Source organism: Muscardinus avellanarius (genome assembly GCF_963383645.1).
Source record: "Muscardinus avellanarius genome assembly, chromosome: 3".
In the NCBI taxonomy this organism is placed as follows: Eukaryota; Metazoa; Chordata; class Mammalia; order Rodentia; family Gliridae; genus Muscardinus; species Muscardinus avellanarius.
Genome location: NC_137788.1, coordinates 100292867 through 100363895, shown reverse-complemented (window position 1 = coordinate 100363895; position 71029 = coordinate 100292867). Strand labels below are relative to the sequence as shown.

The 71029-nt window shown below is 47.0% G+C and overlaps 3 protein-coding genes across 3 annotated transcripts in view; 2 read left to right on the top strand and 1 right to left on the bottom strand.

The window, feature by feature from the left end:
• Positions 1-39973: 39973 nt before the first annotated feature.
• Positions 39974-66438, top strand: LOC308260188 (transmembrane domain-containing protein TMIGD3-like; the record flags this gene model as incomplete). Its single annotated transcript, XM_080691501.1, has 8 exons — positions 39974-40323; positions 53185-53291; positions 56205-56552; positions 58068-58134; positions 60335-60435; positions 60828-60889; positions 64053-64133; positions 66322-66438. The coding sequence occupies 8 exons, from the start codon at positions 39974-39976 to the stop codon at positions 66436-66438; spliced, it is 1233 nt and encodes a 410-aa protein (XP_080547627.1).
• Positions 43521-44042, top strand: LOC308259688 (adenosine receptor A3-like; the record flags this gene model as incomplete). The annotated part of the gene is made up of 1 exon (XM_080690874.1): positions 43521-44042. The coding sequence occupies one exon, from the start codon at positions 43521-43523 to the stop codon at positions 44040-44042; it is 522 nt and encodes a 173-aa protein (XP_080547000.1).
• Positions 66439-70331: 3893 nt separating the features above from the next.
• LOC308260187 (transmembrane protein C1orf162 homolog) overlaps positions 70332-71029 on the bottom strand; it is a gene marked incomplete at both ends in the record, with an annotated part of 3568 nt that continues 2870 nt past the window's right edge. The window contains 2 exons of the mRNA XM_080691500.1: positions 70332-70487; positions 70716-70765. Coding sequence (XP_080547626.1) covers positions 70332-70487; positions 70716-70765 — 206 coding nt within the window. The remainder of the gene's footprint in view (positions 70488-70715; positions 70766-71029) is intronic.

The following is a 71029-nucleotide window of genomic DNA, read 5'->3' as shown; positions in this document are numbered from 1 at the left end:
ACTAATATTATCTCAATTTTATATAAAGAAATCAAAATGTGGCCCAGAATTGCAGTTTGTATACCTGTGGTCCTAGCTATTTGGGAGGCTGGAAGATTACTTGAGACCAGGAGTTTGAAGCCAGCCTGGGTAATAGAGACCCCCTCTAAAAAAAAAAAAAGTCAAAGTATAGAGTGGTTAAATTATTTGTTCAAAGGTCACCCAACTAGCATATAGCACTCAGAATTCCACCCTAGGTACCTCGACTCTTGAGGGTCTGCTATTAACAAATATGTCATATTTGTGTAAGCATAGAACAATTTTAAACAGATACACACTGAACTTTTAACAATGGTTAGCTAAGAGGTATGGGAATTGCAGGTAGGATAACGGAAGGGAGATTTTATTTTAATTTGTAGTACTGAGGATTGAACCCAGGGGTTCAGTCTACCTCTGATCTCTACCCCCAGACCTATTATATTTTTTATATTTTTTATTTGAAACAGGGTCTCACTAAATTGCTGAAGCTTGTCTCAAACTTGAAATTCTCTGTCTCAGCTTCTCAAGTACTAGAATTATAAGCATGTATCACCCATTAGGAAGCTTTTTAAAAAATATATATCCTTTTATACTTTTGGCACTCTGTGTGTGTGTGTGTGTGTGTGTGTGTTTTAGAATCCCCAGGGGCATTCTACCTCTGAGCTATACATACCTCTCTATTTTTTATTTTAAAACAGAGCCTTACAAAGTTGCTGAGGGTCTAAGTTGCTAAGGCTAGCCTTGAACCTGCCATGCTCCTGTCTCAGCCTCCCAAGTACTGAGATTAAAGGCATGTGCCATCACACCCAGCTGGCATTATTCTTAAACTATTTAATTGTTTACAATTTTAACAATCCATGAAGGCACACCAACAGCCTTGGATTCTGTGGCTACCTAGATCCAACAGATTTCTTCCCGGGAAGAGAGACTGAGATCTGGGCTGGGCTTATAATACATGGAAAGGAGAAAAGGAAAGGTAGAGAGGATATAGAGGAGAGGGAGGGAGGACTGAGGCAGAAGAGGCAGCAAAGAAGGGAGAAGAGCTGAAGCCCGGAGTGGAAAAGTTGAAGCACCCACCACCCCAGTACTTAAACAGTTAAGACAGGAGGAGCAAAGGTTAGTGGGCAGCCTTAGCAACAACAAGATCCTGTTTCAAAATATTAAAATTTAAAAATCATGCTTGGGGGTATACCTCAGGGTAGAATGCTCTTGGGTTCAATCCTCAGTCCCATTTAAAAAAAAAAAAAGATAAAGAAGAAGGGGAAAGAGTTGGGAAGACCTAAGCGCTATGTATAGAAAGGAAGTGTTTTGTGCATTTCAAAAGCAAACTGGAGCCAGGCGTGGTGGCGCACACTTGTAATGCCCCGCACTTGGGAGGCGGAGACAGGAGGATCGCGCAGGTTCGAAGCCAGCCTCACTGGCTTAAGAGACCCTGTTTCCAAATAAAAATATATTAAAAAAAATAGGTCTGGGAGTGTAGCCTGGAGGTAGAAGGGCTTCCAGGAACCCCAGTACCCTCCCCCCCCCAAAAAAAAGCAAACTGGAAGCCCGGCATGGTGGCACACACTTGTAATCCCAGCATTTGGGAGGCTGAGAGGAGGATCTGGGTTCACAGCCAGCCTCAGCTATTTAGTGAGGCCCTCCATACTTTAGTGAAACCCTGTTTCAAAATAAAGGATAAAAAATTGGGCTGGGGATATAGCTTGGAGGTAGAATGCCCCTGGGTTCCAACGGTCATTGTAAGCCATTTGGGAGATGGTCAGAGGGTCCTGGGCAGAAGTCCAATCACAACAGCATGGCCCCATCCTGAGACCACCTTGTGTTTTGGAGGGAAGGCTTCAGGGTTAAAGCAACGGCGGATGCTCTGTCTCTGAAAATGGCAAATGCAGATGGAGCCTCCCATCTGCTGGGCATTATGGGTAGACAGGGCTGCCCACACCATGCTGGCCAGGAGGCTGGACCCGCTTCAGCTGTTGGGACTCCTGGGTGGCCTGAGCCCATCAGCAGCTCCCAGCAGATCTTCCACCAGGTCAGCTGTCAGCTGGTCCCCCGACACACCTGTAGGATCCGCGGTCTCTGGAGGAAGGAGTGTGCTGCTGCTGTCCCTGTCAGGGCCTTCCCGGCACACTCGGCGGCCATGCTGCCATCTGCCTTAAATGGTGTGCCAGTGCGACCTCTGCCACTGCCAGGGCCGCTGGGTTGCACTGTCATAGGAGATGCCCACTCCCTGCAAGAGGTCCACTTGATAGGATAGTAGGTCCGAGAACCACCATCTTCCTAGACTTTTGACAATTTTGATTTTCTGGAGTACGAGCAAGACTTTCTTAGTTTTCCCTAGGCTTGGGCAGACTTCACTTTAGAGCCTTCTGTGTTTTCATTTTCACAAGTGAAAAGATGCCACCTTTGGAACTCCTCCCTGCGGTCACCGATTTTTCCCCACATAGGTACCATAATAGTGATGGTGTTTGCTGAGTGACTTTTTGTTGTTGTTCTGAAGGTTGAACCCAGAGGCATTCTACCTCTGAGCTACACTCCTAGCCCCATTTTATTTTATTTTTTTATACTGAAACAGGATCTCACTAAGTTTCAGAAGTTGGCCTTGAACCTGTGATCCTCCTGTCTGAGCCTCCCAAGTACTAGGATTATAGGCGTGTGGCACCCTGCCCAGTGCTGAGCGACTTTTATGGGCCTGAAATCATACTGAATGCTTCTTTACAACAAAATGCTACACTAAGAAAAATCACCCTCTTTTCCTAAATGGATGAAACCGAGAATCAGAGAAGTAAGTCTTCTCCAGGGCTCCTTGTTGGCGGTTGAGGTGGGATTTGAACTCAGATCTATTCAACTCCAAACCTGGTGAATGTACACATTATTCTAGACTACCCTTTCAAAGGCAAGTAGGTACTGTTTTCTAACCAAGTATTTCCCCAATAAATAGAACAGAGCTGCAACAAAAAGAATTATATCTCGTAGGACCCAGTGTCTCAGATTCTTCTCTACCTCATCAGGAATGAAAGGCACTTATAGGCACATCTTTAGAAACTATGTTTACTCAAGTGCTAAAAACCGTGAGGTCCTAATAGAGTGTTAATATATCCCAAAGTTCCTCATTTATGCCTAGGAGGAAGCTCTAGCACTCAGAAGGATGTGCTGTGATTGTGTGTGGAGGTCTGTAGAATAAGCCCAGCAGACCCAGGTCCCTGTCTCGCTGCCAGTACAATGGCAGGCTCCTGAGCTCCCTGCCCAAGAGGCCAGAGGACACTAGTGTTTCAAGGCTCCTGCATCAAGCCTCAGAGGAAGAATCATTGATTATCCATCAGGGATGACTGGCATCCGAGAATAGCTCCTTTGCCCAGGATATTCTCCTTGTAGCAAAGGTGGCCTGGGTCACCATAGCTTGTCAGGGCTGGGCTCCATTTCTCGTCATCTTTTGTATATGATCTTAATTATTTAAGCTACTAGAACTCAAGCCCAATCTTTGTATAATTTACTGAGTCCCCCCAAAAAGGACAAGTCAGGAGGGTTCTGTAAGAGAGAGGCAGGGAGAAGACGGAGAAGGGTGGGAGCTGGGAGAGCTCAACAAGTGTTGTGTGCAGACATGCTTCTGTTACCCTGAACTTTATCACGATGTATGATTACAATACACCGGTAAGAAAAAAGGTAAAAGAAAAAAAAAAGAAGAGAAGTGGTTTGCTAAAGTGGTTAAACCTTTGCATGGATAGACATTATATTACTAGTGGAAACGTGCTGCCAAAGACAGCAATGTTTGTACTTTCCTCTCGTATGACCCACATAAAAAGTATATTTTAGACTTTTACTTCTGACCAAGATGGAGTATGAGGGGCCAGGTTTACCTTCCTGGAGCCAGTTACAAACTGGACACAATAGATGAAATAATGATGTCCTGACACTAGTTTTAAAAGGTACTGCATGCAGTGGTCGTTGAGAGAGGAAAACCCAAGGAAGTGTGAGGCCTGCAGTCAGCCCAGCCTGCTCCTAGGAGATCCCTTGCAGCAGAGGGAGGAGAAAGCCAGGCTGAGCCTAGTGGTGGAACACATAGGCCAAGAGAGCAGAGCAGGGCCTGGGTGGAGCTGTGTGGAGGGAGAACATCCTGGGGCTATGAAGGGGGTCTCTCTGAAGTCTTTAGCCAAGTGTCAGTCAGCATATACATGTGAGAAAATGGCCTGAGGCTGGAGAAAGAAGCACCCCCACAGGGCTGCTTATTTGTGTTCCTCTCTCCAGGATGGAGAATTGCATAATTAATGAAGTTTTGGGTAGCGTGCTTAGAAAGATATTGCCTTACCCAGCTCGGTGGCATGTGCCAGTAATCCCAGTACTTGGGAGGCTGAGACAGGAGGATCACAGGTTTGAGGCCAGCTGTAGAAACTTAGTGAGACTCTTAGCAACCTAGTGAGACCCTATTTCAAAATAGAAAGGGTGAGGAATATAACTTAGAGGTAGAATGCCCTTGGGTTCAATACCCAGTACAAAAAAAAAAAAAAAAAAGAGTAAAAGCTAGTGAATCTCCATTGTTGGACAAAATGAGCCCTAGGCTAAAGTCGGCTCTGGTCTTACCTAACAAGTTTAAAAGTGAGCCTGGAAAGGATCAAACTGTCTCTAAGTAATTTAACTGTTTCTCCAGAAACAAAGCTCAATAATATCTGCAGGGATATAAAAACATAAAAGTAAGGTAAAATCCATAATGCCTGGCATCCAATTAAAAAAGTACCTTGAGTTGGACAGTGACCCACAATTGTAATCCCACCAATCCAGAGGCAGAGGCAGGAGGATTCCAAATTCACAGCCAGCCTGGGCAACATAGCCAGACCCTGTCTCAAAAAGGGATGGGGCTGTAGCTGTGTCAGAGCATCCCTGGATTTGATCCCCAGTATTGCACAAACAAACAAACAAACGGACTAGGGGTATATAGCTCAGTGGTAGAGCACTTGACTAGCATGCATGAAACCCTGGGTTCAATCCCCAGTACCACAACAAACAAATAGCATAGCACATACAATTATATACAATACACAATACAAAACAACTTGGAGAGACTCCATTTCATAATAAAAAATAAAACTGGGTTCAATCTCCAGTACCAAAAGTGGGGCTATGAGGAAACTTTATATATGCTTATAACGTTCATTGTAATGACTTCCATGGATGCATTCATACACAGTCAACATGTCAAACTGTGTGCTTTAAATATGTGCAGTGTGTTGCATGTTAATTATACTTCAATAAAGGTATAAAACAAGAGAAATGAATTCATACAAAAATTCCTGTACTATGTGCAACATAGTCTGACAAATCCATTCTATTCTACTTCATTTAATTAAAAAATATATCATGGTCAAGATCTACTAGGTCGATTTCACAATTCACTCATGGGTTGATACCTGAGTTTGAAGATACTGTTTTTAAGATGCATTTAAAAAGTGAACAGTTTGTGCCCAGAACAATCTCTGAGTTAGGCTGACGAGCCCCTGTGAGGCAGCTTCTGTTCTTTACCATTTCTTTCCATGTCCACTTCTGTTTGTGAGGTTGAGGGATCCCAGGGCCTCAGCCTGCTCAGTTGACACCTGACCTTTCACACTCGTGGTTGGGAAACCAAGGCTCGCTCTTCCACTTTTGTTGCCCTCTTCCTGCTGTCTTGTTCAGGAGACTTGATTCTATAGCGTCACAGTGAAGATTCTCCTGTGATCAGGAGGAACACCAGGGGGAGCTTTTGGGGAACCCTCGGGCAGCAGCTACCTGACCGCTGAGTGCACAGTTACTAAGGCCAGCAAGGCCTTTGGGCTTTCCTAACCTGGGAGCAGGTGCTATTAGCCACCATTTTCACCGTAAAGGAAAGCAAGCTGGCTCTGACAGCAGGCCCATCTTTGCAGTAATTTTTTAGTTTCCTGGAAAATTCGAGTTGTTGTTGGTTTTGCCTATGCACTGAGGAGAAAATGACCCTCTTTACTAATCTCCAGTTCATTAGTGGTGCCGTGCCTGTGTATCACAGGGCCCAGCAAAGAAGAGAAAAACTCACGAGGCTAGAGGAAGGAAGCAGAGAACAAACAATGAAAGAAACCTCGCCTTGGGAGAGTCTCGGTTTTGCTATGAATATAGTGTTTCTGTAGTAACTTGATATGTAGTGTGTGTATGTGTGTACTATAGATTGAATCCAGGGGCATTCTGCCTCTGAGCTACACCCCTAGCCCTATCCTTTTTTTTTTTTTTTTTTTTTTTTTTGTAACCAGTTCTCCCTGAGTTGCTGAGGGTGGTACTAAATTGCTGGGGCTGACCTCAAGCCTGTGACCCTCCTGTCTTGGGAGGTTTCATTTGCAAATCAGATCTATTTTACATCCTTAAGGATTTCAGTAAATCTGGAACCCAGAGGGGATGAAAACTTGGCAGAACCGAGTTAGGATTCTGGCCTCGATTCTTTGTAAACAGTGGCTGGAAACAAGCAACCAACCGAAGAGCTGCCATTGTTTCCCCACACCCTGAGCCTTCCCAGCAATTCTGGAAGAACCTGTGGAGGAGACGCTCAATCCGGACCTCGTGGCACACTCAGGGAACACGGGCAGGGTTGTAAAGGAGAACTTCAATTCCTAGGCTTGGCAAGGTGGCCTAGGTCACAGTCGACCAGCTCTGAACCTTAAATTTAGATGGTGCCCTCATGTGTAGCGGCCAGAAGTTACAAGTTCAGCATTTTTGCACAGTTTCGGGGGAAGGGAATCAGAGTGGATTTGATACTATTTCTTCTGGGCAAACTGATTTCAGTATCTTGCTCACGCCTTCCTTTTTTAGGAGCCAACAATATGATATAGTGGCATTTGGGCCTCGGGTTAAGCAAACCTCGGTTCAGATCATTCCTGCAGCCTACCTTTGTGACCTGAGGAAAATTACTTAACCTCTCTGAGGTTTAGATTTCTTGTTTAGAGCAGCCGTTCTCATCTGGGAGTGATTTTGCTCCTCCGGGGACACTTGGTAATATATGGAGGCGTTACTTTATTGTCCTGATATGGGGATGGGGGTTGCTATTAGTATTTAGTGGGTAGAATCTATGGAGGCAGCCTGTAGTGCACAGAATCATCCAGGCCAAAGTCGACAGAACTGAAATGGAGAGACCTCAGTCTAAGAGGAAATATACACGAAGCACCTGTCATGAAGTAAGCAGCTGCTGACGCAGTGGTAGCTGTCACAGTCAGGTGTGTGGCTGGTTGGCTCCATGTGGCTGGTTGAAAACCAGATTCTGGAAAAGCAAGGACCATCCCTGTCCTTGTTAAGTTCAGGAAAAAGTCCATGACAGTGGTGGTACCTGCCATCTGTCTCACAGTTACACAGGTCTAGCAACGAGATTAAAAGTAGTAGCTCTGGACCAACCTGCCTGGGCCCACATCCTGGTTCCACTATTTAAAACATATGTGTTCACCGGGCGTGGTGGCGCACGCTTGTAATCCCCGCGCTTGGGAGGCTGAGACAGGAGAATCGCACGGGTTCGAAGCCAGCCTCAGCTACTCAGTGAGGCTTCCAGCAACTTAGTGAGACCCTGTTTCCAAATAAAATATAAAAAAGTTCTGGGAGTATAGCCCGGAGGTAGAAAGCCTCTGGGTTCCATCCCCAGTATCACCAATAAATAAATAAATAAATAAATAAATAAAATATGTGTTCTTGGGTACAATAATGATACCTGCCTTCCAGACAGCGTGAAGACCCATAAAGAGCCAGTCTGTGTAGCATAGCAAGTGCTACTCAACAAATATTTACTGTTATTACAGGGGAAGAAGTTATGCAGTGAATGCTGAAAGGGGGTTTTAATGAGAAGCTCTGACATTTTTAATATGGAGTAGGAAAAGGAACAGAAACAGAAAATTCTCGCAGCAGCAGAAAGTACATCAACCTGCTGGGGCTCCACTCCGAGTTTCTGGCCAGGTGTTTATAAATATCGTCTCACTGACCCCTCCCCACGTATCTTTGAGGTAGCTTTTATTAGCTTACTTCAGTTTCCTTTTACAGCCGTGGAGGCAGGCTCGCAGCCATTGAAGTAACTTGTTCCAGCTTACACAGACACTACATGGCGGAGCTGGGGTTTTAGATGGGGGTGTGGCTCCCACCTGTGGTTTCATGGGCCAGAATTCAGAAATGCTCTACTCTGGGCAAATTCCCAGAGTAGAAAACACTCAACTGGGAGTTGGGAGTTTTCTACTAGTAACAAAAGGAAGAGCTGGCGCTGGCAGCAAACACTTATAATTCCAACATTTTGGGGGGCTGATACAGGAGGATCTGGGTTTGCGGCCAGCCTCAGCTACTTAGCGAGGCCCTTTGTAACTCAGTGAGATCCTGTTTCAAAACTAAAAAGACTAAAAAAATAGGGCTGGGGGTGTAGCTCAGAGGTAGAATGCCCCTGGGTTCTATCCCCAATACGGCAAAAAAAAAAAAAAAGAAAAAAGAAAAGAAAAAAAAGAAAAAAGGAGGACAATGTGAAAGTCCAGCCTCTCATTGGGTTCAAACGCTGGGTGTGCCGAGATGAGAGGAGGGGAGCGGCATGCAACCCGCAGGAGCAGTTCTTGCCTTTTTCCAGCAACAACTGCGAGACCCAGCAAGTGCCTGCAGAGCCAGGACAGCGTAAAACCACTTACAGAGGACATTTCTTGGTAATGTCTGAGGCTTAAGAGGAGGGAAGTAGGCAGTTAGGTTACTCAGTGTTGCTACTGCCCACTGTGAGCACAGGTCGTCTAGAAGGTTCCTGAGAGACTCCCTCTTTCCCGCCTAATATGCAAATGTTTCCTGAGGAGTCTGTGTGCGTGTATGAGCCGGGGCCAGAAGAGCCTGGGCCTGAGGAGCCGGAAGATCCAGGAGAAGGTTCTAGACAGATGGCGCTGCGGTTCCTCTCACAAAAAGCTGTGTTGGGAGGAGGCGAGAATGGTGTCTGGGCCCCGCGGCCGGGATGCGTGGAGGCTCCGGAGGAGCGTGAGGAGGATGCTCGGGTGACGGTGACGGTGACGGTGCCGAGCCCGGGCCTGGACCCGCTCAGGGCCGAGCAGGCCGTGGGGCTCGGAGTCCACGAAACCCGTGTGTCCTGCGGCAGGAGAAGGGCGCTCTCAAGTCTCCAACCTGGTGGTTTAAATATAGGAGCGGAAACAGATGCGCTGGGCGGAAGTCTCCGAGGAGACGCCAGGCTCGAGGCCAAGGCTGGCAGGGGCTGATAAGAGCCCGCGGGCTCCCTGCTTGGCTTGGGGCCTTTCTGTCGTTGCCCACCGCCATCCCTAGCAGAACTTGGCGGGCCTGCCGGCTCCTCCCCATGACCGACAGGGAGGGGTTATTTTTAAGCTAATCTTTGTGGCTTCTTTTTGGCTCACCTCCCTCGCAGGCCAGCTCCAGCAGCAGCAACCAGCCTGCCGGCCCCAGGGAGGTAGCAGGGCCTGCAGGGCCGGTGGCCTGGCAGAGGGCCCGGGGCCCGAACTCACTGAGTGCAGAGACTCCTTGCCTCAGGCGCGGGTCCCAGCCAGCTCAGTCACCCAGGAATCATGTGGTCCAACCTGCAGTGTCCAGATAAATGGTGTAATGTGGACGCCACACAGCCAACCCTCCAGGGAGCTTCCCTTTCTGGGCCCAGGCTGCACTAACCTCTGTGATCTGCGGGGACGACCTTCTCTCCGGCACTCCTCCGACCTGGCGAGGCTGGGGGGAGCATGTCCGGCCGGGTGCACCCCAGCATCCTCAAATTGTGTCCCTGATGAATCACAGCGACACTCCCGCCCACTCCGCCCACCACTGTAGAGCAGGGCAGAGGAGCTGCGGCCATGGTGACTCCTGGGGGCCCGCCAGGTCACAGGCTCCTACAGCAGGGCCTCTGGCTTCCCCAGGTTCTCCGCCCACAGGGGAGAGGCCCAAAGGTAGCCAGCAGGGATGTCTGCCTGGGACACTGGGTGCCTCTAGCCTCTGGCACAAGGACAATTAGCTCCTGGCAGGAACCTCCTTTTTCATCAGTTGGAAGGAGATCAGCAGGGCCCCCAGCTCCCAGCAGGGAACAGGAAGCTCCTGTCCTCTCCCTGTCTCTTGGGGTTCTCGCCAGCTCATCAGACAATCAGGCCTGAGGCCCAGGTATGGTTCAGGAAACCAGTGTTTCCTTTCCCGGGCACAAGGGAACCCAGGCTCAGTGCTTAGCAGGTGGGAGTCCTGGTTGTGAGGCCTGTGTGAAACCAGGCAGGAAGACAGAGTTTCTGGCCCCTCCCCAGAAACCGTCCATGTGATCCTCAGACAATTCTGGGTGGGTTGTTGCCCCAGAAGTAGGTTTCACACTAGAGATTCCCTCGGTAGGGAAAGAGCTGGCTCCTGGCTGTCTGTTGAATTCAGTATTTGAAACTCTCAACCTTTGTTACTCATTTGTAGAAATGAGTAAAACCACCCGTAATCCCAGTACTTGGAAGGCTGAGACAGGAGGATTGCAGTAATTTAGGGAGACTCTCAGTAACTGATCGAGACCCTATTTCAAAATAAAGAGGGCTGAGGATGTAGCTCAGAGGTAGAAAACGCTTGAGTTCAATCCCCATTACAAAAAGAAAAGAAAAAGAAAAAAGAAACAGATGAGCAAAACCCAACTCTCAGGGTTGCAACTGGATTAAATGAGCGGTTCCAGGCGGTGCAGCCGAGTGGGCGGTGACTGCCTGGTGTCGAGGCTGGCTCTGCCTTGTGCTAGCCGAGCATCTTTGGGTAAGCTACTTAACCTTACTTAATGCCCATGTCCTTATCTGGGGAAAGAAGATGTGATGGAAACGATAGGCTGTATGTATCACAGGGCTGTACCAAGGATCAAGGGGGAACCTGTGATGACAGTGCTCCGGGGTTGATGAAAGATTAGCCAATGTACCGGCAGTGTGCCAGCCCGAGAGCCGGGAGTGTTGCTATTATTGTATTCCTGCATAGGAATGTCCCTAGCAGGGCCCCTGGCTTTAAGGGAGGGTGACTCATTTTAGTATGAGTTGAAGGGAGGTAGTGTGGGATAATGTGTGTTCCCTTCCATACACAGGCTTACACACTCACACTTGCAACTGCTGGGTGCTAGTTCAGACTTTGGGGCCTTTGTTGTCATCTGTGAAATGGGGAGTTAAATTTGTTTTCTTAAATCCATTTCAGCTTTACTGCATGGAGTTTAACATCTAAAATGAGATTTTTTTTTTTTAAGGGATACTGGGAATTGAACCCAGGGGTACTTTACCACTGAGCTACATCTCCAGCCCTCTTTATTTTAATTTGCTACTTATTTATTGTACTGGGGATTGAACCCAGGGGCAGTATCTCTCTGAGCTACACTCCCAGCCCCTTTCATTTTGTTATTATTTTTTAAATTTTGAGAGAGGGTCTCACTAAGTTGCCAAGGCTGGTCTCAAACCCATGATCCTCCCACCTTCGCCTCCCAAGTATTGGAATTACAGTCGTATGCCACCACATTCAGTTTATTTTCTATTTTGAGACAGGGTCCCACTAAATCGCTCAGGCTGGCCTGGAACTTAAGATCCTCCTGCCTCGATTCCCCGAGTAGCTGAAATTGCAGGTGTGAGCCACCCTGCCTATCGTACAATGATATTTGTAAAAAGAGACTGATTGCATAACTCCTTTCATTTGGTCAAGACACAGCAAAGAGGCTGGGCACAGTGGTGCATGCATGCCTGTAATCCAAGTTCTTGAGAAGCTGAGACAGAACAATCATTGTCCGAGGCCAGCCTGGGCAACTTAGTGAGACCCTACCTCAAAAAAATAATAATAATAAAATAAAAAGGGCTGAGGAATGTAGCTCAGTGGTGGGATACTCCTGGGTTTAATCCCTAGTATTGGATGCACACACGCACGTGTGCATGCACACACCAGAGTTAATCTTCAAGTTGAAGAAGGGAAGGGTCGTGAGGACCCTTCTGAGACCCAGAGCCATCTGCTGGTCTCCCGCTGTGCCCTCCTCCCTGAGGTTCTGGGGTGTGCCTCCCACCGCCCCTCATGATGGCTCCCTGCAGCTCCACCCCAGCCCACTGCGGCCCCCAACGCCCCACAGATGTTTCCAGTGTGCAGATTACACGGAGTTCACATTGGTCACTTGTTCCATTTGCTCAGAAACAACAGCCGGCATTATTGGCAGGAAACAGAGAGAGTGCCAACTCCAGATGATACAAAAAGCCCTAGTCATGGGCGCTAGCGGGGGTGGCCTGGGAGGGGACACCGGCTGGACCATCTGCAGTGACCTGGAGTTCTGTCGCCCCTGCTGAAGTCATGGTCGCTGAAGCAGTGTCTGTCTGGTTCTCTGGGAATGACCAGAGAAGGCTTGTTGGGTCATCTTGGAGATCTGTCTTGGAGGCCTAGGAGCCACTGGGGAACTGGCTCCTTGTTTCAGCGCTACAGCTCCACTCTCGACCTAGAGAAAAGTCCATTTCTTTGCTCTTTCAAAATCAGGAACAATTCCAAAGCTTATGAGAGATTAGAGGATATTTGGTATTTAGGGTCAAGAGCAAATAAGACACTAGCAGTCAGGGAACTGCAAATCAAAACTGCATCAAGGTTCCATCTAATCCCAGTTAGATCGGCAATCATCAAGAATGCAAACTAATACATGTTGGTGAGGATAAAATAGGAACTCTTATACACTGTTGGTGGGATTGTAAATTAGTGCACCTATATGGACACAAATATGGAGATTTCTCCAAAGACTAGGAATAGAATAACCATATGACCTATACCACTCCTCAGTATTGTTCCAAAAGAATTAAAGTTAGAAGACAATGGGTGTGGTGGTGTGTGCCTGTAGTCCCAGTACTTGAGAAGCTGAGACAGGAGGATCACAGGTTTGAGACCAGCCTGAGCAACTTAGACTCTCAGTAACCTAGTGAGACCATTTCCAAATAAAAAATAAAAACAAAACTAGCTTGGAGGTAGAAGGCCTCTGGGTTCAATTCCCAGCCCCCCCCCCAAATACTATAGTGATATATGGATACCCATGGATACCTCTGTTTATAATAGCACAATTCACACTAGCCAAGATATGGAACCAACCTAAATGTCCATCAACAGATGAATGGATAGCATGTTGCATATACACCAATGGAATTTTACTCAGCTATAAAAAAAGAAAATCATGTCATTTGCAGGAAAATGGTTGAAAATAGGGAATATTACAGGATGTGAGATCAGCCAGTCTCAGAAAATCAAGGATTGTATGTTTTTTCTCCTATGTGAAAATGAGAGAAAACAAGAAAGAAACTTCATAAAAACGAGATTAAAAAAACTTCATGAAAGAAACTTCATAAAAGAAACTTGATGAAAATGAGTGGAAAGAGACTGGGCAAGGGAGGTTGGAAGGGGATAAATGAGGCTTGAGGAAGGAAACAATAATGTTATGTCCATGTGTAAATGCACCCCTCCTGATCTCACTAATGTACAGGACGGAAGGGGAGGGGAGTGGATGCTAAGGGAAATACACGTGTGATGTGCGCACGCATGTTCCTATCACTTTGGGCCTCTCTAGGATGTGCAATTACAGCGCATGAATAAACGTATAAAAAAGGATACGTCAACATGCCCCCTCCCACAAAAGAGGAAATACAAATAAATATGATACAAATTAAATGACTGAACGATGGGCTGCCCACGCTTGTCCTGCAGCTGTGCTGGCAGGAGCCAGCAGCGACCTCCCTGTTAGGCAGCAACCTTCACACCCTGCACAGGAGGAGGTCCCTTTAGAGCAGAGAACAGTGCTGAGTGATCTGCCAGGGCCTGTGGAATGAGTGACACGCAGACAGCGGGAACTATGGTTTTTGCTCTGAATAATCTAGCTCCTGAGGCCCAACCCAGGGAGATCTTCATCGGCATCAACCCAGGGGTCCACATGGGTGGGTGACGGGGCAGCGGGGGGGGGGGGGGACTGGTAGCCTAACAGTCTCCATGTTCAGAAGCAGCAGTAGGGGGCCATTCAGCAGTCCTTGTCATGCTGACAAGCCACTTGCTTCTTGGCCAGAGTGGAGAAAGGAGAGGACCCACAACATCCTTTGGACACAACCCATTTTGGAAGCCAGGAGTAGTGTTGTGGGGGGCAGGGGCATTAGAACAAAGAGTTCTTCCAGGGAGAGACTGGAGAATCAGCCTGAAGGAACCAATCCCTACTAGGCAACACTTCCTGCTGGGTTCTCAATAGGCCTGCAGCTCAGGGGTTGGGAGGGTGGTAAGTGGAAAGATTTCTCTTCAGTTTGGCATCTGCCCGGCACGTTGGGAGTGGAGCACTGGTCAGGCACCAGAGCGGCTCTGATGGTGAGCTGCAGAGCCATGTTCCTGGTCCCTGCCGTGTGGTGCTATGCTGGGAGACCAGGTCCTGAGCCAGCTGCGGTGCCATGGTTACTTCACTCAGTCTTCAGAGAAGTATGTCTCATGTACTCCTGGGGAAACAAGACACAGGAAGATTAAGCAATGTGGCCAAGATTATCTGTTTAGAAACAGAGATAGAATCAAAGGTGTGGCATGGCCAGGCATGCTGGTTGCATGCCTGGTAATCCTAGTACTTGGGAGGCTGAGACAGGAGGATCACAGGTTTGAAGCCAGCCTCAAGAACTTATCAAGACCCCGTTTCAGAACAAAAAGTGCTGAGCTGGGTGTGGTAGCATACACCTGTAATCCCAGTACTTGGGAGGCCGAGACAGGAGGATCATATGTCTGTGGACAGCCTCATCAACAGGCTTTCAGCAACCTATCAAGACCCTGTTTCAATGTAAACAAAAACAAAAAGAGTGCAAAAAGAGATAGGGATATAGCTCAGAGGTAGAATGCCCCTAGGTTCAATTCCCAGTATCACAAAACAAACAAACAAACAAACAAACAAATAAATAAATAAATAAATAAATAAATAAATAAATAAATAAGGCTAGGGGTTTAGCTTGGAGGCAGAATACCCCTGGGTTCAATCCCCAGTGCAATTTAAAAAAAAGAAAAGAAAAATTTTTTATTTTTATGAAAAGACAAAATTTTTATTAGTCTGGAGAAACTGGGCTCAGTACCCTGGGTCCTGGGCGGGGGTCGTGTGGGGCACACCAGCAGGGGCCCGGGTCGTGACTCTGGGCCCCAGGCTGAGTAGTGTGGAACACGCTGGACCCATGGGGAAACCAACCGGGTCACAGTGCTACTGAGTGCCTGTTCCCACTACCTCCTCAAACCACATATACTGTCTTCTCTTATTAAAAAAAAAAAAAAATGGAAAAGAAAAAGAAAAAAGAAAAAGGAAAAATATCAGAGAAGAGTTAAGAAAGCCGTGGTGGATGCCAGGACACTGGAGATGCACACAAAACTTATCCAAATGCACTGGAACTTATGGAAAAATTCCCGTGAAGGAGGACTACTGTTTCTCTATATTGTTAAGAATCTTGGACATCACCTGTAAGGAGAGAGTTTAGCGGAGACCAAGGAGAAAGGCGGTGTTGAAAGTGGTCTCCGCGATGACGGTGGAGACTTGTATTCAGGAGAAGCAGAAATTGGATCCTACCAACCTTATTTTTTTGGAGAAATTACACCAAATGTCGAATGCTACCGTCACACAATTTTAGGAACACTGGACAACATTCAGAGTGGAAAAAGAGCCTGGGAAGGATTTGAAATGGTGGAGGCAATGGCAATGGCAGTGGCCAGTACTCAGGGGAGGCAGAGATCTGATGCATTACACCTGGAACCTTTGAAATAATAACCCCAGAGGCAGAATGTTACCACCACGCACCCTCGGGAACGTGGGACAATTGGTTGGGCAAAGAGGGTGCTCGGATTGGAGCCTGCCAAGGGGTGAGGCTGGTGACAGACACAGCAAAGCTGAAATTGGAGCCTGCCGTGAGGCAAGGCTGGTGTTGGAGCCTCCGAGGCCGGGATTGATCGGAGCCTGCCGAGGGGTTAGGCCGGTGCTGGGGCCAGTGAGGCCAGGATCAGAGCCTGCCATGAGGCAAGGCCGGTGCTGGGGCCTTCGAGGCCAGGATCGGAGCCTGCTGAGGGGTTAGGCTGGTGCCAGGGCCAGCAAGGCCGGGATCGGAGCCTGCCATGAGGCAAGGCTGGTGCTGGAGCTTTGAGACAGTGATCGGAGCCTGCTGAGGGTTTAGGCCGGTGCCGGGGCCAATGGCCGGCATTGGAGCCTGCTGTGTGGCAAGGCCACTACTGGGGCCTCCGAGGCCGAGACTGGAGCCTGCTGAGGGGTTAGGCTGATGCTGGGGCCAGTGAGGTTGGGATCGGAGCCTGCCGTGAGGCAAGGTCGGTGCTGGGGCCTTCAAGGCTGGGATCGGAGCCTGCCGAGGGGTTAGTCCGGTGCCAGGGTCAGTAAGGCCAGGATCGGAGCTCACCATGAGGAAAGGCCGGTGCTGGGGCCTCCGAGGCCTGGATTGGAGCCTGCCAAGGGGTTAGGCCGGTACCGGGACCAGCGGCCAGCATCAGAGCCTTCCATGAGGCAAGGCTGCTACTGAGGCCTACAAGGCCAGGATCGGAGCCTGCCGAGGGGTTAGGCCGGTGCTGGGGCCAGCGAGGCCGGCATCAGAGTTTGCCATGAGGCAAGGCCAGTGCTGGGGACTCTGAGGCCAGGATAAGAGCCAGTCGAGGGGTTAGGCCGGTGCCGGGGCCAATGGCCGGCATCGGAGCCTGCTGTGAAGCAAGGCTGCTACTGGGGCCTCCGAGGCTGGGATCAGAGCCTGCCAAGGGGTTAGGCCGATGCCGGGGCCAGCGGCCAGCAGCGGAGCCTGCTGCGATGCAAGGCCAGTGCTGGGGCATCCGAGGCCGGGATAAGAGCCTGCCAAGGGGTTAGGCTGGTGCTATGGCCAATGGCCAGCATCGGAGCCTTCCATGAGGCAAGGATGCTATTGAGGCCTCCGAGGCCAGGACTGGAACCTACCAAGGGGTTAGACCGGTGCCGGGGCCAGCGAGGCTGGCATCGGAGCCTGCTGTGAGGCAAGGCTGGTGCTGGGTCCTCCGAGGCCAGGATTGGAGCCTGCCGAGGAGTTAGGCCAGTGCCGGGACCAGCGAGGCCAGCATTGGAGCCTGCTGTGAGGCAAGGCCGGTACTGGGGCCTCCGAGGCCAGGATAAGAGCCTGCCGAGGGGTTAGGCTGGTGCCGGGGCCAATGGCCGGCATCGGAGCCTGCCATGAGGCAAGGCCGCTCCTGGGGCCTCTGAGGCTGGGATCGGAGCCTGCCAAGGGATTAGGCTGATGCCGGGGCCAGCAGCCAGCATCGGAGCCTGCTGTGAGGCAAGGCCAGTGCTGGGGCCTCCGAGGCCAGGATAAGAGCCAGTCGAGGGGTTAGGCCGGTGCTGGGGCCAATGGCCGGCATCAGAGCCTTCCGTGAGGCAAGGCCGCTCCTGGGGCCTCTGAGGGTGGGATTGGAGCCTGCCAAAGGGTTAGGCCGATGTCGGGGCCAGCAGCCAGCATCGGAGCCTGCTGTGAGGCAAGGCCGGTGCTGGGGCCTCCGAGGCTGGGATAAGAGCCTGCCGAGGGGTTAGGCTGGTGCCAGGGCCAATGGCCGGCATTGGAGCCTGTCGTGAGGCAAAGCCAGTGCTGAGCCCTTCGAGGCCGGGATCGGAGCCTGCCGAGGGGTTAGGCCAGTGCCGGGACCTGCAGCCGGCATCGGAGCCTTCCATGAGACAAGGCCGCCACTGAGGCCTCCGAGGCCAGATCGGAGCCTGCCGAGGGGTTAGACTGGGGCTAGGGCCAGTGAGGCCGTCATTGGAGCCTGCCGTGAGGCAAGGCCGGTGCTGGGGCCTCCGAGGCCGGGATAGGAGACTGCCGAGGGGTTAGGCCGTGCCAGGGCCAACGGCCGTCATCAGAGCCTGTCAGGAGGCAAGGCCGCTACTGGGGCCTTCGAGGCTGTGATCGGAGCCTGCCAAGGGGTTAGGCCGGTGCTGGGGCCAGTGAGGCCGGAACCGGAGCCTGCCGTGAGGCAAGGCCACTACTGGGACCTCTGAGGCCGGGATCGGGGCCAGCTGAGGGGTTAGGCTAGTGTCAGGGCCAGCAAGACCAGAATTGGGGCCTCCCATGAGGCAAGGCCGCTGCTTGAGCCAGCGAGGTCTGGATCAGTCTACCGGGTAGCCAGGCCACTACTGAGGCCGTCAAGAGTGGGATCAGTACTTGCAACGCGGCATGCACAGAGAAATATCGCAGAAAATAAAAACCAGATGCTTCCCCTAATCAGCAAAAACTAGGAGGAAAGAGCCAACAGGAAGAGGTCGAGCTATAGAAAGGGTCCTATAGTGAAGCAACTAAGGTGACCAATCAGAGGGTATGGAATAGGGGAGGATGGAGCCTCTTTAAAACGCAGGAGGTACATAAACAAATGTATCAAAGTTAATCACCAAACAAGCATGGGATCGAGGGAGGGGGAGGGAATGGGATGGGGGCTGGATGAGGGCTAATTGGATGATGTGTGCTTGTATATCCTCTCAAGTCTTGTACTCCAATGTGATTGATATATGACTACAATGCACCAATTAAAAATTAAATTAAATTTAAAAAATGTGATCGTGAACTACTTGTGGGAGGAATAAAAACAAATCATCACCCCTAAATCCTAGAGGGAACTGCCAAGAATCCCTTTGTGTCAGATTGGGTAATCCACCAGCATACTTGAGTTAGAAAGAAACACTTGTGCTCCTTCTGATGCTAGTTCTGTGTAATTATTATATGTACCTTGAATATTCCAAAGAGGATGTGGAGCTACTCATAAGGAAGCACAGGGCATGTTGGAATCCCCAAAACACTAGGAGCCAAGGGATAAGACAAGGCATCTGGATTCCCTAGATAATCTAAGTGACGGATGTCGCCGAGCATCTCGGCTGCCCATGCAAAAGTCACTTGTACTTATTTCTTCCCTGTACGCTTGTAATTCCAGCATTTGGGAGGCTGAGACAGGAGGATCTTGGGTTCGTGGACAGCCTCAGCTACTTAGTAAGGCCCTTTGCAACTCAGTGAGACCCTGTTTCAAAATAAAGAATAAAAAATTGGTCTGGGGGTGTAGCTCAGAGGTAGAATGTCCCCAGCACCACACAAAAAAAGCAAACTTTCGTTTTAAGCACTAAACTCAGAGATATTTATCCTGTGAAACTTCACGTCAAAGACATAGCAATGTGTACACCTTCAATTGCAATGAAATGCTGAGACATACTTCCTAGGTCAGTTTTCTATAGTAACCTTTAATAAAAAAGCAGAGGGAAGGAGGTTATCAGGATGGCATTTCAGCAGGGAGCTAAAGTAATGTGGTTTCTTGATGTTACTGGACCAGGTGAAGCAGTAGTGAGTAGGGAGGATGGGGAGAGGGCCGGCTGGCTGCCCTCCACGGGCCAGGGCAACAATCTGAGCTGAGCTTGGCGGGAACTGAAGAGCAGATGAAGGATGTGAAATGCCCTCCTCCCCATACCTGGCTCATACTATGAATCCTATCTTACGCATTAGGACACTAAAGAATTTCCACCCCATATGGCAGTGTGGGTTTGGCTTAAATGACACAAGACTGTTCTTGTGTGGTTTACTGGAAAGAGCCAGGATTTAAAGCCAAGACAGACTCGGTCCAGGATCCAATTCTGCCATTTGCTGGCTGTGTGGCTCAGAGCACGTCACTCGATGCTCATCCAGCCTGAGCGTCCTCATCTGTGAAGTGGATCTAATCACACTTACAAGGTTGGTGTAGAATTATAAGTGGTGTGCATAAAACACCTGGCAAGGTGCCTGACACGTGTTAATTGGCATTCTGTTGATGGCAGCTCTTGGGATGATAATTATGAAGGGACCCTGTGGAGTAGGAGGGGGAAGACACATGTCATCAAAGTAGGGAAGGTTACTGTCTCTCACTGGGACAGGAGGATTTGCATCCAATCCAATGACTTGGCAGGAGAAGGTTAAATAGAAGGGGGCCTGCTGTAAATATTTAGAATCGGCAGTTTTTTCCTATCCAGAATTTGTTCTGTATGTGCTGGTGATTTGTCCCGGGGAATGACATTAGGACCCATGGTTGACTCACGTGTAATGGTTTAAGGCTCCACTGCTGTGATGACACCTGGACAGGGTGTTGAAGACCCAGCGCAGGTGATTAGAAGCCTGGGGATGTAATAAGGAGGGGACTGGGTTGTGAAGAGACCTAAGGACATTTAGAGAAATCATGGGCTCAGCAAGATAGGGAGCTCTCCAGAGAAGGACTGGAAAATGGCCAGCAGACCTGGGCCCTTTGGCCAGAGGAGGAGAGGCCAGAGATTGGCAGGTGCCAAGGGAAGGGCCAGTGGCCAACACATGGCAGGTAGCTGAGATTCCAGGAAGAACTTCCGTTGCAATTCCGAGTGGATCATTCAACCTCTGCCTCAGTTTCCTCCTCTTGGATGAGACTAATACCTGCCTAGTGGGTTGTTTTGATAATTTAACAAGGGTGGCATATGTAAGGAGTTTTGCACACTATAAAGAAAAATTCAAATATTGTTTATATTGGTGTTATAGGGCCGTGAGTAGTATCTTGATTCTTGCCTGCTTGAAAAAAAAAAGTTTTACCTAGATGGATACCATTAGGTCCATCTGAGAAACTTTATTAAGCAAATTCAACAGGAGAGTCCAGGATACATTCCAAGGGGAGAGAGCAAGAGGGAGCCTGCTGAGCCGAGTGTGGTGGTGCACGCTTATAATCCCAGTTTTGGAAGACTGAGACAGGAAGATCGTGGCTTGTGAACAGCCTCAGCTACTCAGTGAGGAGGCCCTTTGCAACTCAGTGAGACCCTGTTTCAAAATAAAGGATAAAAAATAGGGCTGGGGGTATAGCTCAGAGGTAGAATGCCCCTGGGTTCAATCTTTAGTACCGAGAGAGAGAGAGAGAGAGAGAGAGAGAGAGAGAGAGAGAGAGAGAGACACTGCTGCCACATGGTGGGCTCTTAAATCCCCCAGAATTTCACCTAAAAAAATGTATATTCATTTTGGGTTTTGTGCCACAGCTTAGTGTGGCTGCGTAGGATTGTATCCCGTGGGAACCCTCAAGCGCAGTTTAATAGACTGGGAGTCTTTGACCATAACTGGGTGGGGCCCGTCTTTCCTTTTGGGAAGGGTTTTCCCTGTCTTTTTCCCCCTCTCCAGTTTTATTTATTTTTTCTATCTATCTACCTAACATTCTCTTCTCAAGAGATAGAGGCCTTGAAATCATTAAGGGGACATGAGCAAAGGTGTGTCTTCCATAATTTCTTTGAGCTGGATAGTGATGTAGACACGTCAGGGCTTCTTGCTTTTGCTGTCAGGGCAGGGCATGTTGGGACAGGAGAGGTCCTTTTCTGGAAGGCAGGTTGGTCTAGGAGTCCCTGATAATGGTCAGCATCCACTGTAGAAAGGGGTTGGCAGTCTAGCCTGAGTCCTGTTTGAAGTGTGATAGCCTGGAGTAGGAAAGAAATAAGCTTTGTTAGCAGGTTTCGGAGACAAGGGCCAAAGAATAAGAGTAGAAGTATTGTGGCTAAAGGCACAATGAAGGGCAATGGCTGAGAAGGCCAGGATCCTGGTTTTTGATATCCATTTCTGGGTATCTTGCTCCCTCAGATTGGATGCCCTTTTTGTTAAGTCTCAAATACTTTTTGCACACGATCTGACTTATTGACATAAAAGAAGCATTTTCCTGAAGTATAATGCCTATTTTCTTTTGGCCACTGAAATCAGATTTATTGTCCATAAGCCAAGAGTCATGGACCTAGGAGGAGTTAGCAGCTTATAGTAGCTTTTGAGCTACTTGTATTATAGGAAGACAGAGGGGTATTTAGAAAAAAATTTCTCCTTATCCGTTTGTCTTTTGAAAAGGAAATGGAGGTCTTCGATGGATATACAGGTATAGTTGTGTGTAGGTAATGGGGAATGAACAGTTTTATTCAATGTGGTCCACAGCTTGGAGTAGTGGATACATATGATGATTCTGGGTACCTTGATGGCTGTAGGAGTGGGTGAAAGAACGGGAAAGGGTCCTTTCCAAAGTGAGGCCAGTTGGTTACATGGCTGGTTGTCACAATAGGTTTTAATTAGCACCATAGACCCTGGTTGGTAGAGGGGTTTAGCTGAGCCTCCAGGGAAGGGGAGAACCTCTTGTCTAAACCCTTGGAGAGCTTGTTGGTATTGACTAAGGGCCATTACATACTGGGTAAGTGTAAACTACTCCTCATCTAGGAGGAGGTCTGGCTGGTGGAAATGTTGACCATATAAAGTTAAAGTCTTATGAGGGCTAAGTTTTAAAGTTTCTGTTGGTGAAACCCTTACCTGCAAGAGTGCCAGAGGAAGTCCCTTCTTCCGTAGTAAGGCTGTTTTCTGATGGAGCTTTTTGAGATGTAATTTTAGAGACTGGTTGATTCTTTCTCTTTGCCTGAGGACTAGGGGCTCCAGAAGTATAGAAAAATATTTTATCCCTAAGGCTTCAGCTCTTTGTTGGGTCACCTCAGAACCCGGGTCACTTTGTGCATTGGTCCACTGTCACTTTGAAGGGACATGGGAAGTTCAAATCTGGGAATGTCTTCTTGGAGAAAGGCCTTAGCCACTTCAGTGGCTTTTTCTGTCTTTGTACAGAATGCTTCCACCCAGCTTGTGAAATTATCCACAAATACAAATACGTGAATCCCTGACAGGAGGGTAGTTGAGTAAGGTCTATCTGTCAGTCTTCCCCTGGGTATGTTCCAGTCTTTGTACATGTGCTATCAAGGGAGGTGGTCTCCCTCCTTGTAGATCATTAATGGCATAGGTCTCTCAAGCCTGAACAATTCTCTCCAAAGCCTTTTATAGTCCTTTTCCTGTAAATAGACATTTGCTAAGGAGAGAGGGAGAGAGGGAGAGAGGGAGAGAGGGAGAGAGAGAGAGAGAGAGAGAGAGAGAGAGAGAGAGAGAGAGAGATTATCTCTTCCAAAGTGACAGGATTCAGAACTTTCCACTGTATTACCTGTGGGAGATGGATGATGGCACCTAATCTAAGCCATCTATCTGCCTCTTGGACATATCCCGTTCCTTGGCCCAAGATATCTCTTCAGGGGTATAGGTGGGGATATATGTGCCAGGGAGTATAGAGAGAATTAAGGCCTGTTCCATGCTGACCAATTTGGTTGCCCACTTGGCTGCCTTGTCAGCAGCCTGATTACCTTGTATGACCTATGATCTCACTGGTTCCTTTCTTTGTGTGTGTGTGTGGGGTGTGTGTGGGGGTACTGGGGATTGAACCCAGAATCATTCTACCTTCAGGCTACACTCCCAGCCTGACTTTCTTATTTGGAGACAGGGTCTCGCTAGGTTAATGTGAGTCTCACTACTTGCTGAGGCTGTCCTCAAGCCTGAGATCCTCTTGTCTCATCCTCCCACATAGGAATTGCAGGCGTGCGCCCACGCTCAGCTTCACTGGTTCCTTTCTGATGCCCTTTGCAGTGAACTACTGAACTGCTGCAATTTCTCAGGGAAGCTTTACTGCCTTGAGACATTCTAGTATCTGCGGGCAATACTTGATTGGGCTGTTTAGGGAGCCCAAATAGCCTCTTTTTCTCCAGACAGCAGCAGTGATGTAGCATGTCTGTGAAAATGGTTGCATGCTTGTCTTGACTTAATTTAAGGGCCTGGGTTAAAGCTATCATCTCTGCCAGTTGTGCAGAGGTTCCTGGTGGGAAAAGTTTAACTTCAATAATTTCTGAGTTAGATACTACAGCATGGCCAGTTTTTCTGACTCCCTCGCCCACAAAAGAATTGCCATCGGTAAACCAAACAAGGTCAGGGTTTTCTAAGGGCTGATCCCTGAGGTCCTCTCTGCTGGCATGAAAGAGGCTGAGGACTTCCTCACAGGAGTGTTGAGGAAGTGTGGAGTCCTCCTCTGGAGGAAAGAGCAGGCTGGCTGGATTTAAGGAAGTGCACCTGTGCAAGGTTACGTCTGAGTTTTATAGCAATATGGTTTGGTATCTTAGCAATCTGCTGTTGGTCAGCCAATAAGTTACAGAAGAAAAGTTTTATGGGAAGGTATACACTTCAAGGGGCTTTCCTAGTGTTATCTTAAAGGCCTCTTCCTAGTACTAGGAGTGATGTTGCTACTATGACTCGTAGGCAACTAGGCCATCCCCAAGCCACAGTTCCTAGCCCTTTAGGTGTGTTTGGTTGGTCTAAGGCATTGGGTCAACACTCCCAGGGCAGTTTCTTTCTGCTCTGCCATGTATAGTTGGAAGGGCTTATTCATTGGGTAGGCCAAGGACTGAGGCTTGGAGGAGTGATTGTTTAAGTTACATCTTGTTACTGTTTTTTTTTTTTTCTGACATTAATAGTCCCATTTATTCTTTTTCCTTAAGGAGTTCATACAAAGGTTTAGCTCATTTACAATATCCTAGTATTCATAGTCTACAGTAGCTTGTAATCCCTAAAAAGGCCCAGAGCGGTCAGAGTGTGGTTAGTGGGGGTGCCTGTTGGATGGCCTATTGTCGCGTCCCTAAGGCTCCATCCTGCAGAGCCCCAGGAAAGAAGACACAAACGCCGAGACTGTTTATGATGCTTCTTCTTTAATGCTTCCCTTCCAATGCGCACAGCAGGCAAATATATATCAGTCTCATAACCCCTCCCTCATCACTCCACCAACCCCAAGCTTCCCACAGCTAGGGCATGCACATTTCTAACCCTCTCATAGGCGGGCTGGTGGTAGCACGAGGTGCTGCGTCACTGATCATCCGTAGGGCGCCTGATAGGGCTCACTACGCAGGCTCAGAGGGTCAGATGTGCCCCCATCTTTGCAAGAAAGTCCATTTCTAGTAAAGGGACTGGGCTCAGCCATAATCAGGAAGGAATGGTCAAATAAATACCCTTCCCAAAGGCAGCAACGGGGAGGTGTAAAGTGCTTGGTCATGGGGACTCCATTGCCTTCCATCACCCAACAAGAATTGAGTAAGTGTCCCAGAATAAGAGGTCAGGAAAGAATAGGAGGGTCCTGTGTCAAAGAGAAAACAAATGGCCCTACACACCACATCCAGTGTGGCCCTCAGCTCTGTCCCATGTATGGTGATGACTTGGCCTGGAGCCGACTGGAGCAGAGGGCCCCTCAATCTGGGGCCACCCTTTGGAAGGCATCTGACCCAGGGGCCCCTCAGCCCTGAGGGCAATCTATCCTCCAGGGGCTCTTTTGCCACATTGTGGAACAAGGACTTAGAGGAGGCTTTTCCTGGGTGGGACAGTCTTGCTTCCTGGCTTTCAGAAGATAAGGCATTTGCTCTCAGGAGATCTGCAGGGACGTTGCTGGAATGTAGTAATGTGCCTTGCAAGGCTGCCAGTAACTGAGCTTGCCGTTCCTCTTTCATTTGTTCCTTTTTAAGGGCCTTTTGTTCTTCCTCCTGATCTGTTATAATAAACAGACGTGGCTACTTGGAGGAGTTTGTCAATGGAAGTCCCAGGCCCCAGTGCTAGCTTTTGTCATTTCTTCCTGATGTCTGGAGCTGACCGTGTGATAAACTTATTCTTGAGAATGACTTTCCTTCCAGAGACCTTGGGTCCATGGAAGTGTGTTTGATAAGAGCCTCTTGGAGTTGCTCCAAAAAAGCTGTAGGGTTCTCATTAGGTTACTGATCTATGATGGCTAACTTAGTATAATTAATGGTCTTGACTCTGCTGTTTCTTAATCCTTCTGACAGACAGGCAAGAATGTGGTCTCTTGACCATATAGTCTTTCATTATAATTCCATTTAGGATCTGTTGTGGGGACAGTTGTTGCCCCAGTAGGTTACTTTTTAAATGCATACGGTCCCCAAATTCCTTTGTAGTCTCAGCAACCTTTTGTCTTTTCAACTCTGATAGAGTTTTTCCTAGAATGATGTTTATGTCCTTTCAGGATAAATCAAAAGGCTGGATGACTAAGTGACAAAAGGCTTCTACCTAACAATCTGGGTCATCAGAATTTTCTGAGACCTATTTTTATATTTTATTTGGAAACAGGGTCTCACTAAGTTGCCGAGAGCCTCACTAAGTAGCTGAGGCTGGCTTCGAACCTGTGCGATCCTCCTGTCTCAGCCTCCCAAGCGCTGGGATTACAAGTGTGCGTCACCACGCCCAACTTTCACCCCTTTCTTATGTATATTAACTTGGAGTTTCCACACTGCAGTTCAGTGAGGATTGTATCATGTGAGGAACCTAAAGTGCAATTTAGAAGGGGCCTGTCTTTTCTATCTGCCCAGTTTTATTTTCCATCTAACTAACATTGGGACACTCAAACAGAAGCTCACAAGGGAAGCTGCTTTGGATTTGGTACTGCCAGGAATATTCTATGGGGCTGGATTGAATGTAGGTGGTTGACTATCTATCCTTTATTCCTTGCTGTCCCTTGATACTCTCCGCTTTCCTCATTGTACCATCTGAGGTGGGAGAGCTCAGCAGTGTTTCAAGTTTTATTTTCTTAGTGGAAGCTGGGTCCCCAGAGGCAGTGGAAACGTGCTGCCATCTTCTGGCCGTCACTGAGCATAGCGCCTCAGCAAAGAGGAACAAGCCATGCAGACACTGGGAGCTGAGACACCCTAAGACTCAGAAGGTTGAAGAACTTCCTCATTTTTAAGTGTCTAGAAGCGGAAGCAAGCTTTTGGTTAGCTGCACTCTCCTGTAGATTTTACCTGTGGGCCAGGGAGCCTTAGGACACACTCAGTGTAGGTGGTGTCTGATGGGTGGGGGGCGGGGGGCACTCAGAGCAGTCTGCAACCTGGGCAGGACTTCTGTAACTCTGGGTGGGTGAAGGAACCGTAGCCCAACCTCGCAGGCCTCCCTCTCCCTCCCCTTCACACCAGCGCTAGGTGACCCCCCCCCCCATGCTTTCCCCTCCGAGGCCTTGTGAGTTGCAGCTCCTGGCCACAGCTGGAGTGGCTTAGGCATTGGGTCCTCCTAAGAAGGCCTGGAGACAGTGGCTCCCCCAGATCCTGGACAGAGCCACCAAGGGGTCTCACCTCTTCCCTCTGGTGGGAAGACAGAGAAATGGAAAGGCAGAAAAGGAGGAAGGTAGAGGAGGAGGTACAGAAGCCAGCCACCTTCGGGGTGACGCCGAGCACTGGTCCTTTCCAAGTCTCTGCTGTTGGCTGGCAAGCGCAATGCTCTGTAAAGACACAAGGCTCTGGGGAAGTGGCGACGGGGCCAAGAGGAAGTGCAGAGACTGATTTTGTGCAAGTCTTCAGGCAGCAGTCCAGTGAGTGAGAGGCCTGGGCAGCCACCACCTTCCGCCTGTCCGCCTGCTGACATCCTGTCTTGGCAGAGCTGGGGCAGTTCTAGGATCCAGAGCGCTCTCTCTGTGTGCCTGCTGACACCACACCTTGCTGTTATTACACGCGGGCAATTACACGAGGTTTTCTAGGTTTTTCTGAAAAGCTACAAAAAATCCGATGGTCTCTCTGGCCAGCCATCAGGATGTTAAGCAGAAGCTCAAGCGAAAAAAGTTTCAGCTCTTTGCCCGGGGTCATTGGGCGCAGGGAGAGTTTAGGCAGAGGGTTGGGACAGGCAAGACCTTTCCCCAGGACTCCAGTTGCTTTTCCTGCCACTTGGCCTTCTAGTCTCCCCAGGTCCTTGCCTCCCCCGTGGAGGTCAGGTTCTTCAACACGAACTGAAAACAGCCACAGTCCTTCTCTTGGGAGCAATGATCTCTGGGACCACAATTCGCTTATAATTTATTTCATTATTAAAAAATATTTTTGTACCTTTGTCCCATAAATGGTTCTCTTTCTGGTCCAAAGCTCCCCTTGAGGCCCTGCCCCACGAGCAGCATGGTCATGCGGTCCTCTCTCTGCTTCTGCCATCTCTAACTCTGAGAAGGCACTGAATCTATTTTATACACGTGCTTTGCTCTTATAATCTTGGTGGCCGCTTTCTTTTTCAGATCTAAGGATATCGACTTACTGATATTGATAATGGCAGCAATGACCCCAGGGACTCCTTGTACTTCTGGAGACTTCCAAATGGTTGTCCATTTACTTATCCACTTGATTAAAGCTGTTATGTGGACCTGGGCTCTGAAGCCAGGAGCCAGAGTTTTAATGCTAGCCCTGCCACTTCCAAGGCTGTGAAACCTGGGACAAGTTATTTTATTTTTGGTACTGGGAGTTGAACCCAGGGGCATTCTTGTTACCGGCGGGTTCAGTCCTGTGGGGGGCAAGTCCACTAGCGGTCGGGGGCCTCAGAAAGATGGGTCAAAAGGCAGGCGGCGTTCTGCAGATCCTTATCTGCAGCGGTTCTTTTCCCCTCTATGAATTCCTTAAGTTTTTAGTTACGACGCTTTGGAAAAAGAACCTGGAGTGGACAAAGGCTTCTTGAGCCAATGACACTTTATTACAAAAACCCAAGAAATTTATACACTTCACCAGTAAAGTTAAGAGAAAGGGGGGAGGTCTTTCAGCTGGCTGTTGGCCTTTGAAGAATTAACTTCTGTTTCTCTCCAAGGTCTTGCAGATAAGCAGCTCCAGGTGGCAGCCTCCCAGGATAGTCAAGGCTTGGGAGCTTCTCGGGAACTTTTCCTGGAACTTTCCATCTTTTGGGCTCAGTTCATATAGCAAGTGTGAGGAGATGTGGTGATTCAGGTGGATGTGATGGAGTTTTTTCAGGTGTTGGCATCTTATCTTTTAAATCTGAAAGCTTAAGCATACTCACAACACAGTTTGGCAGACAAAATACCACAAACAACACCACAAGGTTCTTAGTTCTAATTGTCAGATGTATTTCCTTAACTGCTGAGCACTCTTCTTTAAACAACAAGCCTATTAAAAGAATCCACTTCCCTGTCACAAACTCTCTGCAACCTGCTTCTAACTTTCTAATTCCTTTCTTTCCCAGTTGGGACTTTCTTATGATAAGCTCTTTTTCATGCAAAAATACTTTTCTTACTCTTACGGTATTTCTTTTCCTTCATACATATATATATTTAGAATGTCTGTCCTTTATTTTGTCATTTTTATTTTTAACTATGCGGCCATTTTTTCTGTCTCCTGGGGTGCTCACACTGAGGTAAAAGTTAACAGTCTTTTTCTTTGGGTCTATTGTATTTGGGCAGCTAAGTTGTTTCTTTAAGGTCACACACAAGGTTTCTCTCTGTCTCTAGGCAGGATTTCAAGGGTGAATAATTATTTTGAACTGAGCTACTTTTGCCGGAGTGATAGATAGTGATGAAGGTCGGAGGCCATTTGTGATTGCTGCAGCTGGGGTGCTTATCACAGTACCTGAATTCTGGCCAGTTTCTCATTATTGTTGAGCAGAGCCAAGGATGTTTAGACAAATTATTAGAAAGTTTATCTCCATGGACTCAGTTTCTTTTTATAGTCCTAATTTCACATCACTGGAGCAATTCGTGTAGAAAGTTAAAAGAAATAATAGTGAAGGGTATCTAAAAGTGGGGGGTACTTTGGCCAGAGACGATACCTCCTTCTCGGGGCGTTTTTGCCGATTTTTACTATGTGGAGTGGGGGTTCTCAACACATAGATGCCGAGGCAGCAGGATGTCTTGGCACATTCTATACGCCAAGCCCTTCTTATTTTGTCTTAAAACCGGGTCTCAGTTGCTGAAGTGGCCTAGAACCCATGATCCTCTTGTCTTATCCTCCCAAGTACTGGGATTACAGGCATATATTACCATGCCTGGCTGGTTAAGTTACTTAACCCTCCTGTCCCTCAGCTTGCTTAGCAGTAATGGCAGTCTTTTTTTTTTTTAATTGGAGTATTGAATGAGACTGAGAATTATAAAAATGGTTAACATGGTAGATGGTGTCATGGAGAATACGTAACAGGTCCAAGTTGATGTATTGTCATTACACATTCAACAGTAAGTTTATGCTATCTGCTTCACTGACATGCTCTTTTAATCATTCATTTCTCAAAAATGCATTGAGCACCTTCTGTTTGTCAGACACTGTGACAGGGACCGGAAATACAGAAAGAAAAAGGGATGGTCTCAGCCCTCCAGGAATTTTTAGGCTAGCAAGGCAGGGTCCACATGTACTTTGCACAGTGGGGACACAGAGAAGAGGTAAGTCTGGAAAGTTTTCTTCAAGGTCCTGTTTGAGACCAGTCTTGAAGGGAAAGCGGGTGTTTCCTCAGTGAACTGGGGCCAAGGGAAGGCAGGTACATGGGAGCAGAAGTGAAAGAGAATGATGGAGCACGAGTTCCTCCGCGTGGTGGAGCTTATGGTTTCTGTGAGTGAGGCAGGTGGCAGGAGCCTGCAGAGGCTGTGAGACCCCAATGCCGAGGGGTTCCTACGGAAAGCCATTCTGAGGACCCTGGACTCGATCCAGAGGGAGACTGAGTGGTTTCTCATCAGAGGATGAGGCAGTCCTGGGGATGGTTTCTACAGGATCTCTGTGGTCACCTTGGGACCGCATGGGTTAGGGGACCGAAGTGTCTAAGGGGAGAAGATGCAATAAGGAAAGTTAACCAGGACTGGCTGTGGGCTGAGGACGCAGGGGCAGAACAGGTACATGAGGTGATCTTCTGCCCCGTCCCTGTCTATCCTCATTTTGGTCATTAATCTAGAGAACAGGACTCAGTCATAGGCCAAAATGGAAAGTGATTGTAACAGCCTCAACCCTCATCCCTCAAAACACTCCTGGGTAGTGTGTGTGTAGGTGCAGGAGGTCTGCTACTCAGAAAAGATGAAGGAAGGGCCCCTGTTCACAGAGAAGGTTTGTGCAAGGACCTCTGGAAATGTAATCCCCCGGTGGGAAGGGGTGGCTAGGCCGAGGCCCCTCCTCTTTCGGTGGGTTATTCTCTTCTGTGTTATCTAGTCTTGGGTACAGGCCTCTTTCCTTGCTTCCTCTAGCCCAGCTGAGATGGGCTGGTTCCAAGAAAACTCCACCCAGGTACTAAAGGGGAACGAAAGCAGAAGGAATCAAAGCACAAATTATTCAGGCTTCCAGATCCACATGCCAGACCCATCCCCAGGGATGCCAGGGGATCCTGGGGCTGGGCTCAGGCACTGCTCCTGGCCTCTGCCATGGGACAGGGTTTCCATCCCTTTAGCTTCAGTGCCATAACTACACACAGGTACATATATATATATTTTCTTCTTCTTCTTCTTCTTCTTCAAAATGGAGTAGCCGAGGATGGTGGTGCATGCCTGTAATCTCAGTAATTGGGAGGCTGAGACAAGAGGATCACAAGTTCAAAACTAGCCTCAGCAACTTAGCGAGACTCTCAGCAACGTAGTGAGACCCTGTTTCCAAACAAAAATGGAAAGAGGCTGGGGATATAGTGTGGAGGTAGAATTAACCTGGGTTCAATCCCTAGTACCAAGAAAAAATAAGATAAAAAAAAGAAAAGAAAAGAAGAAGCTGCCTTATTCCTTGTAGAAGGCCAAGTGCAGAGAGCTGATGACTTGGAGACCAAGTTGGGAAGGAAAAGTTGTTTCCTCCAGCAGGGCCCAAAGGCCAAAGTTCTGAGCCCAGAATGGTGTCAGCATATGGAATATATAGGTCTTGATTGGCTCTACAGGTGCAGAAGCTTGGGTCAGCTTTCAGTTTCTTTTCCTGAGCCTGATTTTCTCCAACTGCTCCCACATGGAACATGCATTTGGTGGGAAGCCTGGTTAAGGAAAATGAGTTCTAGATGGAGAAAGCTTTGGCGCCATCTTAGACTCCTGCCTTCTTTCTCCCTTTGAGACCCCACCATAGCACCTGGTGTTGGGGGTGTCCTATTTTGAATAGGATGATCTCCTTTCCTCAAGTGGGGATCATTCACAATAGTCAGGCCATGGTGGCCTACGAGATACTGTCTGAGCCTGCTAGTAGTAAGAAGAAATTGAAAGGGGGTTACCTGGCTCTTTTTAGATAACCCTAGCAAAGTCCAGACAACAAAGAAAATCCTCAGGCTTTGGCCATTCATAGACCAGCCAGTTCCCTGGGTGTGTCGGGAGCAGGGCATGGTGTCTTTCACAAGGCAAGTGGTAGTTATTGTTAGGGTCTGTTGCAGCTTTCACAGCTGCTCTAGGGCAGCCCTTTTCAGATGTGACAGGTCCAGGCAGCTATGCCGTCTACTTTTGCAGCTGTAGGGAATAGTTAAGGTAATAGAAAAGGGTCCCTTCCACCATGCTTTTAGTGGAGTCAGGTTCCCAGTCTCTGACCCACATTTAGTCCCCTGGCTGGAACAGGTGGAGAAAAAAGACTTACTGAGGCCCTATCCAAGACCCAAGTGGAACATTTTTGGGTGATTTTTTTTCCTAGCTCCGTTTTTTCTCTCCATAGAGTGAGAACCCTGTCTACTTATTTGAGATGCATCCAATTTCAAACAGCAATAGGGCAGGGCCTGTATACCTAGGTGAGTCTCATTTCCTGACAATGTTTTTCTCAAAGTTTGATTTTGATAGTTTTCCTACAGTTTTGTATATAAAATTACACGATATCCAGAACTCAAGTTTTCAGCAACCCAGACCCGAAGACAAAGCAAATATCACATAGTTTCTGACAATCCATGAATCCAAATAAGTTATCTTAAACTTTAAGAAGCCAAGGGCATTTCAAAGCACTCAGCTGTTTCCTTTTACCCAATTCATCTTTAAGTCCTTTATAGCTTACCCCTGAAAACAGGAGGTTCACATCTGAAGCCACTTTTTCAAAGAGCAGCCCTAATAATAATGAATTTAACTAGTGCAGGGCACCATAGAGACCAGGGGCTGGTTTGTAAACCATGCCTGGCCCTCCATCACAGAAGGCTCTGTAGAGCACCTCCTGACCCCTGCTTTTCTTCCACTCTTGCAGGCAGGGGCAGAGGTGTCACCTTGACACATGCTCTGCTCAGCCCCTCTTTGTCCATGACATGGACAAGTTAGCCATGGGGATTGGCCTCCTCTACCAAGAGCACAGGAAACTCCACTGTGAACCCCCAGCACCCCTTGTGCTCTCTTGCTTGCTCTTTCTCTTTCATATGTAAGCTGTGGCCACAGAGACCCGGGTGAACGCCAAGCAGGCAGCTACCAATGGGTTTTGTGGGCACCAGGAAGGCGAGCCCATTCGAGTCAACATTTCTACCTTCAACAGAAGGGGATTCTCTCAGAGGAAGACATCACAAGACATCACCAACCTTGTAGATCAACAGCCACCTTGATGGCTTTTCCTGGATAGATAGCACGTAATATTTGAGGCTCAGGAGTCCCTGGGTAGAGAGTAAAAAGGGAAGCATAACACCCTGTCAGCCATAGTGGACACAGAGAACCGGTGGGGCCTGTCAGGGCTCTCAGGGAGCAAATTCAGACCAAGCACTAGCCATTGCACACTGCTGGGTTCCTGACATCCACAGAGGGATAGAGAAAGAAGGTGGGCATTTGTCACCTAATGGTATCCTCTAGCAGTTATGAGCGTGAGGACTGAATGGGGCACACAGATACACTGTGCCCGAGTGTCCATTTGTCTCCCTCCTGGGCAAGTAGTGCCACTGTAGCCACAGCTCGCAGGCATGGAGTGGCCAGCTACCTGCAGTTCCACCCAGCTGTTTAAAGAGATAAGCAACCATGTGTTCCCACTATCTGAGCTTCTGTTCTAGAACTCTGACTACAGTTTTGTTCCTTTCTGAGTTAAATCTTGAAGTCCCAGTGCTGGAGCTTTTCTTTAGTAGCTCGAAGGCTGCCCATCGGTCCTTTTTCCTAATCAGGGGCTCCCCTTCTCTCCCCTTTGTCACTTGGTATAGAGGCTTAGCAATCACAGTAAAGTTAGGAATCACAGGAAAGCCTGCAGAACTCCACAGCTCCCAGGAATTCTCTGGAGGTTGGCACTAGAATGGCTTGGACTGCTTCTTTTCTCTCGGTTCTTAAAAGTTGTTCTTCTTGTTAACCCCCTCTCTATATTCCCTGGAGCAATACTTTCCTGTAGGGAGCCATTAAGGTTTTCTCCTAAAAGAATATTTCTGATTTAGCTGACTGTCCTTCGCCCAGAGTCAACAAGGTTTGGGGTCATGGAAAGTTCAAAGGAAAAGGTCTGAGAGAAGATCAGGTGGTGATCGCAGGAGGGTACTGATTAACCTACCTGTAATGTATGTGCTTTGGATTGGTCTCTATTGTATTCCGGTGGTGATAGCACAGGGATGATAATTGACCTGAAACTCTATAAATACCTTGAGAGAAATGAACCCGTTTTCAACCAGTAGAGATATTGACCCAGGAGCAGGGATTGGCCAGTAGAGATAGTAGGCTGGAGCCCCCCCGCCCACGTTAGAATTAAAAATTTCTGGGCCAGGCGTGGTGGCGCACGCTTGTAATCCCCGCGCTTGGGAGGCAGAGACAGGAGGATCGCGCAGGTTCGAAGCCAGCCGCGGGCGCTGGCTTAGGAGACCCTGTTTCCAAACAAAAATGTAAAAATAGGTCTGGGAGTGTAGTCCGGAGATAGAAGGGCTTCCAGGAACCCCAGTATCACCAAAAATAATTTTTTTCTTGGAATTCAATTCTTAGAATTGAATTCTTTCATCCTCACTCCTCTCTTCGGAACCCGTACTTCTGCCGGCTGGCTCCGGCACTTTCTAATACTTCTGGAGGCTCACCATATCTTGTGGGCTGTTGGGGTCCCTGTTAGAATTTTCTGCGGACAGAGTCCAGCATATGCCACTGGGTCCACAGTCCCCAGCGGGTTATTTTCCTCAACCCATTGGGTGGTTGCCTGGAGGACTCATCACCATTCCTCCCTATTGAAAAGAGGGAAGCAATTGTCTGCAATATGCCCTGGTAGGGTTGTGAGTCTGATGGGCTTGACCAATACACAAGGCCTTGAGATTTTACTGAATAGGAGGGAGTGTGACACTTCCAGTTAAGGAGGTCTGTGATAGTGAACAGCTGATATACTAGAGTCAGCTGCCCCAGGACCACCTGTTCATCCTCATCTATTGTTCCTGGTCCACATAATTCCTGCAAGGTAAATTGCTGCACTGGCCTGGAGTACCCTGGCTTGGCTGGCTTGGGGGTAGATTTAAGGTGTACAGGACAGGTGGCCCTGGGGTCCCCTCGGGGGCCAAGTTATTAGCTTCCAAAGATGGTGTAGTGGGCCAGACGAGGGTGGCTGCTCAGTCCACAGAGTTCGTAGGGCTGTGGCATTTCTAGTCAGGGAAGGGGGTGATGGCCAATTGGAGCCATGAACAGAAAAGCAAGTTGAAATAGCCTCCCACCTACATCTTGCCAGTGTACAGACACATCTTTGCAATAAGCCTACTTACGTTACACTTCCAGACAAACCCAGGGAGACAGCTAATAGCACTCTAATTACTAATTACACACAGGAAACAGTGACAACAAAAGCCCAGTGATAGCAGAAACAGTACATGAGCAGGACCAATGCTTGAACACAAACTTGCACTACTCATTTGATTAAAACTCACAGTGTCAGCCAGCAGGAAGATTTTTTTTTTCAGTTCATGATCTACAAATTCATTCCCATGACTTGCCATAAGAGAGGGAGCAATAGTTAAAATCCAGGAGCTTTGTCTGTAGTTTGGCACAAAGAATGTTCCTGAAGGTTGGAGCCCAGCTAATAGCAATGGCTAGCCTGGTGCTGTGCTGAGCACTCTGCATGTTAATCATTCCTCAATCTACCCCATACTGTGGGTGCCGTTATCATCCCAGCTCACAGTTGGTAGGTGGCAGTGCCTTTCCCTGTTACGTCAGCATCAGAGTGTGAGATGTGGCACCTTAATTACATCAGTGGTTCACAACCGTCACTGAAGATTAGGGTCACTTCATGTGCTCGTTTGTTGGGTGTTTGCTATATGCCAAGCATTTTGTTTAATTCTAAGTAGTACCAAGATTTCATCAAGTAAATAGGAAACACCCAAACTCAGGATTAAACTGAGGCTCAAGATGTTTGGTAGTTTTATTGATTACACAGTCCACGGGCTTCAATTCAAGCACACAGGCCAATTACATAGTTCAGGAGCTTCTGATCAACACTCCTAGGGCTCTGAGTCCCAAGAAAAATTACTTTTCCCCAAAACTCTGTGACAGAACTTAAAACTGATTCTCTCTCTCTCCAAAACATTTTATTTTCCTTCTGAAGGTAGTACAATATATTATCATTAACTGTGGCGAGCCGCCATTAGAAGATGGCGCCGGCTTCCTGCCTCTGAACTAGAAAATGGCGCCGGCTTCCTGCCTCTGAGCTTGATTGACACATGGCTGTGCAGGAAGCAACTCCATATTTGGAGGCTAAGGTTATGTAACGCATGACGTGGTGGTGGCCTGACGAGCATGAGCCAATGAGTGAGTGAGACGTGGCAGGGAGTGATTGGGAGGGTTAATGTTTATAATCCCCTGCGCAAGGCAGATCTTTGCCAGGCCATGCCATTCTGCCATTCCGCCATTACTAGTATCCTGAATAAACGGCTTGCAAGAAGAGCTTCGTGTCGTGTCTTAATCGCTGGTCTAGGGATGCGACAACTGGTGGCCCGTACGGGGAAGAGAATCAGCTTCCGTGCGTGAAGCTCAGAACTTGCTGTCGTCAATTAACCAGTCTTCTACTATTTCCATCACTGATTAAAGACTGGGGTGGCCTATGGTGATTAATTAGGACACAAATAAATCACCTGAGCTCCAACTGTACCCATATTCTTCCCTGGAAAAGTAACATAAGAACTGGCCTGGGTACCAGGGGTCTCTGGTGATTATACCCCATACCTTTTCAACTAAAACTATCAAATGAACCTCCCATGGGCCACCTTAAATCAAAAGCTGGCTACTCTATCTCACAGAGGTTCTGTAGCTTACCGGGACTTAATTTTTACCATAGTCTCCAGTATACTCTTGAAACTTTTAATCATTGTTTCAAGAGGCGTTTGCTTTCCTTATATCTCTCCCATTTCAATGCGACACAGATAACAACAGACAACAGCCGGGCGTGGTGGTGCATGCTTGTAATCCCCGTGCTTGGGAGACTGAGATAGGATCGCACAGGTTCGAAGCCAGCCTCAGCTACTGAGTGAGGCTCTCAGCAACTTAGTGAGACCCTGTTTCCAAATAAAGTATAAAAAAGGTCTGGGAGTATAGCCTGGAGGTAGAAAGCCTCTGGGTTCCACCCCCAGTACCACAAAAAAAAAAAAAAAAAAAAAAAAAACAGACAAACTTTCACTCTGTTCATCTCTGGCCAGTCCTCTCACAGGGATATTCCAGGCCCCTCTTTGCTTGGCAGGCCAGTGATTCTGACTATCATGTCATTGCTGCCCTGAGCTGAATGAAGTTGCCCTGGAACCACAGATTGAAACTCCTCACTCGCTTTGGCCCTGTGGACTGGGACTGGAATGCACAGTTTGTTGTTCATCTCAGTCACTCACCACAAAGTTGGCAGACATTCAACACCCATTCTTCCCTCCTGGGTTCTAGCTTCCCAACAGTCACCTATGGCTGGCACTTGGAGGACTGCGGAAGTCACTCAGATCCCCCTTCTGCCCAGTAGGACAGGTCCCTAGTTGCCCTGGGGCTTTTCTACCATGATTCAGACATTTGCTGATGTTCCTTGTTCTGTCCCTGGACTATGCTTTGCCTTGTGTGTCCACGTGGGATGTCAGCTTCCCTGTTGTTGCCTCCTACACATGGGCAAAGGAGCCTCTGGCATGCTCATTGGACTGGCGTCATTGGGCAAGCTGTGTTCCCGTGTTCAGTCGGGGGAGAGGCAAAACACCCTGTGCCAGAATCTCCCAAACCAAGGGCCCCACATTGGGCGCCAAAATGTTACAGAAGGCCAGGTGCAGAAGGATGACGACTGGAGACCAAGTTGGGAAGAAAAACTTATTTCTCAAAGGACTAGAGCCCAAAGGACTCACTCATTTCTTCTCTTCTGCCATGAGGCAAACTCTCAGAGATCCATCTCCTTAGCAAAGACCCATCTCTTGTTTCAAAAGACTCTTGTCTCAAAGGACTAGAGCCCAAAGTCTGAGCCCTGAATGAACTCAGTGCACAGAATATATATATATAGCCTCAGGGTGACAGGGCAGGTCTTGATTGGCTCAACAGTTGCAGAAGCTTGGGTTAAGTTTTAGTTTCTTTTCCTAAAACCTGCTTTCCTCTAACTGCCTCCCACTTGATGGGGAGCCTGTTTAAAGGAAATGAGTTCTACATGGAGAATGTTTTGTCACTGTCTTAGGCTGTTGCCTCAGCCCCATCATGGCTTTGCAACAGAGCAAAACCTGTGCTCCCATTCTGCCATGCTGAGCCCCATATGTTGGTTGCCAGGCAGGTCTTGGGATACCAAACCATCCAGGAAGCTGCCCCTTAGCTGTACAATCGCCACAATATCCAAGCAACATGATTCTTCTAACCTTACATAGCATTATTTGGAACCACTGGGCAGCTGGGGGAAGGGTGAGAGGTTTTTTTTTTTTTTTTTTTAACTCTGATTAACCAAGATTCATGTTCCTTTATGGTAAGAAAGTCTTTTTTATCATGTAGCCTGGTGAAATTGCTCTCAGTAACTTCCTCCTCTGAAGCACAGATAAAGAAAGCAGTTGCAGTAGAAACATGCACGAGAGGCCACCGGGGAGGCTGATGGAGCTTTTCAAGTGTCAGCAGCAGAGGGATGTAGACACAGAAAACACCAGGATGCAGCAGCCGGAGAAAACCAGCCTTCAATGTCTGCGAAGTTTGCTCAGGGAGAAGGGACACATGTGGCTCTGGACCAACTTGGGATATGGCAGGAGATCGGTGGGCAATGCAGAGAAACTGAAAAAGGGAGCCCTGATAGGGCCGGTGACAAAGGATTTCTCAAATTTCCATTGACAAATGTTGGCTAGAACCGGGAGTGGCAGGGCTTGCCTCTAATCCCAGTATTTGGGAAGCTGAGACAAGGGGATTGTAGGTTTGAGGCCAGCCTCAGCAACTTAGTAAGACCTTGTTTCAAAGTAAAAGACCCTGTTTCTCTCCTTTCTGCACGACTGGTGTGAAGGCATGTGAGGCTTTGTTGGGGGGCGGGGGGTACGGACTGAGAAGGAGAGATGGAGGTTCCTCAGTGATACTTACTAGAGGTGCTCAAGTTTTGCTCTCCGGAGCAGGGATTTTCTGTCCCTTTGATAAAGCATTCTTGATGCAAAGGCTGGGTACCAGCTGAGCATAGCAACAGACTCTACTTGTGCAGTGGGGTACTGTGACCTGGGAGGCTCCTCTGGGACAGCATCTCGTGGGGGGAGGGGTCTCCAAAAGATCTCCCCATGGCAGAAGAGAAGGAATGAGTTGCTGCATGTGGAGCTTTAGAAAGATGTATATCCAGAGTTGGGTCCATGGGGCCACACGATTCCTGCCCATGCACCTGTCACCTGCATGTCTCCTCTGGGACAGAATGTTCTTAGTGCTTGCTATTATACACAAAAAAAGAAGTAAGTTCTGGCTAAGCTTATGAAGCTGCTACCAAAATCTAATGCTTGTTCCTCTGCTTATCCTGTTTGTCTTTTTTATCATGGAGTCTTTCTGCCAGGCTGAAAGAAGGAATATTATATAGTCAGCACTTCCAAATCCTCTTCTATAAACTCTCATCCAGCACTGAATGAATGAACTCTGATACCTCACCTTGTCGTAAGCTTCTTCCAGGCCAGCCATGCCACCCTCCTCCACTTCTTCCATCTTTTTGCTGAGAGTTCCTGGCTCTGTACTTCCTCTTGGCCTATCTCACTTCCTGAAACATGCTGAAGAGGGTTGCTTATCTCGGTGGAGCTCAGAAAGCCCTCTGGGGGGCAGGAGAAGGCCCGAGGCCTTGAGCATGTCTTTTCTCAGGAACTAAGAACAGCAGCATTTTCAGATTTAGTCCACGCTGAGCTGTCTTCCGGTTTTCTGGGAATCCGGGGCTGTGTGGCCCACATAAGGGCTGGAAGTGATTGCCCTGTGATGGGTCTTTGCCAAGGAGATGGATCTCTGAGAGTTTGCCCCGTGGCAGAAGAGAAGAAATGAGTGAGCCGTGAGTTGCCAAGTTGCTGCACGTGGACCCTCTGGGAAGATGTCCGGCGAGAGCTAGGTCCACTGACGCATACGATTCCTGCTGGCTCACCTGTCACCTCGGAGGCTCTGGGACAGCATGTCTGATGACAGTGCTACTCTGTCATGGGTCAGAATTATCTACATCTCCCTGGAGCTTTTCATCGGGCTCTGTGCCATTGTGGGCAACGTGCTGGTCATCTGGGTGGTCAAGCTGAACCCCAGTCTGCGGACCACCACCTACTACTTCATCGTCTCCCTGGCACTGGCTGACATTGCGGTCGGAGTGCTGGTCATACCTCTGGCCATTGTGGTCAGCCTGGGCATCCGAATGTACTTCTACAGCTGCCTTTTCCTGTCCTGCGTGCTGCTGATCTTCACCCATGCTTCCATCATGTCCTTGTTGGCCATTGCTGTAGACCGATACCTGCGGGTCAAGCTGACCATCAGGTAACCCGCTGGAAGAGGGGTGGGGCACAAAGCCCGGGAAGTGGGGATACCAAGTTCACATCTCAGACTTTTCCAGTGGAAGTAGATTCAAAGAGAACAATAAATACCTTTTCACGATAGAGCCCGTGTGGGGTTTAGCAATGAGGAGCTGAGACTCAGGAGAAATGGAGGGACACCCTCCGTGAAAGCGCTAATCCCTTCTCTATTGACCAGGGGCATACGTTTAGTTCCCCACTGATAGCTAAAGATGATGAAGGTATGGTGTATCTTTAGTTTTAGAAGTGATAGAAACCTCTACTGGATAAGATAAGAAGAGATAAACAGATGGTTGTGATGCTTTGCAAATGCAGATTAGTGTTTTAACATAGCTCCTATTCTGTAACTGCCCCAGTGTTGAGAAAGGGAGTCTTAGAATGCATATCTATTTTTTCTTCTTCTCATGTAATGTGAAAGCTTTCCCTACCCCCAAACGTTCCCCTTTGTTTAAAGTAGTATCAACCTTTCATGTGACCATGTGAAGAGAAGCAAGCTGCCAAGCAGAGAAATCGACTTCCCTGGGGTCCTCAGCTGTGCTGATCCTGCGTGTCTTCTCTCCCTCTCCTCTTGGGGAAAGAGCCGGAGAAAGAATGCACAAGAAGCTTTCGATGTAAACAAGATGTAAACAAGAGCAAATGCAAATCCCAGATCCTAAAATCTGACCTTGGGGGAAGTTACTTTCTCTGCTTTATTGCATCTCAGCGCAATAAAGATGAGATTGACCCAGAAGTAGGCGTCGGCCAGGAGCATCGGCGCAATAGAGAATACTGACCCAGGCGTAGTCGTCGACCAATAGGAAATACTGACCCACGAACAGGGGTCGACCAGTAGAGATAGTAGGCTGGCGGCTCCCCCCCGTTAGAATTAAAAATTCTTCATCCTCACGCCTCTCTTCAGAACCCGTACTTCTGCCGGCTGGTTCCGGCAGTGTTTTTGTCTGCACCCTAGTGGTTAAGATGCTCTGAACCACACTTGTCTCCTTTTGATGGCACTACTAGTAGCTTGTACATGTCACTTATCTTGTCTGGGTCTCCTTTTTTTTTTAAACTCTATAAAATGGGGTTAATAATTGTATCTTCCTTGTTAAATTTAGAACTAAGTCTAGGCCCAGTAAGTGATAGCTGCAATTACTATTATTTTCACCATTGCCGTCAATAAAATAGAATGCACACCTGTAATCCCAGCACTTGGGAGACTGAGACAGGAGAATCACAGATTCGAGGCCAGACTCAGCAACTTAGTGAGACCCTCAATAACTTAGTGAGACCCTGTTTCAAAATAAAGAAAAGAGGGGTTGGGGATTTAATTCAGAGGTACAATGCCCCTGGATCCAATCCCAGTATCAATCAATAATCAATCAGTCAATAAAAATAAAATGGAGCTCATCATAAAATATCTCCAGTTGGTTGTGAGATTTGAGATACGATCTACTGAGCAGATAGCACTTAACAATATTAGTTTTATTGCAAGGTGTGTAGGTTGTTGTCAAAATGTTTTAAGGAGAAATGGCAACTCACTGGATAAGTCTTTTTCAATCAGCTTTTATTGGTGCAACATAACTATACATCACAGTGAGACTCAAAGTGATACAAACACGCACCCACACATGACTCTGTGTCTTTCCTCTGCATCCCGTCCCTTACCCCTCCTCCTCCTCCTCCTCCTCCTCCTCCTCCTCCTCCTCCTCCTCCTCCTCCTCCACACATGTTAGTGAGATTGATACTGATGCCTTCATGTGTGCAGATAACATTACCTGAACCGTTCCCTTCCTCAGGGCTCATTTCCCCTCCCCACCTTACTACCCCCAGGCCCTTCCATTATCCTCTCTCCTTCCTCATTTCAGTTAATCCTTTTGTTTTCTATTTCCCCCTCTCTTCCACAAGTGAGAGAAAACATAGAATCCTTGACTTTCTGAGACTGGCCAATCTTGCTTAGCACAATGTTCTCTGGTTCCATCCATTTATCTGCAAATCACACATTTCTGTTCTTTGTGCAAAATTCCATTGTGTGTATACACCATGTTTTCTTTATCCTCCTGTTAATGGACACCTAGGTTGGTTCCATAATTTGACTACAGTGAATTGTGCTGCAATAAACATGGGTATGCATGGATCACACTAGAGTATTCTAACTTTAATTCTTTTGGAATAGCAAGGAGTGGTATAGCTGGGCCATAAAGTGGTTCTATTCTAAATTGGATGAGTCTTTTGAGGGCTCTGAAGCATTTCACATGACCTTCACAACTTCACTGATTCTTAGAGCTCAAACACCAACTATAGATGCTCATGCCAATAGACACAACAGGGCCAGGTACAAGAAAGAGGGGACGTACGAGAGAGGCATAGTACAATTCATGAGCATTTGCACAATAGCTAAATAAAGCAATACCGAGCACAGCAGGCAAACATACTTTGAGGAGAGCATTTCTCACCAGGTAGGTGATTCGAGGAGGTTTACTTAAATCTTACATCCTAGGAATCGAAGACCTCTTGGGTTGGGAATGGGGCCCTGAGCGAGACATGCAAGTACCTAACTCTAGGCAACATATTCCTCATCCACTCAAGACTGTTGTTCTAGCTGGGTGTGGTGGTGCACGCCTGTAATCCCAGTACTTGGGAGGCTGAGACAGGAGGATCGCAGGTTTGTGGTCAGTGTCAGCTACTTAGTGAGGCCCTCTGCAACTTAGTGAGACCCTGTTTTAAAATAAAAAATAAAAAATAGGGCTGGGGTTGTAACTCGGAGGTAGAATGCCCCTGGGTTCAATCCTCAGTACACACACACACACACACACACACACACACACACACAAAAAAAAAAAAAAAAAATTCTATAGAAAAGTCCCCAGAGAAGTAAAGTAAAGTTCTGGGCTTTTCTCAAATCATTGCTCACCTTGCCTTTCTACCCATTAGAGTTTAGCCAGAACCATCTTAGGCAATCAGTGCTCTCCTCTCTTAACAGAAGATCGGGGGATTGAGAGAGTATATGCTCCACTTCCCTCTCTCCTTTGCCAACTCCAGCCTTCCCCATCTTTAGCAGTTCCTGCTGTGAACTCACTGGCTCTGTTCCATCCGCACAGATACAGGAGGATCACCACTCAAAGAAGAATATGGCTGGCCCTGGGCCTGTGCTGGCTAGTGTCCTTCCTGGTGGGACTGACCCCCATGTTTGGCTGGAATGAAAAAGCCACCTCAGGGACCCCCCGCAATGACACCAAGCTTGCATGCCACTTCCAATCTGTCATGAGCATGGAATACATGGTTTACTTCAGCTTCTTCACCTGGATCTTCATCCCCCTGATCATCATGTGCGCCATTTATCTGGACATCTTCTATGTCATCCGGAACAAACTCAATCAGAACCTTTCGGGCTCCAAAGAGACAGGTGTGTTTTACGGACGGGAGTTCAAGACAGCCAAGTCCCTGTTTCTAGTTCTCTTCTTGTTCACATTGTGCTGGCTGCCTTTGTCCATCATCAACTGTATCATCTACTTTAACATCAAGGTGCCAAACTATGTGATGTTCCTGAGCATTCTGCTGTCCCATGCTAACTCCGTGATGAACCCCATAATCTATGCCTGTAAAATAAAGAAATTCAAGGAGACCTACTTTTTGATTCTCAGAACCTGTATAGTCTGCCGGCCCTCTGATTCCCTAGACCCAAACATTGAGCAGATTTCAGAGTAGTTATCCAATCAGCATCAACAAACATCATGGGCCTCTCTCCCTGGGCCCCAACAGACATCCTTGATTCCTTCACTGGGGTGGGGAACATGCAGCTGGTTCCCTGAAGTTATTCCTCCACTGCTGCCTTCTCCATGCGCCTCAATTTTTTTTTTCGTGGTCTTTTAATTCAATTTTCTGGAGGCCTGACTTGAAGAAAATGTATTGTTGATATTATTGACTGTGTTCCGACTTCCCAAACAGAAGAGGAAGTCATAAAATCTGAAGGAAAATCTCTTTGACTTATTGACAAGAGGCTGCAATTGGGCTGGGCATGTACACAATGGGGACTCAGTTCCTGAAGATTCCCAGGAGAGGATGGGAACAGAAGGACTGAAATGAGTCGAAGGGGGACTTAAACTGCTGAATTCACCTGTGAATATATTTGAGTAAATAAAAGATGGTGGCTAATTGTCATATAGCTCTTTGCTGGGATCACTTGGGGCTTAAAGACGCAGCTGGGTGCTCCTGGCTTTCAGTCTTCTTGCTACCTGGAGCCAGTTGCCATGCTCACCTTCTGACCTTTTGCCTTAGGGCACCCTGCTCCTCATTCCCAGATAATAAGAGCATTTGTCAACTTTATGAATCATTCATCTATTGTTAAGAGTCTTAATCACTCCCCTTAGCATTTCATTCTAATAGAAGTAGCAGGGGTAGGGCAAAGAGAGATAATGAACAGTTATTTGTTGAGCACTTTCTCTCTCTCTCTTTTTTTTTTTTTTTTTTTTTTTTTGGTGGTACTGGGGTTCCTGGAAGCCCTTCTACCTCCAGGCTACACTCCCAGACCTATTTTATTTTTGGAAACAGGGTCTCTTAAGCCAGCGCGGCTGGCTTCGAACCTGCGCGATCCTCCTGTCTCTGCCTCCCAAGTGCGGGGATTACAAGCGTGCGCCACCCCGCCCGGCGTTTGTTGAGCACTTTCTATGCACTGAGTATTTTGTGTGTACTGTTGGTCCTGGCCATCTGTACTGTGGGTACTACAATCACTTTTATCTTTGTTTCACAGAAGAAAAAAGTGATGTGACCTGGAAGTTAGGTAATATGGCCACAGTTTGCATGATTAACAAGTAGATTTAGGCTCAGCCCTGCTTTATGGAAAAATCCAAGCTTCCTGCTACCTATTCTCAGGCATGAAGGAGGGGCTTATAACTTCAGAGTCCAAGTTCTCAAGCTCACTTCATGTACAATTACCAGCCAGATAGGTTCAAACTGCAGTGTATGTAGTGGAGGACCGTTGGGGGTTTTACCCTACCCTAGATGTTACTACTGATCTCTAATTAATCAGGAGATTGGACAGGGTGGGTATGTATGGTTCATGTCACTGGAGCATCGAATATGGCTCCAGACATTCCAGGTGGCATCTCTGGTGAGGCCTGTCCGAATTTTTAGCTATGTGTCTCACTCCTAAGACAATACATTAATTTGATAAATGCAGCAAGATGGAGACTCCAATTAAACAAGGAGAATTAAGTATATCTAAACATGAAAGCTGGGCACAGTGGCGCATGCTTGTAATCCCAGCATTTGGGAGGCTGAGACAGGAGGATCGCTGTTCGCAGCCAGCCTCTGCTATTTAGTGAGGCCTTTTGCAACTCAGTGAGAACCTGTTTCAAAATAAAGAATAAAAGCCGGACATGGTGGCACACGCTTGTAATCCCTGCGTTTGGGAGGTGGAGACAGGTTCGAAGCTGGCTTAAGAGACCCAGTTTCCAAATTAAAATATATATACATAAAAATAGGTCTGGGAGTGTAGCTCGGAGGTTGAAGGGCTTCCAGGAACCCCAGTACCACCAAAAAAAAATAAAATAATAATAATAATAATAATAATAATAATAATAATAATAATGTCGGTCTGGGGTGTCACTCAGAGGTAGACTGCCTGTGGGTTCTACCCCCGGTACCGCAAAAATAAAAAAAACAAAGATGAAAGTAAAATAAAATGAATTCTCAGTTATTCCTGAAAGTTTATTCTAAACCTGATCCTAGACCAGAGCCCAGTAACCAAATTTATCTTGTTAGCATTTCATTTTATCAAATGGTCCTTATTTCCCCTCTTGTGAGCCCAGGAAGAATCTAGAATCTGAGGCTTTTCTCTTTATTTAATTTTTTGTTTTAGTCAACATGTACCTCCAGGAAGAGGCCCTGGATTGTTCTAGGGCTTCACATCCTCTGCCCAGTTGGAGGACTGAGAGGAAGTTCTGTAGAGCTCTGTTTCCTGGTAATCTTTACACCCTGACTCTTAATTTATAAACTCTAACCTAGTTGCTGAGGCAACACTGAATGCACTCCCCCCTTCCTTTGCCATTTCCTTCAAATCAGCATAGTTGAACATCCTGGGTCTTTTGTGTCATTAGGCAAGCCATCATAGCTTTTGGGCTTCAGGACTGCTTTTGTTTGTTTCTTTGTTTATTTGCACTGAGATATTAATGACCATCCCAAATGCCCTTTAGCTAATGAATAAACAAACTGTGATCATCTATACGTTGGAATACTATTGCACAATTTTAAAATAAACCACTGATACACATAAAAAAAACATGGACTAATCTCAAATGCACTGTGCTGTGAGAAAAACCTAGACTCAGAAGGCTCCACTCCACATAACTCCTTTATAGGACTGCTTGGAAGGGGCAAAGTACAGGAACAGAAAACAAACTGGTGGTTGCCAGGGGCTGAGAGTAGAGAGCAGGGCTGAGTTCAAGTGGGGGCATTTAGTTTTCTTTCTGATTGACCCCATGGCCTGCAGGGAGTTGTAGTTTTGTTTTGTTTGTCAGTTGGGAATCCCCTGAGAGAGAGTGCTCCACCATCCCAGAAGAAGCCCTTAGAGTGAAACTGCCTTTTGTAGAGTAAACTCAAAAAGGTGAACCAAAAATGATTGGTGAAGAGCTTGGTTAGAAATAAGGAGATCCACCCTGGTTTCAGGTTTGCAGATTAGTGTCCCGGGAATCTCCCCAAGGGCCCCCTTCAGACAAACAGTAAAGAGTAGCTATGGGCTTTTATTCTAAAAACACAGGTAGAAGGACCACCCAGACAAAATGGAGGTCTTCTCCCTCCACTTCCAGAAGCTGGAGCAACAGTGGACGCTGAGTAAATAGTTTTATTTACCTTTGTGTGGATTGCGGTGCCTGGGATCAAATCCAGGGGCGGTCTACTTCTGAGCTACACCTCCACTCCTATTTTTTTCTTTTTTTAAAATTTTATGCAGTACTGGGGATGGAACCCAGGGGCATTTTACCTCTGAGCTACACCCGCAGCCCTGTTTTTTATTCTTTGTTTTGGAACAGGGTCTCACTGGGTTGCAAAGGGCTTCACTAAGTAGCGGAGGCTGGCCGCGAACCGCGATCTTCCAGTCTCAGCCTCCCAAATTCTGGGATTACAAGCGTGCATCACCATACCCGGCTCACCTCCACTCTTGTTTTTTATTTTGAAACAGGATCTAAGTCACTGAGGCTGGCCTTAAACCTTTTATCCTCCAAGCACTGGGATTATCAGCATGTGCCACTGCACCTGGCTATTTACCTTTTTATTAAGACAACTGTGGAAACAGGCAAATACCAACCTCCAGAGAGCAAGCAAAGCATATTTATTCTGAGCTTGCTGCAGCAAGGGAGATGGCCACGATTACTCACGTTTGGCAGAGGCTCACAGGCAGGCAGAGGAGTGGGGAGGCCTTATAGTGGTTTTGAAGGATAAATCTAGGCTCATTGAAATTGTAAGGAGTTTATCTCAGCATTCAGTAATTTTCAAATTGGGCAGTACTAGACAGCAAGTGGTTCCATGCTACTCTGAGAGGTGTGGGGTGTGGGGTGGGGAAGAGCTTTTCTAAGATATTCATGGAAGTAATACAAAAATATATATTTCATCCCTTAAAGTGGAAAGACCCTCTTTGGAGGTTGCTTTGGTGATTTCTGACTGGTTAAGCTCCAGCATCATTCAATTGTGTATCTCAGCATAGTTCAGTTTGACTATGTGGGAACTCGAGGTGCCGGAGCTCGGTCAGCTTCATGGTCTCCAGTTGAATCAATCCTTCTTTCTTGCCTTCCTTCCTTCCTTCCTTCCTTCCTTCCTTCCTTCCTTCTTTCCTCCCTCCCTTGTTTCTTTTTTCTCCTTCCTTCCTTCCTTCCCTCCTTCCATATTTTCTTTCTTTCCTTCTTTCTTCTTTCTTTGTGGTACTGGGGATTAAAGCCATGAGCATTTTCTGAGGTACACCCCCAGCCCTTTTATTTATTTATTTATTTATTTATTTATTTATTTATTGGTACTGGGGGTGGAACCCAGGGGCTTTTCTACCTCCAGGCTATACCCCCAGACCTATTTTATACAGGGTCTCACTAAGTTGCCGAGAGCCTCACTAAGTAGCCGAGGCTGGCTTTGAACCTGTGCGATCCTCTTGTCTTAGCCTCCCAAACGCTGGGATTATAAGTGTGCGCCACCACGCCTGGCCTTTTTTATATTTTATTTTGACATGGGGTCTCTCTAAGTTGCTGAGGCTGTCCTCAAACCTTCGATCCTCCTTTCTCAGCCTCTCAAGTACTGGTATTACAGGCATGCACCATCACACCCAGCTCTTCACACTCTCAGAAGGTTGCTGTGGGTTGGGAGTCCGAATTCTATGTGTTTTTTTTTTTTTAAGAGAGAGAGAGAGAGAGAGAGAGAGAGAGAGAGAGAGAGAGAGAGAGAGAGAGAGAATTTCAAACATGTTTTGATTGGGGCTGTTGGCACGGCTAGGTGAAGTGGGGCATTTTAATGTGGCTAGTTGAGGGCACATCCTATCCAGTTGTTTCTAAGTTGGAAGTGGAGACAAAACTTGGGGAAGCTGCTACTTATTAATCAAGTCCTGGCAATTGGGGGATAATTGTTACAGGAGTTATTGTTTGGCTTTCTGGATTGTCAGTAGTGATGACAATCTGACTTCCTACAAGCCCGAGTTGGATGGTTTACTGTTTATTGTAGATAAGCTGTTGGTTTCCTGAGAAGGTTGCTACAGGTTGTGAGTCAGAATTTGCTTTTATATATAGTTTGGCCATTGTCTATAGGCGTATTCAGTTTCTTAGAACCAAATGCCCATTCTTTTTTTCTAGAGCAGTTCAGCCCTTAGATACTATAGCTGCGTGGAATAGGAATAAGAAAATTTGGGCTGCATCTTGCCTCAGTCACTCAGATGGCAAGGGTGTACGTAAAGTCTTGGTAAACTCTAAAACGCTCTACAATTTTGCAGTATTATTGCAATTGGGGAAGTGAGAATAATGCAGTGAAAAGAGTTTGTTGTTGTTGTTGTTGTTGCTGTTGCTGTCCCCCTGCTCTCCCCAGGATGAGCATTGGATCACAGTGGCTGTACTACCTGTGTGAACGCGGGCCAGTTGCTTGAGATTCTGAGGCTCAGATTTCCTCGTTTGTAACATGAAGATGAAGACTACTCATGTCAAAGTTGGTTTTGATTTTTACTTTTTATTATGGAGAGTTTCAAACCTACAAAGCGGAGTGACTAGAATAACAAGCTCTTGTTTGTCTATTATCCTGCCTGAACAGTGATCAATGTATGGTGAGCCTTACTTCATTTAGACCCATACCCACTTGCCCTACCCTGATTATCTTGAAACTCCGGACATCAAATGATTACATCTGCAAACATTTTGGTTTGGATTTACAAAATGTGTTTTAAAAAGTATTATTTGAGAGCCGGCGTGGTGGAGCATGCTTGTAATCCAAGTACTTGGGAGGCTGAGGCAGGAGGATTGCAGGTTCTCGGCCAGTCTCGGCTACCTAGTGAGGCCTCCAAAACTTAGTGAGACCCTGTTTCAAAATAAAAGAATAAAAAAGTAGGGCTGGGGGTGTAGTTCGGAGGTAGAATCCCCCTGGGTTCAATCCCCAGTACCACAAAAAAAAGTATTATTTGGATTATTTTTAGCACCCACTGCCTTCTTATTTACATATCTAGAGTGAAAATTAGTTCTACCCTGCAGAGGGAGCAACGCAACTGTAACACCAATACTCAAAATGCCGATGGGTACGTCAGTCATTCTCTGTGATTCTGACTCTCTCATAGAATGTGCTTTAGAATGTGCTTTTTTCATGTATTGGGTGTTTTGCTGATACCCATCTGTACGCATCCATTTTTCTGCCGGCATATTCTTTGTGTTCAGAATTTCATCTCTGAGCAAGGCAGGGTGTTTTGCATGCAGCATTGACAGAGACAAGGACCGCTTTAATAAAAAATAAGACCATAAGCCAGGCACAGTGGTGCATGCCTATAATCCCAGTACTTGGGAGGCTGTGTCATGAGAATTGCAGGTATGAGGCAAGACTCAGCAATTTATCAAGACCCTGATTAAAAAAAATAAAAATAATAACAATAACAACAACAACAACAACATTATTATTATTATCGTTAAACCGGACATGGTGGCACATTCCTGTAATCCCTGTATTTGGGAGGCTGAGACAGAAGGATCACAGGTTCAATGAAAACCACACCAAGTAGTGAGACTCTCATCAGCCTAGCAAGAACCTGTTTCAAAATAAAAATAAAATAGGAATAGGCATATATTTTGGAGATAGAATGCCCCTGGGTTCAATCCTCAATAGTTTGTGTGCATGCACACTATTAAGAAAAAGTCTGGGAGTATAGTTCAAAGGTAGAATGCCCTGGGTTTAATTTTCAGCACCCCCCCAAAAAAAAGATGATTAATACAATACCCGTATTAATTATCCATTGCTGTGCAAGATATTATTTCAGAGCTCAGAGCTCTTTGACACTAATGCTTTATTATCTCTGTGGTGTCCATGGATCAGGAATTCAAGGGGCATGTTGGGTGGGTGGACCATGCTCGTGGTCCCTCGTGAGGTCATCTGGAGGCTTGGTTGTGGCTGGACGATGTGCTCCCGAGGTGGCCCTCACCTGTCTAGCAAGTCCATGTTGGCAACTTTGCTCCTTTCTGGGTGGGCCTCTCCACAGCCTGCTTGAGTCCTCAGGACCTAATGGCTGCCTTCCACAAGAGGGTGCCATGCAAGAGACAAGGTGGTAGTTGCCTACCTTTTGTGACTGAGCGCCTGAAGGTACACACCATCACCTCTGCCACACAGGCCAGCCTAGATTCAGCTTCAGAGGGGACTATGTAAGGATGCATACGCCAGAGCCATCTCAAAGGCCAACTATGACAATACCATTAGTCACTTCTAAAACAAAATTAACAATTATTTCTTTTTAAATAAACTTTTATTGGCACATTGTAATCATACACCAGAGTGAAATTAAAATGCATTAATACAAGCACAAAATGATTTCTTGACAGCATATACTATGTAGTCACTGTTTGAATATTCTGAATTATTTGCTTCAGTCAGGGTATAGATAAGTTGCATATATGGAAGTTTATACATTTCTTTTCCTTTCATTTATTTATTTATTTTGGTATAAGGACATTATGATTGAAATTTGAGGGCATCCTATCTCTGAGCCACATCCCCAAATATTTTTATTTTGAAACAGGGTCTCTCTAAGTTGCTGAGGCTTGCCTTAGACCTGTGATCCTCCTGTCCCAGCCTCCCAAGTACTGAGATTATGGGTGTGTGCCACCATGCCTAACTCAATATATGTCTCTTAAGTCCCTTTCACTTTATAGATTCCCTTTCCTCTCTTTCTCTCTCCCTCCTTCCCTCCCTACCTCCCTTTCTTCCTCTCCTCCTCCTCCTCCTCCTCCTTTTTATTTTTTAAATTCAGAGGTTTCTGATCAGGAGTAAATGAGTTAATGTAGGTAAAACCCCAACCGTGATGCAGACTTCTGTGGGCAAACGCTGAGTTGGGTGACTCAGCGGAAGCCTCCCGCTTCGTTGTATTTCTCAACGATTGTATGATCTAGAAAAACATCCACACCTGGTCCTTGATGGGAAGCACTAGCACTGGGGTGGGATAAGTAACAATCAGCTTAAATTCAAGGGTTTAAGGTGGCTCAAGAAGTCAAACTTTTAAGCTGAGTGTAATTGTGCATACTCGTTATCCCTAGAGAGTCAGGAGGATCGCGTGTTCCAGTCCACCAGCCTCAGCAACTTACTGAGAACCTGGTTCAAAATTAAAAGGTCAGCCGGGCGTGGTGGCACACGCTTGTAATCCCCGCGCTTGGGAGGCAGAGACAGGAGGATCGCGCGGGTTCGAAGCCAGCCGCGCGCGCTGGCTTAGGAGACCCTGGTTCCAAATAAAAATGTAAAAATAGGTCTGGGAGTGTAGCCCGGAGATAGAAGGGCTTCCAGGAACCCCAGTACCACCAAAAAAATATATATATATATAAATAAATAAATAAATAAAAAATAAAAGGTCTGGGGGTTTATCTCAGAGATAGAGTGGACCTGGGTTCAATTCTCAACACCAAACACACACACACAAATCAAACTTTTAAAAGTAGTTGTGGAAGCATATGAGTTCCATTAGGGTTCAGGAGAGGGTGCCCAGCTGCTGCTGCATAGATGGATCTCCTTGATTTGCCCTGGCTCTACCCAGAAAAGCTTTCAAGAAGTCTGGAGGCAGCATCCCTGGCTACTGCTGCCTGAACCCTCAACAGCCACCCCCAGGCACATGTGCTGCTGACAGCTGGCATGTCTCCCACTCCCCAGGTGAAGCTGCAGCATCCCTTCAGGAGTCAGGCCAGTTAGAAATTTCTTTGCCCAGATTCTTCCCATCTCAATAGGAACTGGGTCCCCAATAGGAACTGGGTCCCGAGAGTGGTGGAGGACCAGAGCAGCGGCCTCTGTTGATGCCTGGCTCGTTGGCGAGACAGGACAGGTCACAGGTGCATATACAGATGTGTACCAGTGATTATGTGTGCACGGATCCTCTTCTAGGTTCAGTGTCTGTGTGCCCGAGTGCACTTGTCTGAGAGGGGTCTCTCCAGTGCCGCTCTGGCTCTGTAGGGATGCCTAGACTTTTCTCAGTTGCCCCATAAGTTTATATCCACGAATGACATCACTCTGATGATATACCCTGTGCAGTGTACAACCTGCATAGCCCTCCATAATGGTACTGTTTGGAATAACTGGTCATTCCCCCATTTCACTGATCTCTGCATAGGATAAAACCATCTTAAACTCAATCATATCTGTTCCCTTTAAACAGATCCAGGATTCCTGAGATCCTTGGGTTCTTCTTATCATTCCAGTTGAAGGCTCACTGCTCCCCAGTCATGGGGCTCCTCATTCTGCTCTTCTTGGCTCTCTTTTCAGGTAAGATCTGGTAAGAAACAGCTCTCCCCACCAGCTCCAACCTTCCCAGAGACCTCGCCTGTTCTCCTCCTTTCCCACCTGGAATTTCTGATTATTAGCTGGAACTATCTAATCAATTGGAAGATGAAAAATAGGTCTTGTCCACCATTAACTCTTGTTCTTACCTCTGACAAGAGAGTTGGGGGAGTGGAGACTTGGAAGCTTTGGCTAAATTAGGGCACTGTGTTTTCTCTTTTGATTCACCCAAATTCCCCTTTCTTCCCTCAAAGTTGTTTGTGCAGATACGTGAGCACACTGCTCTCCTCTTCATGCCCATGCCTGACTCCAAAGACAGGACTCAGGAGCCTGGGCTTGTGCTGCTCCTGAGTGCCCCTGTGCAGTCCTCCTTTGGGGTGACCGCTGCACTTCTCTTTGGGTCAGCACCAGTGCCTGTGTCGGGGGAGCACATGGCTTTCTATGTGGGACCACTAGCAGGACAAAAGGCAGCTTTGCGGCAGGGCGCCACCTCCATGAGCCATGCCCAAGGCACAGACCCAGAAGGCTGAGAGGGCTGGGCCCTGCCGCCCCATCTCTTCTCCTTGGTCAGATGGTTTCCCAGCCGTGGTGAGGCTGGACATGGTGTGCACAACTTCCTCATTATGCAATATCCTGACATGAGAGAAGTGCTCATTCAGGTCTCATATGGAGGAAATTAGCTCAGCACTTGAGTCTCTCTGTTATCAGCCCCATGCAGCCAGCAGAAGCCTTCAAACCTTCCTTCCTTTCTTTCTTTCTTTCTTTCTTTCTTTCTTTCTTTCTTTCTTTCTTTCTTTCTTTCTTTCTTTCCTTCCTTCCTTCTCTCTCTCTCTCTCTCTCTCTCTCTCTCTCTCTCTCTCTCTTCCTTCCCTCTCTTTCTTTCCCTTTCTTTCTTCCTTTCTTTCTTCTTCTTTCTTTTTCCTCCAAGGTAAGGTGAGCAGCCAGGGTCAGAATATCTGCTGACAGTAAGCCTTGGTCTCTTCCAGGATCCTTGCCAAAAAATGGAGAGAGGTCCCCATACCTCCCTCTCTCTTAGGCCAGGGAAAGAGATTTTACTACTGCTGCTATGTTAGTTTTCTAGAGCTGTCAAAACAAAATGCTACAGTGTGGGTAGCTTAAACAAGAGAAGTTTATTTCCTCACAGTCGTGGAGGCTGGAATTCCAAGGTCAAGGTGGCTGCAGGTTGGGAGGCCTTTCTTCTTGGCTTGCGGAGGGCTACTCTCTTGCTGTGACCTTATGTGGTTATCCTTCTGACCATGTTTAACAGTCTGTGTGTTTTTTTTCCCTAGGGGGGAGGTACTGAGGATTAAACCCAGGAGTGTTCTACCCCTGAGCTTAACCCCCAGACCTATTTTATATTTTGTTTTGAAATAGGGTTTCACTAAATTGCTAAGGTCCCTGCTAAGTTGCCAAGGCTGGCTTCAAGCCTGTGATCCTCCTATCTCAGCCTCCCAAGTACTGGAATTACAGGAGTGTGCCACCATGCTTGTCTTGCCTGTGCCTTAATATCTTTTTTATTTAAAAATGACAGCAATCATATTGGATTAAGGATTACCTCAATGTTCGTTTATTTATTTATTTATTTATTTATTTATTTATTTATTTATTTTTGTGGGACTGGGGATTGAATCCAGATACATTCTACCTCTGAGCTATACCCCTAGCCTTTTTTATTTTTTGTTTTGAAACAGGGTCTTGCTAGGTTGCCGAAAGTCTCCCTATGTTGCTGAGGCTGGCCATGAACCTGCAATCCTCCTGTCTAAGCCTTCTAAGTATTGGGATTACAAGCATGTACTACCATGCCTGGCTTAATTACCTTTTTTTTAAAGCCTTATGTCTAAATATGGTCACATTCTAAGGTATTGGGGGCTAAGACTTCAACATATAAATTATAGGGGAACACAGTTCAGCCTATAACAATTTCCAGCCCCAAACAGGCATAAACACCTTTCAATTTTTTTTGGGGGGGTGGTTACTGGGGATTGAATTCAGGGCCATTCTACCTCTGAAGTATACCTCCACCCCTATTTTTATTTTTATTTTTTATTTTTTGTTTTGAAACAAGGTCTCACTGAGTTGTTCAGTATTTCACTCAGCATTCTCACTGCTGTGACCCAAAATACCTGTTGACCACAACTGAGAGAAAGAAAATTTTATTTGCTCACAGTTCTGGAGATTTCAGAGGTTTCAGTCCATGTTAGGCCAGATGAAATCTGTGGAGCTCAAGGAATGATAAGATGAAGCAGAGGAAGCACAAGCAGAGGGACTCTGTTTTTACAACAAAGAGGCCAGAGGGAGAGAGAGCAAGAGAAGGAGGGACTATCCCCAAGGCCACACTCCCAGGAACCCCTCCTCAGCAATCAAGCACTGCCTCCAACATGGCTGCCTTAACTATGAAATGAGGTCTGGGAAATATTCTAAATCTAAACCATAAGCCAAATGTGGTGGTGGTGGACATCTCTAATCCCAGTAATTGGGAGGCGGAGACAGGAGCATTGTGAGTTTGTGGCCAGCCTTAGCTACTTAGTGAGGCCCTCTGCAACTTAGTGAGTTCCTATTTCAAAAATAAAGAAAAAAATAGAGTTAGGGTATGGCTCAGAGGTAGAGTACCCCTGGGTTCAATACTTAGTACCACACACACACACACACACACACACACACACACACACACATATGCACACAAAGCAAACCATAACACTCAGGCTCTGGCTTCAAACCGGCAACCCTTCTATCTCAGCCTCCCAAGTAACAGGATTAGAGGTGTGAACCACTGCACCCAGCTCAGTCTTCAATTCTTTCATTATTTTTCAGGAGGGCAAGAGTTGCAGTGTGTTTGAAAGAATAATGGTGTGTGTGTGTGTGTGTGTGTGTGTGTGTGTGTGTGTGTGTGTTTCACAGATGCCATGGAGGTGGATAAAAAGGTCAAGGAAACCCTTGTGCGGGGCACAGCGTCTGCCACCTGCAACTACAATGCCTACTATAAGGACCACATCAAATATTGGTGCCGAGGCTACTTCCGGGACTACTGCCACATCATTGCTTTCACCCCCAACAGCACTGAGCATGTGGCCCTGAAGGACACAGGAAGCCAGCTCATTGTCACCATGTCCTGCCTGACCAAGGAAGATGCAGGCTGGTACTGGTGTGGCATCCAGCGGGACTTTGCCAGGGATGACATGGATTTTACAGAGCTGATTGTGTCTGACAACACAGACACCCTGGCCAGTGAGTTTTGGCCTGGGAGAGGTAAAGGGGCTATCAAGGGTGGTGGGTGTTTGTTGTGTAAAAACTTGAAGAGGCCTGGGAAATAACTGAGGCTCCCCTAGGTTTTTGGGGGTGCCCAGGTCTCTCCCTCCCTCCAAGGTGTGTGTTGCTGGTAGTGCTGGCCATTAACTGGGAGAATGGGGAAAAGGAGAGTGTCCAGGTCCCATGGCACCATAGGAATGACCGGTTCCTCACAGAGATCTGGTTCTCGGGACCTGGAAGAGGCTGGTGGGGTCTTGCAGGTGTGAGATCTCTGTGTTGATGATTAGGAAAGGCTTCAAGGTTTTTGTAGAATATCAGCCTTGCAGGTCCAGAGCCTTGAAGATCAGCTCTCTGAGGAGTGGCTTGGGCTGCAAAAAGTGACCCAAGTGCCTAGAAACTGTCAACTTAAATAATTAAATAGTCTACATGGACTAATATTGTGCTTAACCCAGTTGATACCTGCTATAACTTGACCGGAGCACAGTCTACAGTCTGTCAGAGGAGACCCCCAGGAGGCTGGGGATGGGGCTGGAGTCCACAGGCCGAGTTAGTCTGAGCCTGTCTCTGTGCTGGAGCCGAGACAGGGGCTCTCCACATACTGCTCACAAATCCCTTCCGCTGAATGCTGGAGACTTCCTTTGGCACCAGGAAGCCTCTGTCTTTTAGGAGAGCACGTAAGGAAGGCGCTGGCTGTTCCCTGTTGTTCTCCTCTGGCTTTTTGTGGTTTCCATTTCTAGAAAAAGTGTCTTTCTCTGTCACAATCTGGACCACAATGCCAGTAGGAAAACAGACCAGGAAAACCTAAGGGGAGCCATGGGAATCCCCTTCCCATCCCTCCCCGTGCTGAAAAGAGGGTTTTGCTCACAATGGACTAACTGGTGCTAGATATGGCAAGCATCACACAGAGGGAAGGGTGTGACATTAGGTAACATAAAGCTTGTTCTGAGTTTTTGGCTCCGGATGAGAGAAGATAAGCATGTCCTTCAGTTTGAGTGAAGAAGACCCTTCCTAGGTCTTTTCAGAGTAAACACTGTGGGTGGCCATGGTAGGACTTCTCCCATTGAGTTTTGGTGGCTGTCAGAGAAACAGCATGGCAATTTTATTACCTGCTGATCTCTTCCTTAGGCATGGGATTGGCCACGTGATGCCTCTTGGTATTCCCTTACATACGAGGAGTCCTACACCTGGGACTCGAGCGGTGGGCTACTTCTAGTCCACATTGGATCTCCATGTGAATCTGGCAAAGGTACCCCTTCCTTCAGGTGCACGAAGCCCAGTGGCAGGGCATGGGACTGGCCACATAGATAGGGGCCTGGATTTCAGTCCCTACCTGTGCCTTAGCCTTGTTCCCCGTGCAGGGCACATGCGTGTATCTGTGCTTGGTCCCGCTGCTCTATCTGGAAGTCGGTAGGGCATTCTGGAGATGGAGAGCGTGGCAGGTAGAGATGCCGCTGGAAGGCAAAGGAAGGACCTGCGTCTGGACCTTTCTCACTCCCAACCTCCTTTCTGATCCAGACCTTTCAGGCAACAAGAACAGGAGCTGCAGAGCTTCCAAAGTCACCCACAAGGCAGATCACTTCCGGTGAGTGCTTGTCTTCGGAGTCCGGTGAGGAGGGGGTGGAGTAGGATGGATGGTGGATTGGCAGCTACTACTTTTCAGTCACATGTTGTTTCTCCACCTGAACCAGATACCCTCAATGTGACTATTTGGTTTCTTTCAAAAGAATGCAGTTATCCATCATCTGCGGATGGGCATCTAGGTTGATTCCATAAGTGCCTATTGTGAACTGTACTGCTGTGAACATGGGTCTGCATTTGTCACTATTGTATTCTTTTTTTTGGTGTGTATTTTGTTTTGTTTTTCTTTTGTGGTGGAGGGAATTGAAGTGAGGGGTGTTCTACCTTTGAATTGTACCTATTTATTTATTTATTTAGTTTTGTACTGGAAACTGAACCCAGGGGTATTCTATCATTGAGCTACATCCCCAGCCCTTTTTATTATATTTTATTTTGAAACAGGGTCTCACTGAGTCTCAAGACCTTGACCTTGAACCTGTGATCCTCCTGTCTCAGCTTCTCAAGTACTGGGAATACAGGTGTGTGCCACTGTGCCTGGCTCTATGGTTTTGGTGTTTTTTTTTTTTTTTGGTAGTGCTGGGAATGAACGAGCTACACACTCAGCCAGCCCCATTTTGTATTCTTTATTTTGAAACAGGGTCTCACTAAATAGTTGAGGCTGTCTGCGAACCACAATCCTCCTGTCTCAGCCTCCCAAGTACTGGGATTACAAGCGTGCGCCACCATGCCCTGCTTCTAGTATTCTTTTAAAAATAATTTTATTGGTGCATTACAATTATGTATTATAGTGAGATTGAAATTGATACATTCATCAGGCACAAATCACTTGGTGTATTTCCCTCCATATCCCAGCCTGCTCCTTCCTCCTATCCCCACCAGATATGGTAGTGAGATATGGGATGACAGTTTGTGCCCCATCTGGCTTAATTTCTTTTTATTTGAATCCATTTCAGATTTTTATACTTTTATTGGGGTATTAAAATTATGCATCATAGTGAGGTTTAAAGTAATACAAATATCCATGAATATAGCACTTGGTGTGTTTCTTTTTGTGTGTGTGTGTGTGTCTGGGGATGGAACCCAGGGGCACTCAACCTCCGAGCTACACCCCCAGCTCAATTTTTTATTCTTTATTTTGAAACCGAGTCTCACTGAGTTGCGGAGGGCCTCACTAAGTAGCTGAGGCTGTCCGCGAACCGCAATCCTCCAGTCTCAGCCTCCTGAATGCTGGGATTACAAGCGTGTACCACCACACCCGGCTTGGTGTGTTTCTTTAAGAATCCCATCCTGCTCCTCATACCCACCCCCATTGTACATACTAGTGAGACTTCATATATGAACAGAATATTATTTGAACTGCGAGGATGGAAAGAAACCAAATAATGTCACGTTTGTATAAGAAGGTATCACTATGTCAGGTGTATGTCCATGCCTGTAATTCCAGCACTTGGGAAATTGAGACAGAAGGATGGCATATATGAATGTAGCACTTTATAATCTCACTACAATGTATAACTACAACACACCAATAAAAAAATAAAGTTAAGTTGCTAAAAAAAAAACCGCGAATGTAGTTTAGAGCTCTTGTTTGCAAGCAGCAAAATAGAGTCTGTAGCTCCTAAAACGAGCGTTTACCATAAAGAAAGAACAGTATCTCCAATGCAGCAGCAGGGTGTGGCTCCTCAGATACTGCCGGGGTGCCATCAGGACTGGGTCTCCATCTCTAATCTGCTACTCTTATGTGGTTTTGCTTCTTTTTCTCTTTGTATTGGCCCTTCCTTTCTTCCCTCCTCCCTTCTTCCCTCCTCCCTTCCCCTTCCTTTCCTTCCTTCCTTCCTCTCCCCCACACCCCTTCTTTTTTTTTTTTCTTTCCCATAGATGAAGGTATTCATTTATAGCTTTTGAATGTATTTCTCCCCCATTCAAGAGACTGGACAGTCTGAGACTGCATTCTCTTATTCCAAGTCCCCAGTTAATATGTAAGGAAGCAACTCACTGGCCCAGCATGGTCAGAAGCCCAGTAGGTCAAAGCGCACAGGCTCAGGGACAAGGCCACTCTAAAAGAATACAGGTGCCAGGAGCTGCTGTGATGGGGTGGGGCACGATGGTGTGCAGATCTCAAGACCAGGAGTCAGGAGCAGAGAACCAAAAGAGGGTTCCTTCCAAGGGGCGTGACGCTGGCTGCGATTCCTGATTCCTTCTAGGATGATCATTCTTATCATCTGCATGCTGCTCACCAGTTTGGGGATCATCTTTATAATCAGTCATTTGTTCAAGAGAAGGAGAAGTCAAAGGAATAGAAGGGGTAAGTAGCCATTGGTGGGGAAGGGCTGCTCCGGGAAAGAGACCTGCTTCATGGTGACAGAGGCATCAGGAGAGACGGCAGTGGGACCGACAGCCTTGTTAACCAGAGGTGTGTGCAGCCAGGGGAGGGAAGCCCTCAGACCACCGCACGTTGTTCCCATGGCTGGAGGGCCAGCTTTCTCCTTGATTGAACCCGTGTGTTTGCATGGAGATTCCTGAGCCCAGACTCCTGTCAAAGGAAGGAGATACTGGGACTCCTGGGTAACCAGGCTTAGAGAGATCTCCTTGAGAAGGGGCAGGTGGGAGAGGACAGTCCCACAGACCTCAGCCCTGTTCTTGAGGCGAGGACATGGCGCTTAGCTCTGTGTCTCCTTTACCCTTGGGTGGTTACAGGTAAAGGCCTAGCTGGAAGCCCCCCAAACAGCAAAGCTGCTTCTACGATCCCCACGCGCTTGGTAAGTTTCCTCTTTGATTCTTTCTTCCTGAATCCTGTGCCGCACAGTGACCTGATCTTTAGGTCTAAATTGAGAAGGGATGTGTGACTGTTTACTCTCTTACTGGGGCAGCTTCAGAGACATGAGAGTTGGTCTTCGCTGTCTGGAAATCATCTGGGCCACCACGTGGTGGTTCCACTAAGCTCTGAAGTATACACAGAGCAGAAATAACGTCAGACACAAATACCTCTGGCCAACAGGTTGTTTTTTTTTTTTTTTATGCTGAGAAACACCTTAGGCACTGAAGAGACTATGAAAATCGTTGTAAAATAGATCACAAGCTCCTCTGGGTATGGAGATGTAGGGGGGAAAAAAACATATCAGGGAAAGGAAGAAACATTTCTTAAAATCACAGTGAATCACAAGGATCCACTCCACACCCAGAAGCTGAAATTCAAAATGAAGGCTGCAAAGACTTATGCTTTCCTTGTGATGTTTTGGACCCCTGGCCAAAGCAGGAGCCATCAGAAAGAAAAGTAATGGCTCTCAGAACACCCCTGGCCTTTGGGTCTCTGGGAGGTTTGAGAACTGGAGGTAGAGGACAGTGGACAAAGTTCTGCTAAGACCATTCCCTCCAACACAATTGTGGTCTATGCTTCTTTGAAAGCCATTGTTCCTTTTTTTTTTTTTTTTTTTTGGGTGGTACTGGAGGTGGAACACAGGGAGTTTCTACATCTGGGCTATACTCCCAGACCCATTTTACATTTTATTTGGAAACAGGGTCTCACTAAGTTGCTGAGAGCCTCACTAAGTAGCTGAGGCTGGCTTCGAACCTGCGCGATCCTCCTGTCTCAGCCTCCTAAGCGTGGGGGATTACAAGCGTGCGCCCCCACGCCCGGCAATTGTTACTTTTTAAAGTCATGACCATGAGCAACTTTTTACTTTCCCCGAACTGCTTTTCTTCTATAAAAATTGAAAACCCTCTTCCCACACTTCCTAGAATTTTGTATTCATTCACTTATTCACTCACTCATTCATTCATTCACTCAACAAACAAGGGCCGTGCTGGATTCTGGGAATACAAAGATGACCCAAATAAACGGTGTCTGTCTTCATGGAGCGTATAATGTAAAATGTGAGGGAGTCAAACCACCACACATAAACACAAATGTAAAATTGTTCACTAGAGTAAGCCAAGGAGAGACACATGGAGCCACGGAAGATGAGCCAGTGGAGTAGAATGCTTTTATTTTGAGTAAGGAGTTACAGAACCTGGTTTTGTCACGGCCTGCTTTCTCAAACTCACGCAGTTGCAATGTGGTTGGCCTGAACCAAGATCCCTTCTAGCTTTGAAGCTCTTGGGTTCTGAAGAAGTTCAGTTGCATTCCTATCCCCAAAATTAGGGAGAGGAGGATGCAAGCTCCGTGTGCCAAGCTTTTCTAGTAACTGGACAATGAGCTTTGCAGCAAGGACATCTGATTTCAGCCCTGAAAACAAACTTGGAGCTAGTCCCCATGAAGCCCCCCTGAGAGAGTTTGCCACCTTGGCTACAGAACTCTTGGGTAGGTAATAGATCTCAACCTAATTTCCCTTTTCTATTTCTAAACAAAGTAGGCAACTTGTTGAAGTCCCTCCCACGTGTCCTGATTGCAAAGGAAATGGCTAAAATTTGATGGATGTGACTGAAGATTTCTTTTATTTGGTTCGTAAATAAAGTGATGATGGTACAGTAGGATCACCAAGACAACTGGCCCACATCCTGGCACCCGATTCTGATCCCTCAGGCTCTCTGAAGGACCCTGCACCCTCACCAGCAATCATCTGCAGCCAGGTAACAATGGCAACAGTGAGAAGAACTATGGTAGGCGTCCCGAGCAAGGCTGCAAACACAGAACATCTCCAGACCTTAGTTCTCCTACATCTGACTAGCCAGAGTGAAGAACAGGCGCAGAACCTGGGCCAGGGGAGCAGAAGACCACTTTTATTTGTTGCCCAATAAATTTTCTGACCAGTGTTTAATGAACTCCAGGCTATGACTAATTTCTCCCAGGCTATTACTGTATTTTTTTTTCTGATAAATTCTTTTTTTTTTTGCCGGTTTAGGGATGGAACCCAGAGGCATTTGATCTTCAAGCTACACCCCCTGCCCATTTTTTTATTCTTTTATTTTGGAACAGGGTCTCACTGAGTTGCAGAGGGCCTCACTAAGTAGCTGAGGCTGTCCGCAAACTGCGATCCTTTGGTGTCAGCCTCCCGAATGCTGGGATTATAAGCATGCGCCACCACGCCTGGCTGAGAAATTCTTTAAATAGGAAAGTATCCCAACTCATTTCTGAATTGGTGTTAAATGCCATCTCCCAAAAGAAGGGAGAAAGACTAAATCAGTGGTTATCAGATTCTTTTGGTGAAAATACTCTGGGCCATTAATCACATCCTTTATAGGAAGCTGTCACCAGACAGAAGCAGTGCTCCTTCTGATCAATGAGAAACCAAGTGGCTATGGGTGACATGTCATTCAAATAAGGAGATGCAAATCAAGACCAATGACCAACGCATAGGTAGGACACACCTGTAATCTTAGAACCCGGGAGGCCGAGACAGGAGGATCGCAGGTTGGAGGCCAGCCCAAGCAACTTAGCGAGGCTCTCAGCAACTTAGTGAGATCCTATTTTAGGATTTTTTGTTTCGTTTTGTTTTTGGTACCGCAGATTGAACCCACGGGCTTTCTAACACTAAGCTACACTTTCAGCCCTTTAAAAAAAATTTTTTTAAAACAAAGTCTTACTGAGCACCTCACTAAATTCCTAAGACTGGCCTTGAACAACTAAGATCCTCCTTTCTCTGTTTCCCAAGTATTGAGATTACAAGTTTGTGCCATCACACCTGGACGAGACCCTGCTTCAAAATTTAAAAAATAAAAAGGGCTGGGACTGTAGCTCAGCGGTAGAAAGATCCTAGGTTCACTTCTCAGTCGAAAGAAAGGAAAGAAGAAAGAGAGAAGGAAGGAAAGAAAGAAAGAAAGAAAGAAAGAAAGAAAGAAAGAAAGAAAGAAAGAAGAGAGAAAGAAAATAAAAACACTAAGGCATTAGCATTGGGGGCAAGTGAGGTTAAATTGTCATTAGTGTGAGAATCACCAATACTCTAAGCTCTCACCTGCATATCTGCATTTCCTCTCCCCATACAGATCCCCTCCTACTATTTTGGGGAGCTCCCAGGGTCCCCCATCACTGTCTCAGCTGCCCTCTTCAGAACCCCCTTCTTCGAGGTGCCATGGTTCCTTCTAATGGGGTGCGGAGTCCTAAGAATACTCAGATGGCCCCTGGTGTGAGCAGAGTTGGGACGGAGACTGGCTGCTGTTGGGATTTTACACATGCCCTGCGTGATGATCTCCAGACTCAGGCAAAGTCTTTCAGCAGCACAGCTCCTCCAGCCTCCGCCAACTCCTCCGGGGATGGAGGCCAAGCCCCTCAGCAGCCTGGCGGGAAGGGATGCGGGTGTGCGCGGTACCTGCATGTTTCCATATGGCCTCCCCCTCCCCCCCCGCCAGAGGCTCAGATGACATCAGAAATGATCATTTTTTTCCACCACCCCAAACAGTCCCTCACCGTGTACTGAAGCTGCACAGAGTCACTAGCTAGTTCTGCAAATAGCAATGCAGTTCGGGCTGAGTTAGGATATGTGATTTATAAGGTGAGATGGCAGACAGAGGTCCTCCAGGACAGATGATGACATCTTCAGATGCCTCGAAAGATTGATCCTCACACTGTCTGGAGAGAGATCTCTCCTGAGAAGCTTACAGGGTTTTTTTTTGTTTGTTTTGTTTTTGTTTTATTTCTGGTGGTCCTGGGGTGGTTCCTGGAAACCCTTCTACCTCCAGGCTACACTCCCACACCTAATATATATATATATATATTTTTTTTTTTTTTTTTAATTTGGAAACGGGGTCTCTTAAGCCAGTGCAGCTGGCTTCGAACCTGCTTGATCCTCCTGTCTCCGCCTCCCAAGCCCGGGGATTACAAGCGTGCGCCACCACGCCCAGCACTACAGGTTTGTTTTTAATTTCATGATCCAGGATTCAGGAACCTTTTTTCTTCTCTCCCCTAACAAAGACCTTTTGAATCTATGGTCAGTTGTTTAATTACTCATTTTATCTTCCAGCAACTCTTGTCGCACACCAGTTTCTCATGGTAGGGAGACAGAATGCAAAATCTTGTCTAGGGATACACTATTAAAAACGGGAGTTCAGGAGCGGGGTGTGGTGGGCACACGCTTCTAATCCCAGTACTTGGGAGGCTGAGACAGGAGGACTGCAGGTTAGTGGACAGTTTCAGCTAGTGAGGCCCTCTGCAACTTAGACCTTGTTTCAAAATGAAAAATGAAAAATAGGTCTGGGTATATAGCTCAGAGGGAGAAAGCCCCTGGGTTAAATCCCCAGTTCTGCAACAACAAACAAACAAACAAACAAACAAAGTTGAGCATGGTGGAACATGCCTGCAAACCTAGTGCATGGGTGGCTGAGACAGGAGAATCACAACTTTGAAGCCAGCCTCAGCTATTTAGTGGTACTTACGCTGTTTCCAAATAAAAAGTAAAATAAAGCCGGGCGTGGTGGCGCACACTTGTAATCCCTGCACTTGGGAGGCAGAGACAGGAGGATCGTGCAGGTTCGAAGCCAGCCGCACTGGCTTAGGAGACCCTGTTTCAAAAATATAAAATAGGTCTGGGAGTGTAGCCTGGAGGTAGAAGGGCTTCCAGGAACCCCAGTACCACCAAAAAAAAAAAAAAAAAAAAGTAAAATATAGTTGGGGGAGTATAGCTCAGAGGTAGACTGACCTTGGGTTTCCAGTACCATCAGAAAACAGGAAGCCTCAAGAACACAGAAGGAAGAGTGATTAATTTGAAATTTCATGGACAAGTGGATCACCATAGGACATTATATACTCCTGCTGCGGCAGCTATGCTTTTTGATTATTTATTTGTTTGCTTGGCTTGATTTGATTTCCTTTGGTTCTAGGGAGCGAACCCAGGAACATTCTACCTCTGAGCTACACCTCTAGCCCTTTTTATTTTTTTTTATTTTGAAACAGGATCTCACAAAAATTCTGAGTCTGAAGTTGCTGAGCCTGTCTTTGAAACTGCAATCCCTCTACCTCAGCCTCTCAAAATATTGAGATTACAGGCATATGCCACTATACCTGGCTTTTTGCAGTTATGCTTATAAGGTGCAGGCTCTGAACAGGAACACTTATGTGGCTTCTGGCTGCAGGGCTGACAGAATTTTTAGATGTCAGAGTTTGGGAACAGCTGAGAGGCTTCCCTGTTTGTGCTTCTTACGGTCAGCCAACTGGAGAAGACCATTCCTGGGGCTCTGCTGCCCTCTTAGGGTGGCTTGTCTGTTTATGCTGTGTCCTCATGGGACCATTTCCCCAAATGTGTCTTTCTCTTCGGCCTAGATTATCCAGGGAGAGCCCCCTCCTTTAGCAAACCCTCTTCCACTGGCTTCTCCCTCACATCCAGCTCCATATCAGAAAGAACACATGCTTTTTGGCATTGCTGACTTCGCCTTTTAGCGCGCCCCCGCGCCAGCCACTGTTAGTGCTATGGGGTCAGCTTGGTATGGAAGCAGGATGCAAGGCATTTGAAATCAGGGGACTCCATTTAAATTTTAATTCTGCCATTTATTAGCTGAGTGGCATTAGTTGTTTCATCTCTTTGAACTTCAATTTCCTTACCTTGAGGTTTTTTTGTTTAAATTTTTATTTATTTAAATTTAAATTATTTATTCTTTTTATTATTATCTTTGGTACTAGAACCCAAGGACTCTCTACCACTGAGCCACACCCCAGCCTTTTTTATTTTTATTTTTTTGATTTTGAAAAAGGGTCTCTCTAAGCTGCTGAGGACTCCTGTCTCAGCCTTCCAAGTACTGGGATTATAGGTGTGGGCCACCATGACTGGCTCCTTACCTTGAGTTTTAGAAATATTACTTAATATATTTTTCTTTTTCTTTTCTTTTCTTTTCTTTTTTTTTTTTTCCTGTGGAGTGGGGAGAGGGCTGGGGGAGAACAAACCTAAAGCCTTGCATATGCTAGGCAAGTGTTTTCTACTACCAAGACACAACCCTCTCCCTCTTCTGTGTAGACAAAGCTCCGTTAGGGTGACACCCCTCAGAGAATCCCCCTGGGAAGTCCCACATAACATGTGAGACTGTAGTAGGAACTGGGCGTGCGTTCTCTGCCCTTCCTCTTTTTTAATATTTTGGGTGCAGGTTCTGAAGAGCACGTGGCTCCTTCTGTGAGTGTTCAGGGGCTGGCTGGGCCACTGGATTGATGGTGAGGAGAGGACAGGACTTGCTCTGGTCCATCTCTATCAGTAATGAACTCACTATTTGAAGCCAACCTCTTTTCAGCTACAGATAAATTATATTCCCCAGTGTCAACTATATTCATGATGAGATGATGATATTTTGGTTTCTATCTTTCAAATCTTATTTCTCAAGTAGTTTAGGAATCAGGTGGATGAAAGGGAGTGCTAGGTATGGGCCCCCTGAAGATTTCAACATAATGGCAAATGGAGAACTTCTTCAAAAGTTACAAAAAGGGACAGCATACTCGTGTGTGTGTGTGTGTGTGTGTGTGTGTGTGTGTGTGTGTGTGTGGTACTGGGGATTGAACCCAGGGGCACATTACCACCGAGCTACACCCCCAGTGCTATTTTTTTCTTTTGGGGTCTGGGGATGGAACCCAGGGGTGTTCGGCCTCAGAACTATACCTCCTGCCCTATTTTTTATTCTTTATTTTGAAACAGGGTTTCACTAAGTTGCGGAGGGCCTCACTAAGTAGCTGAGGCTGTCCACAAACTGCGATCCTCCAGTCTCAGTCTCCCAAATGTTGGAATTAGGAGTATGCGTCACCACGCCCGGCTCCCAGCCCTATTTTTTATTCTTTATTTTGAAACAGGGTCTCACTGAGTTGCAGAGGGCCTCACTAAGTAGCTGAGGCTGTCTTCGAACCGTGATCCTTCTGTTTCAGCCTCCCAAATGCTGGGATTACAAACGTGCACCATCACGTCCAGCTATACCCTCCTTTCAATCCCTGATTTTCTATCTTCCAGTACCAAGTTTTCTCCTCAGGGACAATCACAAAGACTAGCTAATTGTATTTTCTTCTAGAAATATTCTAAATATATACAAATACAGCTGGGTGTGGTGGTGGATGCTTATAATTCCAGCATATGGGAGGCTGAGACTGGAAGATAGCCATTCTCGGGACAGCCTCAGCTACTTAGTGAGGCCCTTTGCAACTCAGTAAGGCCCTGTTTCAAAAATAAGGACTAAAAAATAGCAAAGTAGGAAACACAGAGGATACCAGTGGGACTCCAGATAATGGAGGGGAAATATCAGCAAAGTTTGAATGGAAAGATAGGAGGAAGGCTTATCTTGATTAATGAGGGTCTACATCTGAATATGTGTAAAATTATGAATATGACATGGTTAACCTGGACAACCATTGGTGGGAGGGGGGAAGGGAAAACGGGGGCGGGGGGAGAGGGCACCAAATATAGTTTAAATGTATACCATTTATGTTCAATAAAAATTTTGTTTTAAAAAATAAAAAAATATTAAAAAATTTAAAAAGTGAAAAATAAAAATAAAAACATACTGTGTTAAGAAAGAAGTAAAAGGCAAATAATTAAATTCAAAATTGCTGTTTCAGCAACAGCCAGATTTAAAAAAAAAAAAATAGAGCTGGGGGTACAGCTCAGAGGTAGAATGCCTCGGGTTCCATCACCAGTACTCAAAAAATAAAAATAAAAAATAAAAATAAATAAATAGCCGGTGTGGTGGTACACGCTTGTAATCCCAGCATTCGGGAGGCTGAGACCAGAGGATTGCAGTTCTTGGATATCCTTAGCTACTTAGTAAGGCCCTCTGCAACTCAGTGAGACCCTGTTTCAAAATAAAGAATAAAAAATAGGGCAGGGGGTATAGCTCGAAGGTCAAATGTCTCTGGGTTCCACCCCCAAACGCGCAAAACACACACACACACACACACACACACACACACACACTAATTCTCGATTGTACAGGAATAAAAATATTTAGAATTCAGTTCAACAGCTTGAAATTTCATTTAATAGAATATCTTGGTGTTTTAGTTTACTTATCCACTTGTTATGCCCAAAATATCTGATCAGAACAACTTAGAGAAGATTCAGAGGTTTAGTCCATGTGGAAGCCATGGTGGCAGGCACATGGTGGAGAAACGCCTCTCTCAGTCACAGCAACGAGAGCAAAGAGTGAGAGGAGGAGGCCAGGGACCTGTATCGTCCCCGAGGCCACGCTGGCCGCATCCCATCTCTAAACCTTGCTGCTTTGGGAACGTTCTTTCAACACACGATCCTTCCAAACCCAAACCATAAAATCTACCCCCGTCTCCGCAAAGCCCATGCCCATCTCACAGTGAAGAAATGCACCCAATCCATCTCCAAGAGTCCCCAGAGTCCTAACAGTTCCAGCACTGCTCGAAAGTCCAAGTCCAGAGTCTGCTCCGAGACCCAAGGCAAACTCTTCTCTATGAACCCATGTAAAAAATAAAAAAGCAAGTTACGTGCTTCCAAAATCCAATGACACTGAATAAACACTTCCATTTCAAAAGGGAGGCATTGGGGCATAGAGAAAAGGGATGGGACCAAAGCAAGACTGAACGCTGGCAGGGCAAGCGCTGAGCCGGGTAGCTCCGTGTCCAGCATTCGGGGCGCACGGTGGCGGTGTGTGATCCCCAGAGGGCCTGGGCAGCCCTGCCCCAGGGCCTTGTCCGGTGCAGCAGGCGTGGCGGCTCTTTAGCCTGACGTCACTGCCCACAGCTTGCAGCTCTGTCTGGCAGACAGAATTTCCACATTTCTGGTATAATTCTAGGGGTCTCCATTGCCACTTCGGCGTCACCCTCATAGTTGTTATGCATATCTCTTAAGGAAGCAGATAGGAACCCACATTTGAATAGTGCTTTAGACGATATATGCTTTGTATTTGTGAAGTACTCTGGTCCTGACTTCTGAAGAAGGTGGAGGTAAAGACTAACAAGGGAGGAAGAAGGAGCCGACATTTGTGCGTGCAGGGGGTGGGGGGTTGCCTTTATTCCAAATTCCCGATAGTTTGTTCATTTGGTTGGCTTCTCTCGGGTGAATCAGTGACACTGGGGCATATTTGTTGTACGCTGAGCCCTGTCCCACATACCTTGGGAGGGCAGGAAGGCCCTCAAGGAAAAGGCTGTCCCTTCAAGTGAGAGGGCCAGCAATCTCTTCCTTGGCCAGGAGAAGGACTAACTGCTGGTCTTCCAGACTGCTGGCCAGCACTTCAGATCATGGCTAAATAAGTGACCGCAGTTCCACATGGGCTGCAGTCCAAACGTTGTAGAACAGGGGTAAATAACGTGTAGAATAATCGAGATGAGAGGAACTGGACTCAAGCCTCCCTGGGTGAGTTTGTCGTTTTAATCTGAGCATAGATGACGGGGTTCGAGTTTGCAGGATGGTTTTTCTTTAAGTGATGACTCTTTTCTTCTGAGGGGTTGAAAGTCATGCTGGCATAGGTAAGTGAATCCTCTGGTATGGATGAAAGCTTCGATGGGAGAAAAAAATAAAGGAATGGGTGAATTCAACATGGAGCAAAAGGTGTCTCTTTAGAGGCAACTGTAGCTTTGGTACTGAAAGATAAGAATGCTTTAAGAGAAGCACTTGCCCAGAATCTAGAGAGTAATGCTACTCTTCCAGCTAGGAGTGCAGAAGACAGAGGGACCGCCCAACGGCAGTGGCCGCCGGTGCCTAGGAAGCCTCACGGTGATCTCACCTTGGCAGAAGGAGCTGAGGGAGGATCCAGGGCCTGGGGACTGTAGTGACCTGTGACAAGTACCAGGAAGAAGAGGGGCACGTCTCACCAATGGGGCCGGAAGGAGCGGAGAGCCTCTCCCTTCAATCTTGGGTGAAGGAGAAGATGGGAAGGGGGTTTGGGCGCGGGGAGGGCAGGACGGAAGAGCAGGGAAGGAAATAGAGCTGCGGTCTGTATCGAGGGTGGGCTAAGTGAGTTTTATCACCACCACCCCCATCCACACACCACACACACACACACACTCCTCCCATGTCACCTGCTCCTGGCTACTCTGC